The sequence below is a fragment of the Mercenaria mercenaria genome, chromosome 9, assembly GCF_021730395.1.
Source record: "Mercenaria mercenaria strain notata chromosome 9, MADL_Memer_1, whole genome shotgun sequence".
NCBI lineage: Eukaryota > Metazoa > Mollusca > Bivalvia > Venerida > Veneridae > Mercenaria > Mercenaria mercenaria.
The window spans coordinates 7259570-7311500 of record NC_069369.1 but is presented as its reverse complement, the minus strand read 5'-3'; the positions used below and the strand labels follow the sequence as shown (position 1 = coordinate 7311500).

At 35.5% G+C, this 51931-nt stretch overlaps 2 protein-coding genes across 2 annotated transcripts; both read left to right on the top strand.

Annotated features, from left to right (window-relative positions):
* Positions 1-11181: 11181 nt before the first annotated feature.
* On the top strand, positions 11182-26056 carry LOC123546418 (antiviral innate immune response receptor RIG-I-like). The gene is made up of 16 exons (XM_053550780.1): positions 11182-11277; positions 11883-12530; positions 12731-12889; positions 12990-13307; positions 14221-14290; positions 14550-14603; positions 15009-15160; positions 15490-15662; positions 16713-16911; positions 17995-18157; positions 18709-18804; positions 19055-19224; positions 20196-20334; positions 21065-21292; positions 22070-22237; positions 23809-26056. Exons 2-16 carry the CDS (start codon positions 11922-11924, stop codon positions 24444-24446), a joined length of 3336 nt encoding a protein of 1111 aa, XP_053406755.1. The 5' UTR covers positions 11182-11277; positions 11883-11921; the 3' UTR covers positions 24447-26056.
* Positions 26057-37316: 11260 nt separating this feature from the next.
* LOC123547710 (uncharacterized) lies at positions 37317-51688 on the top strand. The gene is made up of 3 exons (XM_045334972.2): positions 37317-37743; positions 45639-45842; positions 48696-51688. Exons 1-3 carry the CDS (start codon positions 37365-37367, stop codon positions 49361-49363), a joined length of 1251 nt encoding a protein of 416 aa, XP_045190907.2. The 5' UTR covers positions 37317-37364; the 3' UTR covers positions 49364-51688.
* The last annotated feature ends 243 nt before the right edge of the window (positions 51689-51931 follow it).

Below are 51931 nucleotides of genomic sequence, written 5' to 3'. Positions count from 1 at the left end.
CTCCAGATTGCCATCTATCCATGAAAAAAAATCTGGTGTAGTTTTAAAGGTATTGCAGTATCCCACTTTGCATGGCTGACGTATTAACAAGCATACGGGGGTAACAGATAAGACACTGGCGGGGGATAACAACAATGTTTTAATATGCTGTCGTGGAGGGAATGTAAGTAATATAATATAAATTACATATTATAGTAAAACAAAAAACAAAAACCTTTAAAATATGAAAAAGTAACAAAGTTTTCGCTATGATAATATTAAACAGTTTTAAAGGCTATATTTTAGCCGTTATCATGGAAACAGAAAGAAATTATCATCATTTAAATTGTTATTCTTTGCTTTTGATTCAAATTTAAGATTTATTTTATCATATACAGTTTTGGCGGCTATTTTTAAAAATGACCGCCGTATCGGCCATCTTGGCAGATATCAAATGGGTCCCATGAAAAACAAAATATGCTTTAATAAAAAGCTGTGCCAAAGTTGGTGATTTTCCCATTTTCTGAAGTATTTTTGCGTTTTCTGTTACGAATTGATCGGACTACATGTTTGTTGTTAGCGTTTCTTTCCTCTTTCTCCTCACTACGCCCATTACCGCCATCCCATCCCTTTCCCTTGCATTTATGCTCCCTTGCATTTGCTACCTCTCCCCTTTTACCAAGAGTAAGTTATCGTGCCCACCATAGTTTTGATCCCCGGTCGTCCTAAGGCGGTGCCCTACTGTTGATTTGCCTGCTTATATGTGGCTGTATGTGTATTTGTGTGCGTATGTTGTGGGCGGTGCCCCACAGTCTTATTTTTCTTACTTTTCTGTTTGTTTATCTGTGTATGTTAATTGTGTGTGTGTGTGTTTTGTACGTGCGTGTCTGCAACGTTGTCGGAATACTGCGTTTAAGGAACGTGACTTTCCCGGTTAAATATTCATCGTTCCTCCACCTTCGCCCTACATCCGACCCTTTTATACCTCTTACCACCCCACCCTCATTTTCTGTATTTTGCATATATTTATAATGTACTTACTGGTGGATTTTTGAAGCAACCCGTCTACAATATTTTTCCGTTACAGCTTCTTTTCTTGTGGACCTACTTTGCGATACATGGCTCTATGGCTGTGTTTGGGGTGCTCTGTGCTTCCGGAAAATCTATCCTTACATTTTATCTTTGATATCATATTTTGTCTTTACATAGATCTTTACGTTATTGTATTAATAAATTTACCCATGGATTTCCATTAATTCATAAAATGATTTTCGTTTCCGTTTGTACAGTTCAGGCTTTAATCTACGTTTTCCGGATAAATGAAATGATGTCATTACTTCCGCTGTACCAAACGTGCAGAACTACCTTAAAGGTTTGACGTTCTTTTACTATAGCTTTGTATTAACGTTTTGTATTTTGTTCCTTCTTATCAACAAAACATCATATCTAACAAGGCCAATAAGACACTTATTTCTAATGAGTATCTATTTAATGACTTCATGTTCGTTTGTAACCAATGCCTGAGTAATAGTTATTTGCTAGATGACCATATTTCTTTTTTTTTTATTTTAATGTGACATCATTGATACTCTTGGGGCTAATTTTCGCAACTTGGTCACTCCATAAAATCAAACCGACAAAGAACAACTCAAATACACGTTCACTTCTCTTTCGAATTGAAATCAATGAATTCATATCTACATATGGAATAGCCGGTTTGGTCGAAAACGTGATATTTAGTGCCCTTTAAATTTGATGATTTTACAGAATCACATTATGTAAAATAATTCAGCAGATTTCAACAGTCGGTCATTAACTAACATTAAACACTTGCCCACATTTTGACGACTCGTTTTACAGTGAAAAGTTTATGATTTTAAATGATGGCTTTAAATATACATGTACATGAGTCTCAGCTGTTCCCTTGCAGATAGTTAGCAAGACAATTGGCTCAATAACAGTCTTGATATTTCAAGGCTTAAGATTTTATTGGCTTAGATATGGTTCATACTATATAATTATCCGTTTGTCGCAGAAGGTTGTTGAATTTAAGGGTATCGTTTTGCAGTTTCTCACAGCACAATGTTTCACTTAATATAATGCAAAACATTGCATATACGGATAGCACTACGTCCAGTAAATGATGTCGTACTGTCTGTTATTTATCAAGGGTAAAGTTGTAGTATTGGTGAGATAATAGATAGAAAAAAAGTACAAAATCCTACAGGAAAAATGGTGTTATATTCAACTATTTAATTTGTAAATACTAAGTATCTAATCTGGATTGTTTGTGTTACAATATTTGAAGATTCCATAAAGGGTTTGGCATTAATTGATGTTGGATGAACTTGTTGCCCAACATACATTTAACTTGAAGCCTATGTTGCTGGTAGAAAAACTAGAACACGTCAGTAACATTTTAGAATAACGTGACAGTAAAAAATAGATACCCTATGATTATTTTACACCAGTCGTAGAAAGTAGAAAATCTACAGCACAGATAACATAATGATGATCGAATAAATTTTAGCATTTAAAGCCAATCATATTCTTTATTTGAAGTGCAGATCTGAATACAATGCGTATCGCTTATACACTCATTAAAACTGCTCGAGATTTTATCAATAACGATTTGTCAACAGATGTTTGATAATCAAGCGTGTATGGCACGCCAAATGTCCAATAATTACGTGAACCCAGGTTCACTGTCGAAAAACTAGGATTAACGATCATCGATAAACCAGGGTTTTCGAACGTTAAACCAGGTTTCTCAAATACTAACCTATATTTTCGAGTGAAAACATAGGATAACGCCGTAAACAATAGTACCCGCTCGTAAACGTAGGTTCAAGCTTGTAAACCCAAATTCACGGTCGTAAACATAGGTTAACGTTTGTAAGCTATGGTTTACGAGCGTAAACATAGGATAACGACCGTAAACGTAGGATAACGCCGTAAACTATAGTTCCCACTCGTAAACGTAGGTTCAAGCTTGTAAACCCAAATTCACGGTCGTAAACGTAGGTTAACGTATGTAAGCTATGGTTTACGAGCGTAAACATAGGATAACGACCGTAAACATAGGATAATGACTGAAATTCGTAATTCATTCGAGAAACCTAGTTTATCAAATGTAAACCATGGTTTAGGGTCGATATATTAGGATTATAAAATCAACTATGAATTTCGGGCGTGAACATGAGTTTACGGCCTTGAACCTATGTTTACGTGCGTGAACCTACTTTTACGAACGTGAACCCCGGTTAACGCTCTTAAACTAAGTTAACGACCGAAATTCATAGTTCAGTCGAGAAACCTAGTTTATCGAACGTAAACCATGGTTTACAATCGATATACCAGGATTATCAAATCAACTATCAATTTCGTGAACCTATGTTTACGGCCGTAAACGTAAGTTTACGAGCGTGAACCTAGATTTATGACCGTGAACTTGTGTTTACGAGCGTGAACCGTAGTTTACAAACGTGAAACTAGGTTCCTCGAGCAAAACTATGATTTTCGGTCGTTATCCTATGTTCACGAGCATGAACCTATGTTTAAAGTCGTAAACCCATGTTCACCGTCATTAACATAGGTTCACGTTCGTAAACTATGGTTTACGTTCGTGAACCCAGGTTTACGCCCGTAAACATAAGTTCACGCTTGTGAACTTAGGATAACGACCGAAATTCATAGTTCATTCGAGAAACCTAGTTTATGGAGCGTAAACCTGGGTTCACGAGCGTAAACTATGGTTTACCCCCGTTATCTTATGTTTTCGCCCGAAAATATAGGTTAGTATTTGAAAAACCTGGTTGTACGTTCATAAAACCTAGTTTATCGATCGTTAATCCTAGTTTTTCGACCGTGAACCTGTGTTCACGTAATTTTTGGACAATTGGCGTGCCATAAGCGTGCACGATTCGCAGGTTATATGAACCCTCTTACCTATACAAACTTATGGGATTAAAAACTGTGTATCACTACACTTAGTACTAGACTTATTCAAATATCTTTGTAAATCAAGGCAATCTGATAAGTAAACGTTGTATAACTTTATCAATTTATCTAAGTTCACAAAGTACGAGGTGTCTGTCAATTATTTGAGTCGTGATTTTCGCACTTACTTGTTCATTGACGTTATCAGGTAATGTGCACAAAAAGGTTCCTTGCACACAAATAGATAATTATTAGAACAATCAAATTATCGTGATAAACTTATTATAGATATTTTCAGGTTACAACAAAAGTTGCTACTAAATAATCTTACGTTTTACCTTAATAATACACTGAATATGAAATTCCAGTAGCGTTCGTGTAACTAATTGATGAAGTAGCGATAGTATTAAATGACTTCTAAGGATGTATTGAGGTTATTATGGCATAAGGTTTTTAATGAGCATAAGGTTTTTATGACCGCTAGTAGTATAGGGGCCGGTTTGTGTGTAAACAAACGGGCGCCGTCTTGGATGACCTAGTTACTCTTTATAGTAACTCATTTACGTATAAGAAATGAACTCAGTACGCATGCGCAGCGGCCATTTTGAATTCTATTTCAAGAATGACTTCACAATGTTATTAATAGAAACGATCGTTATAAATCTATTTTAAGACTTCATACTGAAGAAGACTTTATGTTTTATAAATAGGAAATGTCTCCCGGAAGTACACAGAGCTGACTTATATACCTATCTAGGGCGTGATCGCGCACATTGAGGGTCAGGTGCTCAGCCCTGGACGGGGAGATAACATGAAAACAAAAAATTAAAGACTACTTTTTTGCTTACGATGTTTCCTCCTTGGCATCCACTGACAAAATGACTCCAATCATAAGCGTATTATCCCTAAATGCGCCTGCTCGGACCTATTTTTACAATGACTTCATAAGCTATATTTAGATAAGGTCATGAGTGCATCAAACGTAATCATGGCCACAATGCCTAGCGTGTGTTGATTTAAGGCCGGATAGACGGACAATAAAAAGTAAACATGCCAAAGTTAATCCCTTTAAAGTCGCTACAATGTCTGGGGTGTATTTATTTAAGAGCGGATGCGTTAACAATAGCCTATTCAACTATCAAAGTTAATCCCTTTAAAGTCGACCTAGTGTCTAGCGTCTATTTACTTATGGACGGATGCATTAACAAAGGCCTATTGATCTGTCCAAGTTAATCCGTGTATTGAGTACGGGAAAGGAAGCGACACCAGGTCTGGGTCACATATGGACCGAAGTGCCTCTTTCATACCATCAATAATATGATGTTAAAGAACATTTTGATAGTTTTCTAAAACAATTGCCAACATTTTCAATGACATCTAGAGTTTAAGAACCAGTAAAGGACTTTTTGAGAAGGTTGCTAAAAATCATCAAAAATAAGACGTTTCTGGTCCATTTTTACATTTTTGGTATCTGACATTTTTGAAAAGTCTATAGGGTACACTTTACCATAACCTAGGTGCCAACCGGAAATGAAGTCATTAAATTTCAAAGTCATCGTACAGGCTCGGGACTTGTACCATTAGAAAGATCCTTTCGAGTAGGCTCGGAAAATATGTACTATAATGGGTCTATCTCTATTCGTTTTCCAGATATTGTAGTTAAAACCGGAATCATTCATCCGGAAACACCCGGTCTCATGCCTTTAGTATTAAAGATAACCTAGGCATGTTGGGTATCTAACTGAAGGTCTCGACGAGAACTACAAGTTGGAACATTTAAACCGGAAATGAAATCAATCATGCGTAAATTTCAAACTTTCTGCGCGTTTCTAGACTCGAACCTGCTTAAGTGAGGTATCGTAGGAAAGGTCTCGTCAAGAAGATTCGGAAAATGTAAACTTTGATAATCGTATTTCCAAAAGGGACCGAAAAAATGAGCCGAAATCACTCAAGCGTTAAAACCCTGCTAACTCCTTCATATTTCAACTAAAGCTAGGCATGTAGGGTATCTAACCCAAGGTCTCGATAAGTATTATAAGGCAATAAACTTAAACCTCAAATGAAACCACTCATGTGTAAAATAGAACACTTTAACCTCTTTTTTTGTATATAAAAAAACTATTTGAGAGAAAATGTTTAATAATGATATAATTACGTACTGTCTATGGCTTGATCAATTATTAAAATAAAGGGCATTAAAACGATATGAGAATAATTGATATTCTATTTGTAAAATGAAATTATAAGATAGGATATCACCTACTCTTCGATATCTCGCGCTAAAATGAACAACACGTGTGTGACACTCTTGATACCTAAGTCTGTGCAGGATTTTACAAGACCATACATGAAATTCAACCTTTTAAATGTCAGCGGACATTAAGTATTAATATATTTTTTTACTTGAGATCAGCTTAAGATAATGTATGAAAGGGAGCTGGCCAATGTTGACTCTAATACTTTGAAAACTGTAAAAGCGGATTAAATTTCGGTCAATGTTTTTACTTTTAGGAGAAACTTATAGAAACGAGTATTTTGTGTTATAAAACTTTCGTAGTCCTTTAGGATGCTGTCTTAAGTACAGATCGGTTCTAGAAAGCCTATTATGACCATTCTAGAAAATCGTCAAGATTTTCAATGAACAGAAATACAGTTAACATTGAACAATCAGTTTTTCCCGTTTCGTGACACACTTTCTATTCATCAATTCTGAGATGTTAATTTCGTGTGATAGAATTCATAAAAATCTTTCATTTACATCCCCCATTTTCGATTGGAGTTTCAACCGTTATCGATTTATGACGTTACAGCGATTTTTAAACCTTTCTTAAACTCTTGAAAGAGGTAGCATTTGAAAGATCTCGTCGCACAGGTTCAGAATATGTATAGATATTTATCTTTATCTTGATCCGTTCTCAAGATATTGGCGTTTAAAGGTTAAGTTTTTGTGACGTCATTGCAAATGTTTTTGGGCGGTAAGTTCAAATTTCGCAACCAAAATTTTCAAAATGTAATTTCTCCTCTATTGGTGGACCGATTTTAATGATCTTGGTGTCAAACAAAAGCGCTTGAAGAGAACTAACGATTGCAGGCATCCAACCGGATGAAATCACTCGTGTGTTAAATATCAATTTTCTCCTTTATTACTCAACCGAATATACCAATGTTTGGTATCCTACGAAAGGTTTTGACGAGTACTATTTCATTGTTTGCACTAAAAGAATATGGGGTCACTCAGGCGTAAAAAGTAAGCTTACCAGATCCTTACACTTTGATATCCAAAATGGCAGTGAACGAATTTACAGGGCGAAGTATAATTAATAGAGTCAAAGCAACGTTCTGATTAGACGATGTAAGAAATAGCAATGCTTTGATTGGCTAGTGATACGACGCATTCTGATTGGTTTAATTCTCAAGTAAAGTCTATCTTACTTGTTAAAACTTGTCAGTCATTTGTTTGGTTCAAAGCCGTTCCAAACTGGAATATCTATTTTTAACTAGCCAATCAGACAAAATCATTCTAACCTTAAAACTGGAATCATGGAAAATAGCTCGGGAGTATTCGAGAATATGATGAATTCCTTCGCTGCTGACCTAAAGGAAGTGTGTCCAGTACATCACAAAGTATGGATTTATGAAGTGCATTTCAGTAAAGTGTCGAATCCTGCGGGTCTGTTTTGAATTCTGCTCACTTCTTTCATAAAATATTTGGTCCCAGTAGGGCTTGAACCTACGCCCCCCTGAAAATTGCTGTCAAAGTAGGTTTATGGTAGGAATTGAATACTCTTCAAAAAGGAGGTACTCTATTATGGGCCTAATACCTTAAGACAGCATCCTAAAGGACTACGAAAGTTTTATAACACAAAATACTCGTTTCTATAAGTTTCTCTTAAAAGTAAAAAAAATTGACCGAAATTTAATCCGCTTTTACAGTTTTCAAAGTATTAGAGTCAACATTGGCCAGCTCCCTTTCATACACTATCTTAAGCTGATCTCAAGTAAAAAAAAAAATAATACTTAATATCCGCTGACATTTAAAAGGTTGAATTTCATGTATGGGCTTGTAAAATCCTGCACAGACTTAGGTATCAAGAGTGTCACACACGTGTTGGTTCATTTTAGCGCGAGATATCGAAGAGTAGGTAATGTCTTATCTTATAATTTCATTTTACAAATATTCTCATATCGTTTTAATGCCCTTTATTTTAATGATTGATCAAGCCATAGACAGTACGTAATTATATCATTATTAAACATTTTTTCTCAAATGGTTCTTTTTATATACAAAAAATGAGGTTAAAGTTTTCATTTTGCGCATGAGTGGTTTCACTTGAGGTTTAAGTTTATTGCCTTATAGTACTTATCGAGACCTTGGGTTAGATATCCTACATGCCTAGCTTTAGTTGAATTATGAAGGAGTTAGCAGGGTTTTAACGCTTGAGTGATTTCGGCTCATTTTTTCGGTCACTTTTGGAAATACGATTATCAAAGTATACATTTTCCGAATCTTCTTGACGAGACGTTTCCTATGATACCTCACTTAAGCAGGTTCGAGTCTAGGAACGCGCAGAAAATGTGAAATTTACGTATGATTGATTTCATTTCCGGTTTAAGTGTTCCAACTTATAGTTCTCGTCGAGACCTTCGGTTAGATACCCAACGTGCCTAGGTTATCTTTCATACTAAAGGCGTGAGACCGGGTGTTTCCGGATGAATGATTCCGGTTTTAACTACAATATCTGGAAAACGAATAGAGACCCATAATAGTACATATTTTCCGAGCCTACTCGAAAGGATCTTTCTAACGGTAAAAGTCCCGAGCCTGTACGATGACTTTGAAATTTAATGACTTCATTTCCGGTTGGCACCTAGGTTATGGTAAAGTGTACCCTATAGACTTTTCAAAAATGTCAGATACCCAAAATGTAAAAATGGACCAGAAACGTCTTAATTTTGATGATTTTTAGCAACCTTTTAAAAAAGTCCTTTCCTGGTTCTAAAACTCTAGAGTGTCATTGAAAATGTTGGCAATTGTTTTAGAAAACTATCAAAATGTTCTTTAACATCATATTATTGATGGTATGAAAGAGGCACTTCGGTCCATATGTGACCCAGACCTTGTGTCGCTTCCCTTCCCGTACTTAATACACGGATTAACTTGGACAGATCAATAGGCCTTTGTTAATGCATCCGTCCATAAGTAAATAGACGCTAGACACTAGGGCGACTTTAAAGGGATTAACTTTGATAGTTGAATAGGTTATTGTTTACGATTGTAGGACATTTGCCCTCCAGGACATTTGCCCCCCAATGAAAAAATGAACTGCTGAACATTTGCCCCCCAGTTGAAATGGCAGATAGGACATTTGCCCCCCATTGCTTATTTTGGAATGGACATTTGCCCCCCAATATTTTTGTCCTATATGCCAGTATATATAACTGTATTTTTGGTTGTTTTATTATCAAAATTACTCTAAAAGGCAATTTTAAGTAAAATAAAAGTGTTTTATTGATAACAATTTCATAAATATGTTAATTACTTTCAGGTGTTAAGGTACATAATAGCTTGTTATTGAGTAATAAAAGTGCTCATAACAGTGTTATAATTTCTTAATTTGTGCAATGTTTTTAACACTTAAACTTGTTAATTTGGCAATTATCTACTACAAAATTGTATAAAACAAAGCCATTGTCCACTAAAATATGACAAATGTCTTGTATCAAGTTCTCAAAAATTCATTGGGGGACAAAACTATTGGGGGGCAAATGTCCGTTTCAGAAATAAGCACTGGGGGGCAAATATCCTATCTACCATTTCAACTTGGGGGCAAATGTCCAGCATTCCACTTTTTCATTGGGCGGCAAATGTCCTGGGGGACAAATGTCCGGATCCCAATTTTAACGCATCCGCTCTTAAATAAATACACCCCAGACATTGTAGCGATTTTAAAGGGATTAACTTTGGCATGTTTACTTTTTATTGTCCGTCTATCCGGCTTAAAATCAACACACGCTAGACATTGTGGCCATGATTACGTTTGATGCACTCATGACCTTATCTAAATATAGCTTATGAAGTCATTGTAAAAATAGGTCCGAGCATGCGCATTTAGGGATAATACGCTTATGATTGGAGTCATTTTGTCAGTGGACGCCAAGGAGGAAACATCGTAAGCAAAAAGGTAGTCTTTAATTTTCAGTTAACGTTACCTATAACGCAGCTTTCTTAAACAAAGCTTAATGTTTTTAATTAAAAATGTGATACATATTTTGCTTATTATTAATAAGTTCTTTGTTTACCGTACAATGTAATTATTCATTTAGATGATAGATAAATTTATATGATTATTAATTAAACAATATTAATGTATAGTTTTTGTTTTCATGTTATCTCCCCGTCTAGGGCTGAGCACCTGACCCTCAATGTGCGCGATCACGCCCTAGATAGGTATATAAGTCAGCTGTGTATACTTCCGGGAGACATTTTCTATTTATAAACCATAAAGTGCTCTTCAGTATGAAGTCTTAAAATAGATTTATAACGATCGTTACTATTAATAACATTGTGAAGTCATTCTTAAAATAGAATTCAAAATGGCCGCTGTGCATGCGTACTGAGTTCATTTCTTATATGTAAATGAGTTACTATAAAGAGTAACTAGGTCATCCAAGATGGCGCCCGTTTGTTTACACACAAACCGGCCCCTATACTACTACCGCTGATCTTCTGGTGTCCACATTTTCTTTGTATTTAATTTTCTCTGGAACCATTTAAGGGAAGGCGGCGAGGGTTATGACTATTCATTGAGCGAAATATTTTTACTCATTTCAAAACTTGGCCACCAGAGTGTGTATTTTGTTGATACGTTAGGAAACCGCTAGCTTTATCTTCATAGAAATGCCCCTTGGGTGAACGTATACCAAAATTGTTCAAGCCATTTTTTCAAAAATATGACTGCCGGTGGTAGTGACTAAAAGTTTATTGAACTTTCCCTTTTACAATCCTCTCTGAATCTGAAGTCCTGCTTAAGATTTTGCAACCTAAAATAATATTAAACACATGATTTCTCAGTAGAGTTGTTTATCCAGATTTTGTCGTGAAAGCATGGGCGCTTGTTAATACAGATTTTTCTTCAATGTTTAGTACTACTTTTTTGGGCTAGGAAACGATCTGCGGTAACCATGGCCTTTTTATTTCTGAACTGCATTATCTGACATGTTGCACATATACTTAGTTCCCCTGTGCACTTTATAGATATATAACGAAACGATAAAACAGTGTGCATACACATTGTACAAACCCGTTTGTATCGATCGTCTGTAGTTAACGGAGGTTAACAAAATGGATGCCTGACTCAGGTATGATTTCTATTGTTTTATGTTCTTTAAGAGAACCTGATTTTGCTCTTCGCGGTTTGGATATTTTGATTTATTACGTTTCGGATTTGGTACTACCGTACCACATTTAATACTACGTGACAGTATCATACTCTCGTTTTGCAGTCAAATACAGTCGACATGCACATGCTTGTTCTAAATAACTATTTATCAGTTGAAAAGTATATCTTTACCATATCTTTTTCATTAATTCGTTGAAGTATTTATAAATTATTGGCTGGTTTTTGTACGTCCTATAAGTATGCTGCCGTTTGATAATAATATCAGCATTTGTGATTCTTTGTTGAAATGAAACAAGTAAGGTTTATAAAAATATACTAACGTTATGGCTATATAAATACTATCAATAACTAGTAATTCGCTTCAAATTCGTTTATTTTTTGTCTAAAATGAAAAACTAGTGAACAGTCTAGAATGTGCTTAAAACGACTTGTACTTTTAATAACTTCTTTCACACTTATATGAAGTTATGTATCTGTAGAGAATACCATTGTCCATTTATTTGTAGGTGGATTGACGTGAATTGTAGATTTTATGATAGAAAATTATGTAAAATTTTATTTCAGATTATTATAACGTCCCTTTAAAACTGTAGTACACTTAAGATGAGTGACACAGACAGTTCAAGTGACACAGAGAGTGCAAGTGACGATACAAGTAGTTTTGAAGAGGATGACGATCTAGACAGTCCTGACTACAAGAACTGGGTCAGAGCCGCAAAGAGTCTTGAGTACCTGCAGCAAGGTCTCGCTCCATTTGTTCTAAAAGAAGTCACTGACAAAATCAACACCTTTCTTCAAGGACTGCATGCTCCACAAGGACAAATTAATTGTACGATATGTACTGATGCAAATCTTTTGCCAGATCATCCAGGAGGGCAATGTATCAGCAAAGATCAGAAACAGTGTTACTGTAGCAAACAGAAGAAGAAAAGAAGGCCGTGTCCAAATGGCGTCTGTAGTAAGCTGTATCACTTTATTGTTCAGGAACACAGATTGCACGAGCCTTTATGGAAAAATACGGATATATCAAAATGGTGTTCGGATATCTGGTATGTTGCCAAATGTTTCATGACAACAAAATGCCCTGCAAACTCTGCCCAGTCCACCGATGCCGCAGGACTTCTCAGTATTATTATAAATGCCAGTTTCTTCCAACAGAAATTAACATGCAAGATAGATCCAACTAATCCAGTAAATGATATCTTCACACAGGTATGTCCTTTCAGAGCTTTTGCTTTATTTGTTAATTTGATACAATAATAAAATTATCCTTGGTATACGTTTGACATATATCAATACATATCATGTTAGTTGTAAGAATAAGAAAATGTAGTCTTTTCTTCAAAGTTTTCAAATTCATTTATTTAGTATATGCCTTGTAGAAACTTATAGATTTATTTTTGTTAATTTAGGCTAGACAGGCTAGGAATGATATCCTTCACAGGGCTGAAATGAAGTTTTCGGAACAAGAATTGTCTGGCTATATAGATTTGTTTGTTGCCGTGTTACACGACTACAAAAGTCTTCTTAATGACCAGAACGCAAAAGATGGAGTGAATAAGTTGATACACGTAAGTACAATACCCTACAAAACCCTAGATTTTATTAACAGTACAATAAATATCTCAACTGTAAATATAAAATATGTATTAAATGTATCGCTTTTTTAAGTTGAAGAACCACCAAATTCATATAAGCAATGAGGAAAAAAAGAAGATTCTTATAGCAAGGAAAGAAGCCTTGAGGGCTTTGAAAATTATTGAAGAGAAAAAAGTGAAAGCTATACAAGATATACAAGCATCAAAGGATGAGTCGATTCAAGCCATTGCGAAAAGAAAGTCAGAAGTTCTTGAGGAGTTAGAAGACTTCAAAACGGATGCCAGGGTTGTTTCCAATATGCAGCAAAATGTCGATGACTTATCAGAGACAGCGACAAACATAGAGGATAGACTGAAGATTGTCGAAGAGCAATTGAAAAAACTTAATCAGGTATTATATACACGTATTGGCTAGAACACCAGGGTAAAATAAAATTATTATTTAATGACAAAAATACCCTAGAGTTTATAACGGAATGTAAATGGTGTTATCAAGTGATTTCATTGCTAAAACTCTTACGACTTTTAGCCGTAACAAATTACAAGGCATAGCATTTTATGAAATAAAATCCCAACCACCTGTGGCGGAAATCGAACCCGGGTCGCTCGGGTGCTAGTTCAATGCTCTAACTACTGATCCAAAGAGTCGACTCCCTGTCGCAGTTGTCAGAGATTGGCTTAAACGTAAAGGCTATGCATATGCTACAGTAAAACTTCCCCTCTTCAAAGATGTCATCATTTATGTTGACAAGTATGCTATTTTGGCTTAGAAAATGCCACTTTCGGCACGAGATAATGTGCATATCCAGGACGAGCCCCATCTTACGATTTTAGCCGCAATAAATCAAAGACCATAGGAATTTAAAACGATAAATCTCAACTGCCTGTGGCGGGATTTGCCAGAGATTGGCGTTACACGTACAAGCTATACGTAAGCGACCATAACACTTCCCTTCTTCAGAGAAGTCACCATTATGATGTAAGCCATTTTTGGACTAGAATGTGCCATTTTCGGCACGAGATAAAGTCCGTATCCCGGACGAGCTCCATCTTACGACTTTTAGCCGTTACAAATCAAAGAGCATAGCATTTTATGAAGAGAATGTCAACTGCCTGCGGCTGAAATCGAACCCGGGTCGCTCGGTGCTAGTTCAATGCTCTAAACGCTGAGCCAAAGAGTCGACTTGACAGAGATTGGCGGCTTTAAACGTACAGGCTATGCGTAAGCGACCGTAACAAAAGCAACAACCAGTATTTAAGATAATATTCTCTTTCTTAAAAACATTCATCGTTTTGTATTGTAGCCATTGAAAAGAAGTATTTCAAAATGTAACAAGAGCCCAAGTGACAGCACAAAGCATAGTAGTGATGAAGGTAAAACCTAAAGCAATTAATTCTTTTAACATTTCTTCAGTCATAAAAAACAAACCATATGCTTGAAAATAATTCATGTAAAACAATGCTTGAGTAAGGACCATAGAAACGCTTTTTTATAAAAGCGCGCGGCAACAACTCAATATTTCTTTCTATAACGATAGCGTGTTAACATCTAAATGTATAAATTGTCCCTTCACATAGTTATAGATATCAAATATATCTAATATAGAAGTAAATATTTCTCTATGCATTACAGCAATGGCAGGATTATCATATGAGAATAACTCTGAAGATACAAAAATTAAGACAGGTAAATAACTATCACCGGTATTTTATCTGTATTTACGCACCGGTATTTTATCTGTATTTACGTATGTAACCTACGGTATGTGTATTTGAATAAATATTTCATGAATACACCTATATTCTAATATGACTAACAATGCCTTAACTCGGGCGAATATATATCGTACGAGATTATTTATTACGTCCAACGTATAACCGTCCATCGTATATAAATAGTGTTAAAATATGTTTTTGCTATAAACTATTTCTTAATTATGGATGTGCCCTTTACTGGTTTAATCTTCGAAATGAATAAAAGAATTAAAAAACATCTCTTATTTATAAAGTATGCTATACAGCTACGGTGCCTGTAGATGTAATATAATACTTATAGCCTCATTTATCAAATATACGTTTGAAATACATACAGATGAAGATGTGATCGAAAGTGTTATAGATGAAGACGTTTCGCTGAGGGAGTATCAAAAGGAGCTAGCTGAAGAAGGAATGAAAGGTACAAACGTTGTTGTAATGGCGCCTACAAACACCGGAAAGACTAGAGTGGCTTGTAAAATAATGCAGGTATACATTGATACATACATGCATATGCATGCATATGAAAATTGCTTTATAAGATATAAATACAGCGACTACAATAAGAAGTTACTAACTGACACCAGCAAACGTACCTCAGTATCCTTCCTGCTATTCTGACGTTTTTTGCCGTTAAAACACATATATTAAGCATGTAAGAGGTATTTCAAAACAGCATAATCACATGTAGTTTTTCTTGGAACTTGAAAATGCAAAAAGGGGCATTATTTTATAAATGATCCAAAATTTTGACATCTTACATGATACAATTTGTTAATTAAGGCATAACATATTTATATATGTTTTGTTGGTTTTAGGAACTCTTGCGAAAAAAGAAGGACGGAAAAGTGATATTTTTAGTTGAAAACGAAGCCTTAGCCTTCCAGCAAGGAAAGGTGTTTAGTAAACGTCTGCCTGTTTATAGGACTAAAGTAATCAGTGGGAGTGTCTTAAGAGAGAAAAAGCAGTATTTGAAGGACTTCATACATACGTAAGACAAAACAACTTAATCAAATTTTGTTTTGAACCTAGTACTACGTGTCACGTTTTGTTGTGTAAAAGTTGGTAATGAAGATAAGTTTACATCAGGAGTCATCCACAGCCAAAATGAAGGCCAAAATATCATACAGAATGTTACAATAATGGCTTTCATTTGGTGTGCTGAACATATAGTCAAATTATGTTGCTGTCTTTTTAAAACTTTTAAAAGCGATTCTGCCTATATAGTTGTTGTCAATTCACATTAAATTTTAGATGTTAACAAAAGACCTCTCCTCTAGGATGAGGTAGAAATATGTAAACAAAATAAACACTTTGAATGAGGTATTTCAATAAATCTTATGTTTAATCACCCTGAGTTTTTTTTCCGATCTGGCAATTTTTAGAAAGGAGAATATTCCATCATTATTAACTTTTTATACATGTCCAAAAGTATGTTGATATGAAATAATTTACTTCAATTTTTTACAAGACAATTTGGTAGAACCACAAAAAGTGTGCATTTTAAAACATTAACAGTAGGAATAACATTCCTCTCTTCCGGGAAAATATGATGCGATCCTATTGTATAATAAGTCATTTAACCACATAATCATGAGAATTACCTGCAAAACACAATTTAGAAAATTCCATATGAAACAAAAGAGGAAAGGTTGAGAAAAGTACTCCTCGCTACCGCTTATGTTTGATGGTAGAGTTACCACTTGTATTTATGTTAAACTTAATCTAAGGTCGCTGACTTCAAATCACTTCCCCTTCATCGATGTGGGTTCGAGCCTTACTCGGGACGTTGAATTCTTCATGTGAGGAAGCTATCCAGCTGGCTTACGGAAGGTCGGTGGTTCTACAGAGGTGCCCGCTCTTGATGAAATAATGCATGGACAGGCACCTGGGGTCTTCCTCCACCATCAAAGCTGGTAAGTCGCCATATGACCTATAATTGTGTTGGTGTGACGTTAAACCCAACAAAATAAATAAATGAACTTAATTCAGATCTTAATTAATTGCATACAAGGAAAACTGTTATTAAATGTTATTTCAGAAGAGACATACTAGTTGTTACAGCTCAAGTTTTGCTCAACGCATTGAAGACGAATGAAATAGACAGTCTCGCAATATTTTCGTTAATTGTATTTGATGAATGTCACCACACGCACGATCTGCATCGTTACAATGAAATCATGGGTCGCTATATGGACCTTAAATTGCAGGGAAATGTTGCTGTTTCTCCGCTTCCACAGGTTTGTCACTTTTGCTTTTAACGTCCGAATTAAAATAAAGCATGGAACCTATTACCTGAAAAAGAAATCTAGAAATACAAAAGTAAAAACAGTAAGCTACAATTAAAGTAACATTCCATTGTGTGTCAATTATGTTACATTTGTAGTGAATTCTTCAATAATAAGATTAAGAGACGTAAAGATATGTGAGATTGGAACAGTACGTTTTATTGCTCGGTATAAAGTAAGAAATTAAATGTTTGACAGTGAACTAAGAATTATTAAAGGTGAAGATACACAAATTGATTCTACAGCAAAGGCCATGCAATATTTTAATCTTACCTATGTAGAACACAAAATAATGCATTCGCTGCAAGCAGGAACTTTCCGCCCGGCATTTGTTATGTTTTTTGTATGATTGAACATAATTCAGAAATTATTTTAACTCAAATTTAGGAATGCTTAAGTCACTTATAAATGTCTCTCTAAAGTCTGATTGAAAGACCACAAGGGACGAAAAATTCTTTCATAAGAGGAAACCATACAGCTTACGTACGGAAAAAAGAGTCTGTGGTTCTACCAATATACCGTGCCTGAAACGATGCGGGTAAGGGCACATGGGTTCTTCCTCCACCATTAAATCTGGAAAGTTGCCATAGTGCTAAACTTGTGTGGGGGTGACTTCAAAGCCAAGCTAAACAAAAAAATGCAATTAGCATATTGTTATGATGTTTAATCTTACACATCGCACATTCATTAGTGCATCATAAAAATAGCATTTTAGAGATAATTGTCTTATCTTTTCAGAATATCAGGTTTTCCTATCTTAGATTGAAGAAATGATGGGAAAACATTAATTGATTATTTCTTAGTGAAATGCCAAGTAGTGGTAGCCAGCAGTCCTTACATTTTAAGGTCCTTCTTTCGTTTGCCAAGATATCAATATAAAAATGAAAACCACTTCTGTTCATGATGAATATATACTAACAGTTATTAAATACGAGGAGAGCACGCACTTCTATCCGAGAAATACGAGTAGTAACCATGTGATTAGTTGCCATTATTAGACCGACTTACCGATATTTTTCTTTTAACTGTCTTCAGATTGTGGGCCTAACGGCATCGTTGGGAGTTGGAGGACATACAGATCCTAAAGCGGCCATGTGTCATATGAAGAAACTACTAGCGAACTTGGATGCTACATTTTTATGTACAGTTAAGGAGAACAAAATGGACCTGCAAAAATACGTGAATAGAGCGAAAGAGCGTAATGATTTTTACATTTTATTACGAACAAATCAACATTTTTCCTGTAACTGTGTTATATCTGACTGCTAGAGTGCTTGGTATATAAGCATCACAACACGAAATATTCTATCTGTTTAACGCTTTTCAGTCAAACGTTCCGCTGCAATATCCGATATATATATCAATTGTACAGATTTTTACTCACAATACATATCAGAAGGTATTCAGAAATTTTAGAATTAGATCCAAGCATGCTACAACAACAACATACCGTCGTATTTTTCATAAAGTTGGAAAGAAATAATATGAAAATACGTTACATTAATTTAAAGTTTTCCTGTTAAACGCCAACGTTCTGAATTGAATGATTGCTGCTGAAACACAATCCTTGTATGTATTGGACATGCTAAGCTGTGCTCGTAAGGACGCAGAACACCGCAAACTCGATGAAGTGATGATTACCCAAGGACAGCTGAAACAAATTGAAAGTATTATATATGCATATAGTCAGAGATCTTGTATTATTCTCGATAAAGAAATGTAAATAAAATATTTCTGTTTCGTCTTTAGATATTGTAACGTCTAAAAAGAGAGTCGACGATATGTACAGGAACGCCGTCTTGGAAAACATGCATGCCATAGATCAATATATGATAACCCATCCAAGTAAGTTGAAATGAACAAACGTGCAAAATAAGAACATCTCAAAAGTTAGTAAGATCAGACAGTGAACTATGTCGGATGTTCCCCATCTTTATCTGAAGTTTCCTTTTAAAATACGTTCAAGTTTGACGTATCTTAATTGAAGGTACATGTACCTAAGCTATTTGTATATACTAATTCTTGGTATCACGACTATATAATATATAGCAACTTTTGTAACCATTCTTGTTTCTTTTCACTGTTTTTTTTTCAGGTTTGACAGAACTACCACCCATGACCGAATTAACTGATAAATGTCGTTTACCATCCACCGCTGGTGATGTCTCATTTCAAAACTGGCTCAGTGATTTTAAAAAGGCGTTAGGTGATGTTTCTTCGGAGCGTGTTCGCAGAATGATGGTTCCGTGTTGGGAACATTTGCAGGTTTAGATACATTTTGATACGAGTAATGAATTGGATATGTATTACTTTAACACAGCTGCCTTCTTAAAATCTAGAGGACTGATAAACTCAAAACATTGTTTACTGGGTTTTGCTTTTTACTACATAGTTATAAAATTCTTAAGTTTTGGACAATTACACTCATAGTTCCTATAAATAGGGATTAAATATGTGTGTTGGAGTGGGGTGGGGGCGGTTGTAGGCTGCATGATTCCTTAGCCAAAGCCATATATTAAATTGAATGATGTTGTTAGTGATCTTGTTTTACAAAATAATTCGTGTTTTTTAGAAACCGATATTGTTGCCAGTAAAGTTCCTTGTAAATAGTGAAAACGCATACATGTATACTTTCTATAGTGTGTTTAAGAACTTTCTACAAATTACCATGATTACTAAATGGGGGCACATGATGCTTAGTCTGTTCTGCAGAGTGTGTCCTTCAATAAAGCGACTAAGCATTTATATTTGCCCGTCCGCCCTTCTTATATTATAATTAAATTATAGGCATTTGATTTAGAGTTCCTATGATGTTTGATTTGGGTAACGTTTTGTGAGTATACGCAACGTGGCTTGTCAGAAGACCTAAACGTGTGATACTTATATCTAAAGTAAATGAAATAAACATTTTTGTAATGTGTTACAAATCTTTGAGTTCATACATGAGCTGGTGTGTGATGATAACTGTTCTGTGTCTTTGAAACGTGGATATTCCTGTTAAAATCATTTTTGCATTGGTTTAAATTTTTTACATATCTAAGTACAGATTTGACCAGATGAAGACATTCTGTCCTATTCTTTTTGAAATGCGTGTTTTGTCCAACTGCATTGACTAAAATAAAGCACTAGTAGTCAACAGATCTGGTCTTTGATGTCTTGTTTTAATTCACGCCAGTTTATGGGATACATTTCTAGTGTAGCTTCATTTTGATATATATTTTTTTTAAATTTATCAGATGTACAACAAATCATTGATGATTCATGCTGATGCTAGAATCAAAGATGCAAAAGCAGTTCTTGTGGAGTTTATGAACGAACATGAAGAAAAACTGGAGGACAACGAAACAGATAAAATGCTGCTCAGACTGTATGAAAGTAAATAACGTCTAAAATAAGAATTATACTGTATAGCTGGCAGTATTTTATATAACTTTTACATTAAGGCTATACGTTTATGAAAATTGTGAGTTGTTCTAATTACATTTTTTTTGTACTGATGTTTCAGTTAAACATATAAGGATATTTTCAGCATAAAAATAACAAAATTATTCGTATTTTTAATTATTACTCTGTTTCTTTTATTTATTTTACTAGGAAACATCAGTTTAAATCTGGTGGCTGATTTGTTCAATTCCGTTATTTCGTTCCGTCCCAGCGACACAACGACAAATGTCGTTATGACACCACGCCGAACGTCGCCTTACCTAGTTTCTTGTTGCCAAACGTCGCCCGAATATAGAAAGGTAAAGGCCAGTATGCGTGCGTGTCTGCAGGCATGCGTGCGTCTATTTGCCCACTGCTTTGTCGTCTATTTATTGGCCATATTATAACACAAGTTGGATGGATCTCTATCCGAAAGGTCAATGCCACACTTGGCCGATATATTTCATTTCCTCAGTTTCACGGCTAGTGCCATGCAAACCCGGGCCCTAAGGTCAGGCGGGCGATGCTTTGCAGGGAGACGTTTGGCGGCACGACATTCGGCGGGGCGAATTTAACGGGGCAATATTCTTAGTTGGGCACCTTAAGAAGAAGTTTTCAGATATCTTATTATAGATCTCAAAATTCTATAAAACACCTCATTACACTGCTTATTTAAATACAGATCTGAAGGCCCAAACCTTCGATGCTGAACCGGAAAATCCAAAATTGTTAAAACTAGAGGAATTGATCAACAACACACTTGCCAACAACGATCACACAAGAGGAATAGTTTTCGTAAAAACTCGGGAGTTGGCTAAAGCACTTATAAGCTGGATGAATGAAACGGATTCTCTGAAGCCACTAAATGCCAAGGAGTGTGTTGGTCAGGGAGTGTCAGCTGAAAAAGGGGGTATGTCAATGAAATGGTACTTATCTTTTACACTAAATGTATGGCGGATAGACGTTGAAATGCGTCACAGGAAGGACGGAGGACAGGCGGACCGCTATTGCCGAACGCAAGTTTCATTAGATATTTCATTTGTTTTCTGAAAATATTTTAGCGCAAAATTTCGCGGTAGTGCTTGAAACTGCCATGAGATACTTTGTAGCTATCATGATTATATTCCAAGTTTCTAGAAAAGTTTTGCATTTTTCTATCAACATTATCGCAATAAATTACTATTTGCAAGATTTTTTATTTCGAGGAAACTTTAAACTATTTAGACAAGGTTTTCAGAAAAGTTCCAGCTATCAAGATAATTGCATAAAGTATAGAAATAGCTGTCTTGGAAATAAATGGCATCTATCTTTGGGCGCCTATGCAAAAAATATCGAAATACTAATGTAAATCATCGCAATGATATTTCCACGAAATTTTCGACTGTTAAAATAATCTTTTCAGAAAATTTTGCTTTATCAAGATAACTTTTAGTATCACGATAACTACCTAGTTATATCGTGGCAGAAATATACCACCATGGTTGTCGTCATAAAGGAAGCCCCTTTCACCCGTTATGATATGTGGATATCAGTATAGATAAATATTGACGTTTCAGGTTCCATTATAACTTATAGTCTATACACTGCATGCCCGTGCGTATATCTTTGTTGGTAGTATCTTTATTTCATGTTTTTATCGAAGTTATTATTATTGTAAGTAATTTAAGTAAGATTACTTAATTTTCAGGAATGACAAGACACAAGCAGAAGAATGTGTTGGAATTCTTCAGAGGCGGACACCATAAACTCATTGTTGCTACGTCTATTGCAGAAGAAGGTTTGGACATTACAAAGTGTAACCTGGTCATTCGATACGAACACGTGACAAATGAGATCGTTCGATTACAATCTCGAGGTAAATGTAATGCCATACATGTCATGCCTCAAGCCGGCGTCTATCCTGCGTTTTTCGATTTTTAACCAATGGTCTGTCTCTTTGGTGGCTTTGAATTGCAGATAACTGAAATTTGGTAGAAAAGGATTGAAATAAGTATATATCGATCGTTAAATTAGCAAGCAGTTTCTAGATTTTCAACCGGATTTCACTGTTTTATATACTAGTATATGCGATATTTTTTCGTTATGATATGTAAAACACAACGACCTCTTGTTTTCTTATAGACTTTAACTTCATGTTAAGTCTTCATTATCGAGCTGTAATACGTATGTTTGTAAGCCCCTCTACAATTCATAAGATATTGTAAAATTTCTTTCTTATTTCACATTTAAATTATCGATCATGGTGTAAAAACAGAATATTACAATGTAAGTCTGCTTTACACGAAAACATTCATAAGAAATGTGTTTACATTTTCGTCAAGGGATTGATTTTGCAGATGAAAATTATACTACATGTTTACTGTTTCATTTCAAGTAGGATTATATATATAAAGATAAATATGTTTCAAATGCGAATCGCAACACTAATTGAAAATCTTACGAATTTTAATGTAAAACGATCACCTCAGTTGATACAAACTACGCACAAAGAAATCAATTTGAGAACCATAAGGTCAGAGATTTGTCCACTGACTTCAAAATCACTAGGGATCATTCACTGCTACTGTGGCTCTATCTCCGTTTATCCATTGACCTCAGATTAGATAAGAGTCATTTACTGCCCACTGGCAATGTGTCTACAAAGTTTAAGGATCGGTTGTACAAGCAATATTATGATACTAAGCGGACACTGTATGTGTACCAATAGTCACTGTGACCTTGACTCTTTGACTTTTGACCAACTGATTCTAAAACAATAATAGTCTTACACAGGCAGACATGTTAGATCATTTTTCTTGCCTATCACGTTCAAAATAGATCGTGGAGACAAATGGGTTTGGGTATTTCCTGACATTATTTATAAAGTTTATTACGTCACAATGGTGCCAGTACTATGTGACGTCACCTTAGTGCACGCTATTTTAGACAAGCTTTTTCCCTAGGGAAAGACAGGAGTATCTGTCCCCGGCGCATGCTCGGATAAATGTATACTTTCCCCCGCTGGGTAGGCAAGGAAATGGGAGCTAATTATTTCGTAGTAACAGTTACTTTGACCTTGACTTTTCACTCACTGCCTTCAGCATCAATAATAGTCATTCGCTGTCTATCTGAAATATACCAGATAAGTAACATAATCGTAGATGAATGGGTTCTTAAGATATTGAGCAGAAAATCTTTCTATACTGACCCAATGACTTCAAACTCAAAAATGTATTTTTATTGCCAATGAGCGTATGAGTTTTATAAGTTAAAACATTCTTAAGTTATTGAGTTGAAACGACATTGCTAACAGACAGACAAACAGACGACCTCTGTCATCATGTAACACGTACTTTCGGACGTATAAAAAGGACACTTATTTTCCTTCTTAGCTACGAAATTGTGTTTGGAGTTTCGTTTACGAAATTTGTGTTGGTTTCTTTTTAGGAAGAGCTAGAGCTGTCCATAGCAAATATTATGTCTTAACCGAAGAAGGGTCCTGGATAGTTGGAAAGGAAGAAAAGAATAAAATGCTGGAGCAACTCATGAATGAAATTGTACCACAATTACAGACTGATATTGAGAAAGATCTAGTTGCTTGGAAGTTAGAGTTAACAAAAATGCAAAAAGATAACAAGCTTGCGGAAGAAAAACGGGATAAAGAATGCAAAGCGAAAATGACTGACGATGAGAAGGAATTGCAATGCTTTAAATGCAGCAAATTTATTTGCATGTCGTCTGATATCCGTAGAATTCAAGGCACTCAACACGTCGTAATCGACGAAGCAGTACAAAAGCGAATCAGTTGGACTAGAAATCCTCTTCCGAAATTCAAAAATGATCCGCTGAAATATGATGGCAGTACTTTTTGTGGCAACAGCAAGTGTCAGCAAAAGCTTGGAGGCGTCTGCGAATACCATGGCATAGAGTTCCCACTGATTTCTATCAGCAACTTTCGCGTAGTCGACAAGAATAGACAAGGAAAGACGTTTAAAAAGTGGAAAAGCGTTAACTTTGTTGTTGAGGATTTTAGTCTTGAGCAATTTGATGAAGTTGTCGAAAAGAGAAATGAAGTAGATACGTAAACAGACGAAAATACTCAAACTTACTTTTTCATCATCTTCTCTGTAGTGCAGTTGTATTATAATCACATTATTTATTAGTAGGTTATTTCATAATGAATTTTTAACTTTCCCGAGGGCTGTCATATTCACCGGGGCCGCTATATATAGTAGCATGTTTAAGCATAATTGTGAATCACAAAGGAAAACAATTTTTATGATTTCTCAATGTAATCGTCTTTAAGTGAGGAACATCTCGAGCAGACTAAAGTTCATGCTTAACTAGTTTCTATGAAATAGACAACATTTTGGCTATTTTCAAAAAACAATTGGGTACTCATCCACAAATCGAGTCAAGGCATTGCCTGGTAAAAGTTTATATGTAGAAGCTGCACTTGATTCAGACAATAAGTACATGTTTTGTACCTCCACCTGCAAGAACAACGTGACTTTAGCGAAAGTCTTTCCTTAATCTGCATATTTCATGATAATAAATGTTATAAGCTGATTTTTAACCAATGTCTATGTAACTTCCGTGACCGCTAAGTTTAACATTTTGTTACAATCACAATAAGGTTTAAACGCAGTAAATGATCATAAAAAGGTTTGCTTTTTGTAAGAGCTAGTCAGTTGCCCGTTCATTATACTTCTGTTTAACATAGATTTTAAACAGTAACCGCATTCACTTCAAACCCATGTGAAATGGCACAGTCATAAAGTAAGTACATTCCCGGGCCAAAGTAATAAGATAGTAACAATTATCCCATTTGATTTATGACAGGAATTTTGGTTTTGATTAAATAATTTTCTTCAGGAAGCGCCTTTCCTATATTTTTAAAGGTTTAACCTTATTTAGTTTTAAATTTCACTTTTAATGACTTGTTACAGTTATACGTGTCGAGACACATTATAGTGCATATACTGTGACGTATCATAGATAGCAAAGAAGTCTTTGAGCTAACTGCGATAGGATAGCTAGCTCATAGTTTGCTAATATTTAATTGACTGCAAAGTAAAAATACACATACGTTACTTGAAACCTTCTGTCTTTTTCAATAACTGTTTTCAAAAAAAAAAAATAATTTGAGCTGCGCCATGAGTAAACCAACATAGTGGCTTCGCGACCAGCATGGATCCAGACCAGCCTGCGCATCCGCGCAGTCTGGTTAGGATCCATGCTATCCGCTTTCAAAGCCTTTTGCAATTAGAGAAACTGTGGGCGAACAGCATGGATCCTGGCCAGACTGGGTGGATGCGCAGGCTGGTCTGAATCTATGCTGGTTGCAAAGCCACTATGTTAGTTTTCTCATGGCACGGCTCATAGTTTGATACCGACCCGCAAAGACGGGAATCTTTTTTTTTTTTTTAAATTAGGTATCCTGTTTTATTTGGTAGATTTTTAGCTGATTCTTAACGTTTTCAACAGGTTGTCTAATTCTAATGTTTTGGGAGAAACCATATTTAAATTGTTTTAAAATATTTGAACATTTTATGGTTACTCATGTATAATTAATTGTGACTTTTAATATAATCACTGGAACGTATCTGTTTGTTTTGCTTCTCAAAGTCAGTTGTAGAGTTGGAACTTTTACCATCAAACATCCTGTTTGTGCATATTAAAGATGAACAGAAGAGCTGTCTTGATTTTTATAATGAAAAGATAGGAAGTGTGGAAACATGTTCCAGAAATTTATTTGTTTCATATATTAAATTGTACGCTTTCTTTAAAACAAAATATTTTAATTGTGGTCTCTGGTGCATATGGGAGTTAAGCCTGCTGGCGTTATGACTTGGAGGGACTGCAATAAAAGCGGTGTTTTAAGTTGGGCGACATGTGGAAAAAATCTCGATCATAGTGTTCCTCATTTAAATTGTTACCAATTAACGGTCATTAAGGTCTGCCAAATAACATCGCCCGCCCAAATCTGTCAATTCTGAAAAAATTATGTTAAGTCATAACATTGATGATCATTTTTCTTATCTTTTAATATTTGTCATTATTATCTTGGATATGACGTATGGTTTTCATATCAAATTTAATATCTATAATTTGTTCCTTTATGAAATAAATACTTTGACAATTCTTCTGAGGTTAACAAATTACCACTTCTGTATAAATTGAACTTTTCATTCAATTTCTAAACGTTTAACTACTGAATCTCGAATCCGTTTTGAACATTTATCATTACCGTTACATGTTATCTTCTTTTAAGAGGGACATGTGATGTTTCGAATAGGCTATAGTTTAGATAGATCTATATTTACCAAATTAAGAAAACAACTCAGACATAACAAAAAAGACAGTTGGACTTTCAGATTATTTTCGATTCCACTTCAGATGCAGGCCAACCGCAAATAAAATAAACACGAACACAACTCATGTGAACGTTTGAAAAGAATAAATTAACATTAAAGGCTCGCAGAAACGGTTATTTACCATTATATTCACTGTTCTGACGTCACAATTATTACGTCATAGCGTCAAACGGCACAGCGGCGCGCTGGAAAAGAAACCGATTGAAAACGGGCAAATATTTAATGAATGCCGTCAATGATGTACTTTAAAGTCCTTGGTAACGTGTTAGAATCGGAAATAATATATCTCATTTGATTAAAATCATTGTTTGTCGTTCAGATGCGTATATTACATTACTCGGGCTGCACCCTCGTGATATAGATCTAGATCTAATTCCTTCGCATCTGAACTCCAAACAATGATTTATTCAGCGACAAATCACTAAATGAGATATATTATTTCTTAAACAACAAGATCTCCGGATATGAATATTAACTTAAATGTTTGAAATCATCACCACCGTCAGTGAACGTAGCCCATCCGCTTAGCTCAATAAGGAGAGCGCAGATCTACAGATCGTGGGGTCGAGAGTTCGATACCCGGGCGGAACTAGATTCTATGTTCTCCGTGACGATTTGATAAAAGACGTTGTATCTGAAATCATTAGTCTTTCACCTCTGATTCATGTGGAGAAGTTGGCAGTTACTTGCGGAGAACAGTTTGTATTGGTATAGTGAAACTATTGATATAAATTGGGGTAGATCTATATTTAAAAGGTGCATATATCACTGTTTTATAAAGTAGCGTATTCTCAGAATTTAAGAAAGGGGCTTCTCAGCTTCTCAGTTCACCGGCGTATTCTTGAAACTACGGGTTCATCTTCTTTATATGCACATTATGCTATCAACTTTGAAGGTTCTTGGTCAAGCTTGTTCTTAAGTTATTAGGCGGAAACCATTCTTAAGTTTCAGGTCCCTGTGACCTTGACCTTTGAGCTGCTGACCCCAAAACTTCAGGGGCCATTTAGATTAGTCCAATCATGCCACCAAGTTTGAAGGTTCTGGGTCCGGTGGTTCCCAAATTATTGGGTGGAAACCATTCACTCTTCGGACAGACAGACCGCTCATAACAAGACCTGAAGGCCCTGAATTGCTCACCTGACCTAGTTCTTACCCAAGATAACCTAATATTTAATTTTGCTTAGATTTCATAGAGACAAACATTCTGAAAAAGGTTTTCGAAGATCAAGTCAAAAATATTGTCTCTAAAGTGATAACAAGGTGGCAGGTACACGATGGGTCATACAATATACCACTAAGGACCATTAGGGACCACTATGGACCTCTAAGGACCATTAAAGAGGCACTATAAGGACCAGTAAGAACCACTAAGTGGGCACTAAGGACCACTTAGTGTCACCAAGAGAACAATAAGGACCCTGAAGAAAATGGTAAAATAAGGAAGATATGAGTAAATTATTACCAGCAGTTTTCCCATTAACCATTAAAGTCCGCTGAGGAGGCACTAAGGACCACTAAGGAGGCACTGAGGACTATTAAAGACTCCCTATGGACCACTAAGGGGCACTTATGGTAATAATTATTGTAAGCAGTGTCTGACCCAATAGACTATTTAACTTTAATTTTCAACGCACCCAGTGCCACTAAGGACCGCTAAAGATGAATTTGTCACATAACAAAGCACTGCGAGCTAAACTTAATAAATATACTAATTTAAAAATAAAATTGTTGTAAAATATGGACAAAGGAGGCACTAAGGACCATTTAACCATACCTAGTGGTCTTTCATTATTGTAATTTGTTTTGGTGCAATATGAGTATACAATTATAGATTTCAGGTCATGTAGAAGCACTAAAGACTACTAATTAAGGAGATCTATACAAAGACGCCGCTGAGGACATGTTTCACTTTGGAAAATATAACTCTAGAATATTAATTCCTTCTCTTGTATGTAATAGATCAGTAGTACAATGCCTGATATATTTGTACGGTTTGTAAACCAAATTGAGTGCTTTTGTCTCATGAGTATTGTATCACATAACAACACATCAAACAATTGAAACTTTATTGTCAGTGGATAAAAAACACGCAATCAATTTACAATTTACTTATATTCCAACGTTTCGGCTACATGCCTTCTTCAGCGAATAATAATATTAAACAGCGGATATAACGTCATAGTACGTTACGTGAAAATTGCGGGAAACAGACAGCAGTGTAATATCATTAATATAAACTCATTGAAAAGTTTACTTAACCTTATTTATTGATATAATGTACCTTAATAAATTCATACTATAATATTATACATGTCATATTAAATCAGATATATAATTACAGAACAATAAAACACACAATTACATTGCTTATCAAAAATTCTATGTACATACATACTAATCATGCACAAACATATGGCATTGCATATATATTCAAACACATGGCATGACATTGCATATGTGGTCAAACACATGGCATTGCATAGTCAATGTTTATGACTGATGATGTTACTTGAAAGGAATTGAAACTTGCGCCGGGGGGGGGGGGGGGGGGTGGGGGCGGGTTGGGATGGTGTTTCAATGACTCTTTCAATTCAACATTCCTATCATTACTTTTCGGAATCTTATCTGTCATATTTCTTAACAAATTGTCCTTAATGTGTTTTGTACACAGCCTACGTTTGGCTTCTGGCAATGTTTGAACAATGCCATCTTTAACATGAACAAATGTAGTAGGGTAGAGTATAAGAGTGCACTTATACTTCCTTGCTATTGAGCTAGTTTTTATAGCGACGTGGTTGAGTGTCCTTGGAACGTACCACAAAGGTTCAAACTCCTGGAATTCGAGGGCGAATTCTAAAATGGAGGGGTGTGTAGTAGGGTAGAGTATAAGGGTGCACTTATACTTCTTGCTTTTGAGCAAGCTTTATAGCGACGTGGTTGAGTGTCCGCCTCAGGTGTGAGCCGCCTCAGGTGTGAGAGGTCCCGGGTTCGATTCCCGGTCAGGCCTGAAAATTTTTCAGCCTGTTATACAAATTTAATGTTTGTTTGGACATTTTCCAGTTTTTCCAAAAGAAAGTTTGTCTTGCAAGTTCTTGATTTCTTACTGTTCCAAACACCAGAGTCATCATAGTTATTTGCTTTTTTCCCCTTTGACAAGTTACACTTATAATGTATTCTTCACCATCAACTAGAATGAGACCATTATCTTTATTTCCTCTAGGAACAGACGATACAGTTGTAATGTCTCCATTAATTATGTTCAGTAAATCTTCAACCGACATGAACTTTCCATTTGGTAATGGTCGCATTGATTCAGTACGTTTATTTTCATCACTTTTTTTTTCATTCATATCACATTCAGAGATTGCTGTGCTGTTGGGCTGTATTTCTGAACTGGCATTATCAAGATCAAAATTATATTCACGTACTTTTGACTTATTTGCTTCTATTTCACTCATTTCACATTGATTTCTTAGGTATGCATTTCAGACTCACTTAAAATTACACATTTTTTCACACTGATTTACAGACTGATTTGATTCAGAGGTTGTTTCTGTTAAGGGGTATGGCACATTCACTTTCAAACAAAGTGGTCCGACACGTGTGGGCCACCAAAACATGGCATTATAAATAGTCCCAAGCCACTGGGGGCAAAGACATGGGTCACTAGACATATAACTGTCAAAAATAGTACCAAGCCACTGGGGGCAAAACATGGGCCACTAGATATATAACTGTCACAGTTATATATCTAGTGACCCATGTTTTTGCCCCCAGTGGCTTGGATCTACTTATTATGCCATATTAAGGTGACCCACACGTGTCGGACCCCTTTGCTTTCAAATAAATTCACTTCAACTTCAACTGTCTGCTGCCGAACAATCGTCTAACGATTAAATTATGACTGGCAGGCGCCAGTAGGTTCACTGTTTGTAATGTTATCACTTGTAGATATTAGAGGTACGAAATGGTTTGGTATCCAAAGTAACCAAATTCCCGTGTACACTACGGTAGCGAACTGACAGATCTTTAGCTAAAAAAAAAAAGAAGAAAAAATACCATCTTTCCATATAGCCTAAATTACATAATCAAGAACTAAAAACTACAGAAAATGCTAAATACCTTGGGACTACCATTAGTGATGTCTTTAGTTGGAAAAAACATATTGAAACTACATCTTCAAAAGCTAGTAACACTCTCAGATTCATAAAAAGAAATGTACAATGTAACAACCGTAATATCAAAGAAAGTTTACTGCCTACAAAACATACGTCCACCCACAATTAATATACTGTAACACCATATGGCATCCATGGCAGAAAAACTTAGCATATGAGATAGAAAAGGTACAAAGAGCTGCAGCCAGATATGTCATGAATGATTACTCATACCAAAGCAACGTAACATCAATGCTTGAAACTCAAAAATGGCAGACATTAGAACAGAGAAGAATACATGTATCCCTAATAATGTTGTACAAAATATCACACAACCTCGTCTCTATAGATCATAACCACCTGACTTTATCACTCCATCTTCAAGAACACAATATCATATGAACTCCTTTTCCCCCTACACGATCAGATACTTGAACGCCTTGCCTTATAACATCAAGGACAGTGTGAACCTTCAGTGCTTCACATCTGACCTGGACTCGTGTATGCACTAATTTCATCATCCTGTTTTTCGGCGACGCCGTCTAAATTCGTTTTCGTTACCTATGCCACGTGACTTCAGTTTGCAAATCAAACTACTTGATAACGCATTATAGATAATTTATCAAAATGGAAGATTTATGCAACACTCTGCCTGATTAGACGAGAGTGTCAATTTCTTTCACTCTGTTGATTGTGCTACGCTGAGTGAAATGTAGACAAAGCGTTTATCCTTAACGACGCTGTTCACAGTTTTAAAGCTAACTTTGGCTCAGTATATTTAGCAAGAATATTGATATATCTCAAAATGATAAGTAAGTTTAATTAATATGATAAAACCCTGTTCAAATACCAACATATATCAAATTAAAGAAAGAGCTGAATACGGTCTGCGTATCACATGAATAAGGGTGTGATAAGAGTCTTTTATGTAGAGAAGTGCTTTTTAAAAGATTTTCCTTGTTACAATTGTCGTCTGTATATGAAAAGGTTTCTTGCTTTTGTGACTTATTCAGATTGCATATTAAAAAGAGTACTTGTTTGCTTTGATATATTTGTTATAAATTATTTAACTGATTTATTATATATGAATATTTTTCTTTAGTATGGTATGCAAATATTGAACTCAGTTGAAATCTGTTTTATTATATATATGCTATATAATGACTGAATCTCATTACACTGAAATGAAGGTATGCTGCATACAGTTTATCTATGTGATATCACTACGGTCAAAATTTGCTTATGAAACAGAAATATTGGAATAATTACAATTGTATGTTTTGCTTGACCTTCACTTTTTTTATAGGTGTGACGTCATTGTCCAAAGATTCATGAATAGCGAATATGCATTTGTTAAAGCGGGATCAGTTGGCCTATTTTAGAAATAAATAAAAATAATAAATAAAAAAATCCTTTAATTGATTTTTTCTCGTGTATTCTAATCAAACTTGATTTGTGGCATCTTTATTAGGCCCGCAGCCAACTTTGTTCAGCTGGGACATTTAACCCCTTTTAGGGGCTGCTAGAGCTAAAACTAGAAATGCCTTTACAGAGCGTCTCATGAACAGCTTGGTGGATCTTTGTCATACTTGGTCTGGAGCATCATTATAAGGTCCTCTTCCAAATTTATTTATATAGGAACTTGGGCCATATTAGGGACCACTATAGCTAAAAGTAGATATGCCTTTCTTCGCATTAACCACTAAAATGTAATGGATTTTTATCAAACTCGATGTGTAACAATATCGTAAGGTCTCCTGCTATTTTGTTACAAATGGGGATAGGGACTAATTTAGCTAAAAATATAAACACGTTTAATGACCTCTTCTCATGAACCGCTTCATGAATCTTCATCAAACTACTGCTGTAATTATTCGTCTAAGGATAAACGAAACAAAATTGCAACCCTACGAAACCTTTGCGAAAAATTAAAAGAGAACCATCTAAATTGTTAAAGTGCGGTGTTTAGTTTTGCAATTTGAAAAATGTTAAATGAAAGATGAATGTTAGATGAAAAATTCATAAACTTCTTTCCTTATTACAATTCGCCGACCATCATTTTTAAAGATATTTCTTGTTATTTTTAACAAAGCTGTATATATTACTGCTCTTACTCTCCTAACACATGCATTTCATGTATCATGTAACATAGCAACATGTTTTTAACAACTGCCCCGACCTCCCAGTTATGGTTGGGAGTATCCCCGTACACCGCTCGCCGGTGGTGCTGGGACAACCCGGACCAGACAATCCGGACCATATTCGGGACAACCCGGACGAAGTTCCAGAATGACCTGGACCATGTCTCTGAAAGTTCTGTACTACTATTTTTTATCAAATAATGTTTCTTGATGTTTCAGAATAACTAGTACAGCTAAAGAAGTACAATGCTCATTTTTAGTATAACTTAGTTCTAGGTTGGTGTTATGGACGACCCGGACCATACTATTTAAAGGCGTTTACAAGCGTGTGGATAATAGCAGAATAACCTACGGCATACGCTTCGATTGGACGACTAAACTAAGATAAATGTCGCATTCCAGTCCCCGTATCAGTTGTTCCAGTGTCAATACATTATTTAGCATAGATCTACATTCAGACAAATTACGCCAGCATATAAATGTATTAATTCAGATATAAATATATTAATTTTACAACTACATTCAATTTTTAAAGAACATCAGTGACTGAATTAAATTATGATCAAAGACACATTTGTCACACCTTTAAACACATGAAAAGACCAATATAACTGGATTTTATCAATTAAATACGGTTAATAAAGACACACTTTCAAAAATAAGATTACAATAAATTATTTTAAAGGATTCTAAATCTTAAATATAAATACATATTGAATGATGGTCTATAGTATCCCATATAGCAGACATGCGTTGGCCCAACGTTGGGCCAACGGCAGACTCTTCGTTGGCCCAACGCCATTTTGCTAATTGGCGCAACGTTGGCCCAACGGTTGGTACACCGTTGGCCCAACGACTGGTATCCTACACTCATCGTTGGCCCTCCACTGGGCCAACAACTGATATCCTACACTCATCGTTGGCCCTCCATTGGACCAACAGCATTTTTTGTCTATATTGGTTGGTTCAACGTTGGGCCAACTCTGTTTCTTTGTTGGCCTAAGATGGATACCAACGCTATCCCAACGATTACGAAATTGAAAAAAGTCTAAAACTAGCATAATTTAATACATGTTTTATTTTCAAATAGTTGTGATTTTGTTAACATTTAACAAAAAGAAACCTTACATTTATTTAAAGTTTGTTTGCAATTTTCCTGAAGAAATATAACAGAATATTTCATCACTACAACATGTAAAATATTGATTCCAGTCTTTTATAAATCTAAATATTTTTCTTTTTTCAGTCACTGATTAAATCCTACTAAAGTGAATTACTGTCTGTATATTAACTCATTATATATCCAAGTTCTGTTTGTTTGTTTTCTTTTCTCTCTGAAGTTGCAGCTTTTTATATTTTTATTTTTTCCTGTGCACGACAGTGCTAGGCACTCCATTATTACTCTCTTGAACAGAACCCTGTAAAAAAAAAAATCATAATGTTGATTAAACCATCTACGTCAAATTGATAATAATAACTAAAGAAATGCACATCAACCTCTGGACATAAACTTGCGTAAAATGTATGAAATTATTTTTTGTCTGTATTTAACCGAGAAAAATGTGTTATAATTAAGGAGGTAGGTTACCTTGTTACCAGGGTAAATTCAAATTAGTTTAACCGCAGCAATTTTTTGTATTTCGTGTAATTTAATGTTTTGACTGCTACAATCTCAATTTCTTTTATCTCTGGCCCTTCAAGTTCAGTTTTTATACAGGTTTGAAGAATATAACCCTCAAAAGGTATTTTATATAGAAAGAAGAAGGAAAATACGTATATTTAACAGTTTTCAGTGCATTTTGGTTTCATTGATATCCGTAGAGGTCTGCATAATTAATAATTTTACTAGTATGCGCGTTAACTTTCTAATATAAGCTTAAAATATATATGTCGCGGGGCTCGTGTTTCCATGGTAACGCATTTTCTCTCATTTTTAAACAATTATGTATGAAAACGGGTTTTTCGACGGCTTCAGTGTCATTCTGTTAATGACCAACATGGAATATTTGGGTAATATTATTAGCAAAATACCAAGCACTTTACATGGTACCCTATTTTTCTTAAAGTTTAAAGTAACCATGGCAACAGGGATGTTTAAAATAGCTTATATTTTGTTTTTTATCATAATTTCTTACAAAAAATATTAAATAAGATAATCTTTCTTGTCAATGTAGCTTTAAAACATTTTAATTCTAACGTAAGTAATATTTTCGTGTTATTTGCATTTATTTAAACAAATTTCACAGCTTAAAATACTTACAGCAGTGCCCCTCGTCTGACATTTTTTATGGAAAAATCGTTCTGCATGCTGCTATTATTATTATGGATATTGTTGGAATGAAAATAAAATGCCGAAGCTGTGTTCCTTAAATAGACCAGTGTCAACGCTTTTGAATTTTGCATTTAGATATATAGGTCACGGGCTTCGTTTCCATAGTAACATCAATTTAATTCAAGAAACCACAATTTTCCAGTGAAATTTGAACAATTTTAGAGCTTAGTTGTAATATATAAGTAAAAAATTATCAATGGAAACTGAAAAATGGGTATTACAAATCAAACTGTCTAATTTTTATTTGAAAATGGCCGTATTAAGTAACCTTTCATCCAGCTATATTCCCAATAACATTGATTACCATCATCCATTTTCTTTCATTCCGCATAACATTTCAATATATTAACTATATAAAAGAAGCAGAATATTGATTATTATTCAACGCGAAAGACAAATAAAAAATATTTCAGTAAATCATGGCTGTTTAAAAATAGTTCAAATAAAGAAAATACACAGAATTACGTACTTTCAAAATAAAAGCTATTAATTTTGCGCGGTAACTGACACGTTACGTCATGACATCAATGACGTCATTTTAAAGCAACAATGTTTTAAAGCGTTTCTGCGGCAATTTATCAATTATTTCTGCATTATTAAACCATAAAGCATCAGATCGAAGACAGGTTCATGATTTGTTTTCAGAAGAATGAATATACAAACACATTTAGTTTGTCGTAAACGTCGTCGTAAATCGTCACGTTTGCTTCCGGTTGGGCATGCGCACATACAAATATGAAGGTCACCTACCTCCTTAATGAGAATATGAGTTTTATTTACAGAATTTAATACTCAACACAAGTGCCATCCGCCAGCTTTAGATATAAGTATTTAACATATGTTCAAGTCACATGGATATAACATGCATACAGGATATAAAAAGAAATTCTCTATAAGATTCCACAACTTTATCAAAAAATATTTTTTTAAAAAACTTCTACTTACAGTTTATAGCTGGAAGACCGGGTTTTTGTTAAATCTAGACCTATCACATGTATAATAGTTTCCTTTACTTCACATGTCTATAAAGCTAGAAATCTGGCCTAGAGAGTAAAATTAACCACATTTTCTGGGATTTCTTACATAACTCGGGTTAACGAGAGTTCATGTTCTGGAATATTCAACAGATTTATTGTAAACATTTTATGATTGTATAAAATTAGATATTTGTTATAGAGTTAGTAGTTTGTTTTTATTGTTTTGTTTTTTTCAATACTTTTTTCACAATTTTTCCAAGGTAGTAGATTTGAAATAGTTTAAAATATCATTACGGCTGCAGTTAAGTTTTAAGTTTAATTAGCCCAAATTTATGTAACTACGAATTCGTGAAGAAAAGTGTTTAATTATTAATTAAATATTGCATGTTACACCTACACAACGTGTATACCTGTGGGGGCTTGTGATAAAACAGTGACCTGTAAAATATACAATGATATTATTACTACTAATGGGCCGACGTTGGGCCAACGATGTTTTCTCTGTATAAGTCTTTGCCTGAAAATCAATATCGGGCCAGTGCAGAGATATCTGTGACTGAAATTTAAAGTTGGTTCAACGTTGGCCCAACAGCTGTATTTACAATACTTATTAGTCATTGTTGGGCCAACAGTGGCCCAACAACGATTATCCTTCGACGGTTTTCCGTCGTTGGCCCAATAACTTCATGTTTACAGGGATACAGGTCGTCCAGGTCATGCATAACATTTGGCGGTAAGTGAAGTTCATTTACAAGGAATATTGTTCATCTACGACTCTACTGGTAATTCTAAGACATCAAAATAACATATATTTCGAAGTAAATAGTTTCCTAGAACGTTCAGAAACGTGGTCCGGGTCGTCCTAAGACGTGGTCCGAGTTGTCCCCAACGTGGTCCTAGTTGTTCCTAATATGGTCCGGGTTGTCCATTGTCCGGGATGTCCCTAATTCTTGCCGGTTACCTCCCTTACGCATTCGTACGCCATTTGTATCCAGAAAGTTTGTTGCCACCAAACGCTGATGGAAAAGCCACATTCAGATCCAGCTCAGTACTTGAAGGATTTCTTATTTAAAGAGAAAAACCAGGGACTATTATCCCTGTTGAGGAAAGTGAGGGACGAGATTGGAGGTGGCCTTGCACGATCAAATGTTTTCTTCGTTCGTGTGAAAGCATCAAATGCCAATTCTCGTGTTTGTTTCAGAAAAGCTACAATTGATGCTGAAGTACATCGAAATAATTCTAATTTAAAGATCATCGCACCATTTGCTATATTTTTTATACGTGGCTATGCCACACTGGCAGGGTTTTTGGACGAAAGGAATCCGACTGCACCACAGAATGTAGCCGAATGTCAGGCCCTTCAGGATTTGTTGCAGTTTCTTCTTGCAAACATCAGTGGTATGTGTATTCTGTATGGTTAACTAGTTTCTGAACTTAAACAGTTTCCTATTACAGACATCCAGAAAGTAGTCGGTCCGACGGACATGACCTCAAAATCTTGATGCGGTCCACCATTCTTGTTGACCGGCATATATGGTATCTAGTGTTTCCTGCAGGCCTTTTTAACATGGCGCAGCGCCATGCCCCGTTTGAAGTGCCGCCAAGCTGCCCTTCAAACCGCCCGTTTGCGCCACGTGCCCTTTTATTCTATGAAGCTTGTATATTTATCTTGACAAGTGCCCTTTCAAAAACCATGCAGTCTGGAAAGCCAATGTCCGCGGGCCATGTTCCGTGTATTGTATCGTCAATTAGCGGCTGTGATCAACAGGTCGACACGTGAGTGCATCAACCGTGAATGACCCTGATTAAGAACTGACAGGATTATGCAATCAATTACTGTTTTATGATAGTTTAATTGGGAACAGTAGATGAAAATTTGTTTGTTTTTAGCACGTCGACGGTGAAGCAACCTGTAGCCTTTTTACGGAAGATATGATTGAAACGGTCAATTAAACGATAATTATTTTAAAAGGTTGTAATCATTTAAAATGTAGATTGATTATCGCACATTTTCGATGCGCTAATTAGGCCTTTAAAAATAAAATATTGAAGGTTTGCCGATCGCCGACCAACCCATGAAAATTGACCAGACTCAAAATATTTTATATCGATTTTATCTACAAGATTTATCTTATTCCTTTACGGATATCATTTATAAAAATAATAAGATAAACGTTTAAGCTTTAGAATAATACCAAATTCATTAAAATCGACCAATGTCTTGATTTGTAATATTACGAAGCACATTCATGACGCGCCGATGCAGAAGTCGTCGCCATCTTGAAAATTTGAAAACGTACATTGGTATGAAAATAACCGATAACTTAGCGATTTAGTTCTAAAAACTGATCGAGATTTAAATGAATAAACTAAAAATGCAAGGCCCTAGTTTTGTTTTCGTAAATAATTTGTTAAAATGATTTTATAAGGCCGAAATTTAAGATGAAAGTGCACAGCCGCATGCGTCAAGCAAGCCGAAATTTTGAGTTATTACTCGCAATGAACCATTGGTATTCACATTTATGTTTATATTACTGAATAATGTGTGATTAGACGAAAAAAAACAACAGATTCATAGTCAGTCACTGTATGTATCGCAAAAACATCTGAGCAACGGGGGAGTGATAAAAATAGTGGCAGACGATCTAATCTAGCAAATTTCACAGCATATACTTTTTACATCGCATTCTACTATCGTTTTCGCATGCCCAAAACACTAGCAAAATATAACTTTCCGACTCGACCTGTCGTCTAAATCTTACTGGCAAGGAAGAACAATGGGTTTAATCAGCAATATAGGTACAAAGTCATTGCAGGGTTTTTTTTCAGCTGTTTTTATAGCCGTTATCGGCTATATTCCCAATGCCAAAAAGTATGTATTTTTCCCAAAATGAAGGCAAAAATTTCCAATCAAAAAAATTTCATCAAAATTGCACAAAAAATGACCAAATTATGGACAATTTTGTAATGGAAGTAGGTTAAAGAGGTTCTACAATGTGAAACAAGTGTATGAGAAAGTGCATAAACACATCCTTACTATATCCTATTGGACTAAATATTTCCCAATTTGGAACATTTACGCGTCAAAATTCCCAATTTTAGGGGTATAGGCTATGTTCCCAAATTAGCCAGAAAAAAACCTGCATTGATTACATGTAGATTTGACGAACTGCATATTCTCTTAACGTAAATCAGTGGTGAAATGATATGATTGACAAAATAAAGTTGCGCACTGATAGTTGTTCAATAAAACTTGTTGCTTATTAATTATCACCTGAAATCTGTCTCTGAAAATGCAAGCTAACACTTCATGAGGGTAACAGAATAAGAATGTTTGAAAGTATGAATCATCAGTGTCATCTTTAAACAAAAGAAAGGAAAGCACTTTCACAACATGCCATGGTAGGCATTATAAAGAATACTACAAAATATCTATCCCATATCTGAGATATGAAAGATTCTCAAATTCAATGAGAAAATAGTATGTAAAATGACGCCGACAAGCGTTCTTGGACGAATGCCCTTTCAATGCCAAACTGCGCGTTAAAAATGCCCCTTTTCAAGGGAAGCACCATGCCCCTTTAAGAGTCTGCAGGAAACACTAGGTATCCCGAGAACTGCAACATCTTGGACAAAATGGCGTCATTAAAAAAATACCGGTGCAGAATCAAAAAATTAATGAATAAACACGCCTGCCAACCAGAAAGCAAAAATAAGTACGAAATGAAGAGGTTGTCGGGTTCTATCGTAATATAAATGATAAATGGCAAAGGTTTGTGCCTAGCTTGTAAAACAGCATGTTAAAATGGTAGTTTACTGAGGCTTTTTTGGTTCTGCATTACAAGTATATTTTTGGTCCGGTTGATTGTTGTTTGGTACGACAGATTTCAAGACATTGCTGGACCGAATGTCCAGCCATTTTTCCCAACTTTCCGGAAGTTTCCTTTTACCTGTTAGCATCACAAACACTTTGGACTAGGTGTCAGCTGATCTCAAAATTAGCTTTTAAAAGAACTTCAGAAGGCAATGGCTAGCCAACCTGCAGAGTCTGTTCCCTAGACAACAAACTTATTTGTCCAGAATCGGTTCTTTAGCCAAAGCACATGCAAAGGCTAAGGAACCTTCCTTGAGTTTCAATGCATACTTAAACTTAAACAATTCCCACGTGGTTAATTTTATCAACAAACCTGATCATCAGAAGGCTTCATATGTATCAATGGAATTAACACCTAGCTAGAGTGCATTGCAAAACTTCTCCAGAAAGTAATTTTGAATTTTTAAACCAAATAGAATATATTAGTCATTTCTACAGTTATATTTTTATGTCATATCATAAAAATGTTTTAAAGAAATAGGGAATTACTAATTACAGACATACAGTGATAAATATTATTTCAAATAGCTTATCATTTTTAGCTCGACTATTCGAAGAATAGTCTAGCTATTCTACTCACCCTGGCGTCGGCGTCGGCGTCACACCTTGGTTAAGTTTTTGCATGCAAGTACATACAGCTATCATTTAAAGGCATATAGCTTTGAAACTTATTTATTCTTTTTCTAGGTCAATTACCAACCTCACTGGGTCAAGTTCCATAACTCTAACATGTATTTTGAGCAAATTATGCCCCCTTTTGGACTTAGAAAATTCTGGTTAAAGTTTTACATGCAAGTTACTATCTCCAAAACTAATGCAGATATTGAATTGAAACTTCACATGTGTCTTCGGGGTTATAAAACTAGTTGATAGCACCAAGTCCCATAACTCTGACCTTTATTTTGGCCAAATTATGCCCCCTTTTGGACTTAGAAAATTCTGGTTAAAGTTTTGCGTGCAAGTACATACAGCTATTACTTAAAGGCATATAGATTTAAAACTTATTTTTTCTTTTTCTAGATCAATTACCTACCTCACTGGGTCAAGTCCCATAACTCTGACATGTATTTTGGCCAAATTATGCCCCCTTTTGGACTTAGAAAATTCTGGTTAAAGTTTTACATGCAAGTTACTATCTCCAAAACTAATGCAGATATTGAATTGAAACTTCACATGTGTCTTCGGGGTTATAAAACTAGTTGATAGCACCAAGTTCCATAACTCTGACCTTTATTTTGGCCAAATTATGCCCCCTTTTTGACTTAGAAAATTCTGGTTAAAGTTTTGCGTGCAAGTACATACAGCTATTACTAAAAGGCATATAGATTTGAAACTTATTTTTTCTTTTTCTAGATCAATTACCTACCTCACCGGGTCAAGTCCCATAACTCTGACATGTATTTTGGCCAAATTATGCCCCCATTTGGACTTAGAAAATCCTGGTTAAAGTTTTACATGCAAGTAACTATCTCCAAAACTACTACAGATATTAAATTGAAACTTCACATGTGTCTTTGGGGTTATAAAACTAGTTGATAGCACCAAGTCCTATAACTCTGACATGTATTTTGGGCAAATTATGCCCCCTTTTTGACTTAGAAAATCCTGGTTAAAGTTTTGCGTGCAAGTACATACAGCTATTACCAAAAGGCATATAGCTTTGAAACTTATTTATTCTTTTTCTAGGTCAATTACCAACCTCACTGGGTCAAGTTCCATAACTCTTAACATGTATTTTGAGCAAATTATGCCCCCTTTTGGACTTAGAAAATTCTGGTTAAAGTTTTACTTGCAAGTTACTATCCCCAAAACTAATGCAGATATTGAATTGAAACTTAATATGTTTCTTCGGGGTTATAAAACTAGTTGATAGCACCAAGTCCCATAACTCTGATATGTATTTTGGTCAAATTATGTCCCCTTTCGAACTTAAAACTCTTTTGATATTTAACATTTTGGGTAATAATTTCCTGCTTCTGTGACAATATTTCGAATAGCCGAGCTTGGCTGTCTTACGGACAGCTCTTGTTATTAGTCCTTATCACAGCAGCACTTGCTAATTTGTGTGTATTTGTTCTGCATCCCAGACTTAAATAATTTATTATTTCTACATTTATTGCTAGGTTATCTCAATTAATGGACCAGTCAGCAGTGACAGAATTTTAGTTAAATGAATGTTTGATTTTGAGTTTCATTGTTAAATTTACATAAACAAGATTAAAAATCAGGAATGCTAGTCTTGACTCAATTTTTCATAGGATTGATACTGATATGGATGCACAGTATGGATAATAATAGTTTTTAACCATCAAAACATGCAAACTAGTTCAAATTTCTTCTTCAACTGACCATTGTTTACATTTGCCTGTGAATCATTTAAAGTGAGCTTTTTTTAGCTAACAGACAGCCTGGAGTAGCGTTGTTATTTGATAGGCTCCTCCTTCAAAACTTACTGCCAGGGTAGTAAAAGTTGGGGCTTTAAGCCAAATTATAGGATTGATTATAGACCGCGTTTTCACTTTTTAGCTCACCTGTCACAAAGTGACAAGGTGAGCTTTTGTGATCGTGCGGTGTCCGTCGTCCGTCGTCCGTCCGTGCGTCCGTGCGTCCGTCCGTAAACTTTTGCTTGTGACCACTCTAGAGGTCACATTTTTCATGGGATCTTTATGAAAGTTGGTCAGAATGTTCATCTTGATGATATCTAGGTCAAGTTCGAAACTGGGTCACGTGCCATCAAAAACTAGGTCAGTAGGTCTAAAAATAGAAAAACCTTGTGACCTCTCTAGAGGCCATATATTTCACAAGAACTTCATGAAAATTGGTCAGAATGTTCACCTTGATGATATCTAGGTCAGGTTCGAAGCTGGGTCACGTTCCATCAAAAACTAGGTCAGTAGGTCTAAAAATAGAAAAACCTTGTGACCTCTCTAGAGGCCATATATTTCACAAGATCTTCATGAAAATTGGTCAGAATGTTCACCTTGATGATATCTAGGTCAAGTTCGAAAGTGGGTCACGTGCCGTCAAAAACTAGGTCAGTAGGTCAAATAATAGAAAAACCTTGTGACCTCTCTAAAGGCCATATTTTTCATGGGATCTGTATGAAAGTTGGTCTGAATGTTCATCTTGATGATATCTAGGTCAAGTTCGAAACTGGGTCACCTGCGGTCAAAAACTAGGTCAGTAGGACTAAAAATAGAAAAACCTTGTGACCTCTCTAGAGGCCATATATTTCATGAGATCTTCATGAAAATTGGTCAGAATGTTCATCTTGATGATATCTAGGTCAAGTTCGAAAGTGGGTCACGTGCCTTCAAAAACTAGGTCAGTAGGTCAAATAATAGAAAAACCTTGTGACCTCTCTAGAGGCCATATTTTTCATGGGATCTGTATGAAAGTTGGTCAGAATGTTCATCTTGATGATATCTAGGTCAAGTTCGAAAGTGGGTCACGTGCCGTCAAAAACTAGGTCAGTAGGTCAAATAATAGAAAAACCTTGTGACCTCTCTAGAGGCCATATATTTCACAAGATCTTCATGAAAATTGGTCTGAATGTTCATCTTGATGATATCTAGGTCAAGTTCGAAACTGGGTCACGTTCCATCAAAAACTAGGTCAGTAGGTCTAAAAATAGAAAAACCTTGTGACCTCTCTAGAGGCCATATATTTCACAAGATCTTCATGAAAATTGGTCAGAATGTTCACCTTGATGATATTTAAGTCAAGTTCGAAACTGGGTCACGTGCCATCAAAAACTAGGTCAGTAGGTCAAATAATAGAAAAACCTTGTGACCTCTCTAAAGGCCATATTTTTCATGGGATCTGTATGAAAGTTGGTCTGAATGTTCATCTTGATGATATCTAGGTCAAGTTCGAAACTGGGTCACCTGCGGTCAAAAACTAGGTCAGTAGGGCTAAAAATAGAAAAACCTTGTGACCTCTCTAGAGGCCATATATTTCATGAGATCTTCATGAAAATTGGTCAGAATGTTCATCTTGATGATATCTAGGTCAAGTTCGAAAGTGGGTCACATGCCATCAAAAACTAGGTCAGTAGGTCAAATAATAGAAAAACCTTGTGACCTCTCTAGAGGCCATATTTTTCATGGGATCTGTATGAAAGTTGGTCAGAATGTTCATCTTGATGATATCTAGGTCAAGTTCGAAAGTGGGTCACGTGCCGTCAAAAACTAGGTCAGTAGGTCAAATAATAGAAAGACCTTGTGACCTCTCTAAAGGCCATATTTTTCATGGGATCTGTATGAAAATTGGTCTGAATGATCATCTTGATGATATCTAGGTCAAGTTCGAAACAGGGTCATGTGCGGTCAAAAACTAGGTCAGTAGGTCTAAAAATAGAAAAACCTTGTGACCTCTCTAGGGGCCATACTTGTGAATGGATCTCCATAAAAATTGGTCAGAATGTTCACCTTGATGATATCTAGGTCAAGTTTGAAACTGGGTCATGTGCCGTAAAAAACTAGGTCAGTAGGTCAAATAATAAAAAAAACCTTGTGACCTATCTAGAGGCCATACTTTTCATGGGATCTGTATGAAAGTTGGTCTGAATGTTCATCTTGATGATATCTAGGTCAAGTTTGAAACTGGGTCAACTGCTGTCAAAAACTAGGTCAGTAGGTCTAAAATTATTAAAATCTTTTGACCTCTCTAGAGGCCATATTTTTCAATGGATCTTCATGAAAATTGATCTGAATATTCACCTTGATGATATCTAGGTCAGTTTCGAAACTGGGTCACGTGCGGTCAAAAACTAGGCCAGTAGGTATAAAAATAGAAAAACCTTGTGACCTCTCTAGAGGCCATATTTTTCATGAGATCTTCATGAAAATTAGTGAGAATGTTCACCTTGATGATATCTATGTAAAGTTTAAAAACAGGGTCACGTACCGTCGAAAACTAGGTCAATAGGTCAAATAATAGAAAAACCTTGTGACCTCTCTAGAGACCATATTTTTCAATGGATCTTCATGAAAATTGGTCAGAATTTTTATCTTGATAATATCTAGGTCAAGTTCAAAACTGGGTCACATGAGCTCAAAAACTAGGTCACTATGTCAAATAATAGAAAAAACGACGTCATACTCAAAACTGGGTCATGTGGGAAGAGGTGAGCGATTCAGGACCATCATGGTCCTCTTGTTATAATATCCGCAAGTCCTCTTCATTTACCCACGTTTCCAATGTTTCTACAAAATATCATTGGCAATGGCTGTTTTCCATTCTGGTATGATATAAAATATTGTGACTAAGTATAGAATCGTTGTCGGCTCAGCATGCAAAGCCGAAAAGATAGCGCACAATATATAGTGATTTTTAAGTTTCATGTTTGAAATTTTTGAATTCTCTGCATCTTAGACAGATTGCTAATTTGCTAAGTAAATACTGTTTCTACTTTCAGAGCAGTCAGTTCTTACAGAGAATATAAAGGCTAAAAGTGCGGGAGAATTGGAGGCAGCATTAGCAGTTAGAGTTGCACAGCATTTATTTGTACCCCTAGCACCACATAAAACCTTTAGGATTGATTCCTATCCTGGCCTGGAATTGACAGGATGTTGTTCAGGTGAACATCCAATGAATGGGGATAGGGGAGATACATCCTTTGGTAGGTAACATTTGCTTTTTAGGTGACATGTTTTTAGCTTATTGTGATTGCTAGATGTCCGTCTGTCTTCTCACTTCCACACTTCTTGTCTGTGCAATAGAGGCCAGCAATTTTGACCCAGTCTTTATGAAATTTCTTACAGATATTTCTCTTGATCAAATCTAGGTCAAGTTCGTACGGGTCATCTGGAAAAACATTCATTGTATGGCGCTAGAGATCACATTTTTGACTGCAGCTTATGAAATTTCATCAGAATGTTTGTCTTAAGAAAATCTTTGTCAAGTTCGTATTTGGGTCATCTGGAATCAAAAAATAGGTCACATGAACAAATAGAAAAAAAACACACTTGTCTTTGTGATACAGGCCACAATTTTATTTTGATGTTGATTAAATTTGATAGAATGTTTGTCTTGATGATATCTAGGTCAGTGTGGGTCATCTGGGGTCAAAAACTAGGTCACCGGAATACTAGGAAAACCTTGTCTGTGCTCTAGAGGCAACATTTTTAACTGCAGTTTCATAAAATTTGATCGGAATGTTTGTCTTGATGAAATCTAGGTCAAGAGCTAGGTCAGTTGGCCAATTGTAGAAGAACCTTAATACATCTTGATGAGGTTATCTACTTGTGTGTTGAAAAAGAGAGAAGGAAAAATACATGATTTACATCTACAGTGTACTGCCCAACAATCAACTCTGGTTATGACTGGGAGGTGCAGGAAATGGAAACATTTAGTTTATAATGCTTGTATTGCAGTTTCCTCATTTGTATGGCATCACTAGAGAGCTTACAATTACGATGAAAGAAACGTTCCATCTAAAAAGTAAAGAGTTCCATCATAAATCATTAAAATGTAATAGTTAATTTGAATGATTTTAACTGACATTTTTGCATCTTAACAACAAACGGTCTGTTATATTTTTATAAATCCCTGAAAATTCTGTACATTTTCCCATCAAAAAACCCCCAGAAAATCGCTTTAACTTTTTGCCTTAGATAGCATGCCAGTGGCTTTATATTTTAAGTCATGAGACTTGGTCAGAATATTGTTTTGATGATCAGTCCAGTTTAAAATTGGGTCATGTGATGTAAAAATCTGTACTGTTGGCGTCATGTAGTATTAAACAAAAACTTTTAAAGACCATAGAAGCCAATTTATTACTGGGTAATCATGACATTTCTAGCCCACCTGAGCATTGCAGTGGTATACTGTAATCACAATAAGTCTGAAACAAAGAAATACTTCACACAAATGCAGAGGTCATTGAGAGGAAGTGCTGTACCCAAGAACTATAACTAGCTGACCTCATTTTTGAATTAGCTCCCTTCATTATAAATAGGTCATTATTTGGTCAAATCACAAGGACTGCGTTTTGGGCGAAGTTGAGCGATAACATCACCTTAAAATATTTTACTTCGCCATTCCCGCTCATAAAAGCTAAGTTCCAGTTGCCCTAAAATTGGATGAAAGATAAACATTTGGCAATAAAGTGCGCCGAGATTATACGTACCGCTTATGTAAAGTCTGTAAACACAATATGCAATACACAGAATTGTCAATGGGAGGCTTTAGCGCAGTGATATATTTAAAATGTCTGTCCAGACCCTAGGTCCAAAACTATGACAGGGATTGATTTGATACTTAACATATTGATACAGATCAGTGAGAGAATGTGCGTTGTCAAAGAACCATAACTGTAGTTGATCTGATTTTTGAATTATCTCCCCTTTTGTGAAAAAAAGCTTGTCCAGAGCATAACTTGAAAATATATGAGGGATTAACGTAATACTTTACGTATTGATAGAAAGCAATGAGGGGAAGTACAGTGTCAAAGAATAATAACTCTAGCTAACCCTAATTTGAATTATCTCTCTTTATGTATGAAAACTTGTCCAATGTATTTTTTGAAAAGTATATAAATGGTTGACCCAATACTTTACACATTTATAAAGGTCAGTAAGGGAAAGTGCAGTAACAAGGGAAAATAACTCTAGCTGACCTTATTTTTAATTAACTCCCATTGTGTTAAAAAGTTTTTTCAGAGCATCTCTCCATAACCGTAAGAGATACTTTCTTCATACTTTAAATTCTTATAGAAGATATTGAGGAGAAGTGCAGTACATATTATATGAACAATAACTCTAGCTTACCATATTTTATATTATCGTCCTTATTTATAAAAGGTTGTCTGGAAAATAACTTGAAAACTATTTAAAGGATTGACTTTATACTTAACACGTTTGTTAGCATCTTTGGGAAGAAGTGCAGTAGCTAAGAACCATAACTCTATATGACCCTATCTTTGAATTAACTCTCTTTTTATATATTTGCTTCGGGGAATATCCATCGGTGTTATTGATTACCTTGTTAGGAATGAAATTTACCCTAGTTTCAAAAAGTGAGATTTTTTTCTTTGAAATATAGTTAGTGTCGCCTTGCCAAATGTGCCCGTTTTCTTTATTTATGATTAACACTAAATAAGTTACATTTATTTTTGGAAGCATTGCATGAGTGTGAAGTATTTGTTTGGTCTTTGTGGCACCGTCATTGAAATGGTCATTAGGGTTTACCATAACAGTTGTAGGATAGCCCTTTATCACTCACAATGTACTCAGGTGAGCGATAAAGGGCCACCACAGTCCTCTTGTTTTAATAATACATTTATATTGAAGAATGCCAGTTATTAGACTGTGCTGTCAAGACAGATCTTGTTTTCTTGAGCTTTATCATTTAGTTAAGTAAACATTGGTTAACTTTGATCGGCGATATATGACCATTTTGTGTCGATTCGCCGTAAAACCCAACTCACTCACTCACTGGTTAACTTTGCTTACAGCTTCAGTTTGTTTTTCAGGTTGCCGCAAGGGCTGGCATGGCCGTGCTGATATCTTAATAGGTGATGAAATACCAGTAACTGTTGTAGAAACAGGAGGAGATGTAGGAGATCCAGGAGGAGATGTAGGGGATCGCGATTGTGTTTCTTTGTGTTCAGATTCATCAGCTGAAATAAAAAAAGGTGAAAATTTCACGCCAAGTAGCTTATCACAAATAACAGCACAGACAATAGTTTATTCATTTATACAAAAAGGGAAGAACCCAGAATCAGTTAATTCAGTGGTTCCTGGAATAGGGATTTGTTCAAAGAAGTTGATTATAAGTATGTATGATTGTGTAGATGATATTCTAGTATCGACTGGACCTATTGATCTTCATGCGCAACTTGGTAGCTACTGTAATTTGAACCTTAGAGCTATCATAATACTCTGGTTAGCATTAAACCATGATTTGTTTGGTAATAAAACTCCGAAGCAATATACAAAATATACTGCTGACTTTCACAAAGTGCTGAGTCCAGGACAGCTTGAGGCATATATGAATGAATCAGAGCAGCCTTTCAATGAACGGTTAGATGAGAATTATCCTGATAAGTATTTTAACGACTTGAGTGAGGAGGCTTCTTGTTATTTTGATGATATACTTCAACATATGACATCAACATTTCCATCTGTTTCCCTGAAATAGTTACAGTTGTGTAACCTTTCCTAAAGGTAGTCAATTGACTTTGAATCTATAATTATGATTATGTTTCCTTCCCAAGATCTGAGCTGGGATGACTTACAGTTTGTTATTTCACTTATTTAAGCTACTGGTATCTTGTATGCAGACTAGCCTTTGGTTTGTTTCACATGCACATTTTCTACAAAATCAATAGGCTGGGGAATCTCACAATTCTGTGTTCAAGCACACTGTAAACTGTGTTTTAAACAAGTGAAATAAATCACAAATTCATTATTCTACTTAGGTAGAATTCTGATATTTCTGCTAACCTGAAGAGTGTTAACATATGCATCAGATGATGTGACTTTAAGTTTAACCAAATGTGTTGCAAATGTGTTGCATACATCAGCAAAGAGACTAAGCAGGATTTTCAGTGGTTCACCTATCCATAGGGGATCACTTTCCCTGAAAAAGGATTTCATTTTCAATGTCTGTTTTCATTATTGAGGAGCCATCGGCTTAGTTCTCCAATTTGTTCAAACCATCTGTGTCCAGTATGATAACTGATAAGTCTATGGAAGGACAAATCTGTCTAACCCCACAATACAGCTCATTATTCTATATCTATTTTATTTATCCAATCGTGAATGTTTATTTGCAACACGTGACCGTAAATATATTACCGTATTGGACGCACGTGCGTACCAAAAACCTGTATTTTTAGCTCAAGGTGAGCTTTTGTGATCGCCCTGTGTCCATCGTCCGTCGTCAACAATTTGACTGTTAACACTCTAGAGGTCACAATTTTGGCCCAATCTTAATGAAGCTTGTTCAGAATGTTACCCTCAATAAAATCTTGGACGAGTTCGATATTGGGTCATCTGGGATCAAAAACTAGGTCACCAGGTCAAATCAAAGGAAAAGCTTGTTAACACTCTAGAGGTCACAATTTTGGTCCAATCTTAATTAAACTTGGTCAGAATGTTACTCTCGATAAAATCTTGGACGAGTTCGATATTAGGTCATCTGGGGTCAAAAACTAGGTCACAAGGTCAAATCTAAGGAAAAGCTTGTTAACACTCTAGAGGCTACATTTATGACTGTATCTTCATGAAACTTGGTCAGAATGTTGACCTTGGTGATCTTTAGGTCAGGTTCGAATCTGGGTCATGTTGGGTCAAAAACTAGGTCACCAGATCAAATCAAAGGAAAAGCTTGTTAACACTCTAGAGGCCACATTTTTGACTGTATCTTCATGAAGCTTGGTAAGAATGTTAATCTTGAAGATCTTTAGGTCTGGGTCAGGTGGGGTAAAAAACTAGGTCACCAGGTCAAATCAAAGGTAAAGCTTGTTAACACTCTAGAGACCTAATTTTAAGTTTGAAACCCATGGGAATTGATCAGAATGTTCGTCTTGATGACCTCTAGGTCAGGTTCGAATCTGGGTCATGTGGGGTCAAAAACTAGGTTACCAGGTCAAATCAAAGGTAAAGCTTGTTAACAATCTAGAGGTCGAATTTATGACTGTATCTTCATGAAACTTGGTCAGAATGTTAATCTTGATGATCGTTAGGCCAAATTGGAACCTGGGTCATGTTGGGTCAAAAACTAGGTAACCAGGTCAAATCAAAGGAAAAGCTAGTGAACACTCTAGAAACCACATTTATGACCATTTCTTTATGAAACTTGGTCAGAATGTTAATCTTAATGATTTTAAGGTTAAGATCCAATCTGGGTCAGATGGGGTCAAAAACTAGGACGCCAGGTCAAATCAAAAGTAAAGCTTGTTAACAATCTAGAGGCCACATTTATGACTATATCTTCATGAAACTTGGTCAGAATGTTAATCTTGATGATCTTTAGGTCAAGTTTGAATCTGGGTCATGTGGGGTCAAAAACTGGATCGCTAGGTCAAAGTAAAGGAAAATCTAGTTAACACTCTAGAGGCCACATGTATGACCATATCTTAATGAAACTTGGTCAGAATGTTAATCTTGATGATCTTTAGGTCAGTAGGTCAGGTGAGCGATACAGGGCCTTCATGGCCCTCTTGTTTCCGTATTTGGACGGTTCAACAGTCCCATGTTAAACATACGATAAAGGCCAAAAGGCGTGAACATTTTCCAAATGTGAAGCGGGTGATGTAGGCACTCTATGTACACAGTTTAATTATGCGTCTTGAAATCAGAAAAGGTAGAAATACAATATTCAGTGAATCATTTTTAATTTTAACTGAAATAAAATAGATATAGAATAAAAAGGTTATTTAACATTGTACTGTACAATATGAGATATATTTGGACTCATACCCAGCCTAGCGGCTTGTCCAATATGGTTTTCTCAGCTGGGTACTCATCCAAATATATCTCCGTATTGTACAGAACAATGTTAAATAACCTAATATTGTGTTATGTCTGTCAATATATATATATATATATATATATATATATATATATATATATATATATATATATATTAGTATGTTTGTATATGTATAATTACTTTTTACATTCTTTTTATTAGTCCCCTACTGGTTGAAAACCAGTTTCGGGGACTATAGGAATGCGCTTTTCCGTCATTCCGTCCTTCCGT

Excerpts from the sequence above, each read along its gene's own strand:
- LOC123546418 (XM_053550780.1), top strand. The coding sequence starts at position 11,922 with ATGAGTGACACAGACAGTTCAAGTGACACAGAGAGTGCAAGTGACGAT. Across the intron at positions 12,531-12,730 it reads TAAATGATATCTTCACACAG|GCTAGACAGGCTAGGAATGA; the intron begins GTATGTCCTTTC and ends TTGTTAATTTAG. Across the intron at positions 13,308-14,220 it reads AATTGAAAAAACTTAATCAG|CCATTGAAAAGAAGTATTTC; the intron begins GTATTATATACA and ends TTTGTATTGTAG.
- LOC123547710 (XM_045334972.2), top strand. The coding sequence starts at position 37,365 with ATGGAAAAGCCACATTCAGATCCAGCTCAGTACTTGAAGGATTTCTTA. Across the intron at positions 37,744-45,638 it reads TCTTCTTGCAAACATCAGTG|AGCAGTCAGTTCTTACAGAG; the intron begins GTATGTGTATTC and ends TTCTACTTTCAG. Across the intron at positions 45,843-48,695 it reads TAGGGGAGATACATCCTTTG|GTTGCCGCAAGGGCTGGCAT; the intron begins GTAGGTAACATT and ends TTTGTTTTTCAG.